The sequence below is a fragment of the Nicotiana sylvestris genome, chromosome 3, assembly GCF_000393655.2.
Source record: "Nicotiana sylvestris chromosome 3, ASM39365v2, whole genome shotgun sequence".
In the NCBI taxonomy this organism is placed as follows: domain Eukaryota; kingdom Viridiplantae; phylum Streptophyta; class Magnoliopsida; order Solanales; family Solanaceae; genus Nicotiana; species Nicotiana sylvestris.
The window spans coordinates 57,918,960-57,988,666 of NC_091059.1; the positions used below are offsets into that span (position 1 = coordinate 57,918,960).

General features: G+C 40.7%; 3 protein-coding genes across 3 annotated transcripts; all 3 read right to left on the reverse strand.

Moving 5' to 3' along the window:
* Positions 1-30,481: 30,481 nt before the first annotated feature.
* Positions 30,482-31,003, reverse strand: LOC138887407 (uncharacterized). Its single transcript, XM_070169159.1, has one exon. The coding sequence runs from the start codon at positions 31,001-31,003 to the stop codon at positions 30,482-30,484; it is 522 nt and encodes a 173-aa protein (XP_070025260.1).
* Positions 31,004-37,929: 6,926 nt separating this feature from the next.
* On the reverse strand, positions 37,930-38,274 carry LOC138887408 (uncharacterized mitochondrial protein AtMg00860-like). The gene has a single exon (XM_070169160.1). The coding sequence runs from the start codon at positions 38,272-38,274 to the stop codon at positions 37,930-37,932; it is 345 nt and encodes a 114-aa protein (XP_070025261.1).
* Positions 38,275-39,758: 1,484 nt separating this feature from the next.
* LOC104239471 (uncharacterized) lies at positions 39,759-41,671 on the reverse strand. The gene is made up of 3 exons (XM_009794108.2): positions 41,411-41,671; positions 40,806-41,212; positions 39,759-40,347 (listed from the first exon to the last, which is right to left on the reverse strand). The coding sequence occupies exons 1-3, from the start codon at positions 41,600-41,602 to the stop codon at positions 39,903-39,905; spliced, it is 1,044 nt and encodes a 347-aa protein (XP_009792410.1). The 5' UTR covers positions 41,603-41,671; the 3' UTR covers positions 39,759-39,902.
* Between the last annotated feature and the right edge of the window lie 28,036 nt (positions 41,672-69,707).

The window sequence follows — 69,707 nt, forward strand, 5'->3', positions numbered from 1 at the left end:
GTCCTCGGTCTATCCTTCGATCATTGCGAGGTAGATTGCACCTTGCTGCATTCCTCCTGTCTTCGTTGTACGACTGGTATCTTTCTTTGTTTGGCTTTGGCTCCTTCGCTAGAAGCCTTCTTGGGTATACCGAGCCCGAGGGGGCTCCTAGCTGGTCGTCTTCGACCCCGATCTTCGACTGGTATCGGTTGTGGACGTCCGACCAGGTCACAATGGGATACTCGACCAAATTATGTTTCAACTGCTTTGAAGCCATCGAGCTTCGTTCGTTCAGACCTTGAGTGAAGTCCTGCATTGCCCAGTCGTCGGAGACTGGTGGTAGTTCCATTCGTTCCGTTTGGAAGCGGGATACGAACTCTCATAGCATTTCGTTATCCTTTTGCTTGATCTTGAGCACGTCAGATTTCCTTGTTGCTACTTTGATGGCACCGGCATGTGCCTTTGTGAAGGAGTCTGCCAGCATGGCGAATGAGTCTATGGAGTTAGGAGCTAGGTTGTGATACCATATCATGGCCCCCTTCGAGAGTGTTTCCCAGAACTTCTTTAATAAGACGGACTCGATTTCGTCGTCCTTTATGTCGTTGCCCTTCACTGCGCAAATGTAAGCAGTAACGTGCTCATTGGGGTCTGAGGTCCCATTGTATTTTGGGAGTTCTGGCATTCTGAACTTCTTTGGGATGGGTTTCGGGGCCGCTTCCTCTGGGAACGGCCTTTGTATGAACTTCTTCGAATCCACACCTTTCAGGACCGGGGGTGCTCCTAGAATTTGGTCGACCCTGGAGTTGTAAGTCTCGACCTTTTTATCATTGGCTTCTATCATTTTCTAGCCCAATTCAATCATTCTGGTGAGGTCCTCGAGCATTTTTACGATGACGGGATCGGTCATCGACCCGTTATTGCTCGACTCTCCGGTATCTATTCGGCCGGGGGAGCTAATTCCGGTACTACCATGCTAGGAGTCTTTTGGTGACTTTGCAGCTGAGCAATATCTAGTTGTTGTGGCTGCAACATTTCAAAAATAACATGAAGGCTAACCTCACGTTCTTCCCTAGTTGGGGTTTTTAAGCTTCTTGTAGATCCCCTTGACGCACGCTCCTGTCAGTGTGGGAGCTTATGTCGATGCGTTGGGCGTCGCGTGAGACCACGTCTACGAGGATTGGTTCTGGCGCACTCCCAGGGTTTTGTGGTGGCACACCAACACCTGGAACACCCACACTGTTTTCTCCGTGGTCCTCAAGGTTGTTGTTTTCACCTCCATTCACTGAGTTAGACATTTTGACCTGAAATCGAAGATCTTGGACAAGAAAAAGCGTGAAAGATAACTTGCGTTGTGTGACGAAACCAGCAAGAAAATAATCACTATTATTTTTAGCCCCACGGTAGGCGCCAAACTGTTTACCATGAAAATGAGTATAACAATTAAATTTATTTATGGGACTTTAAAAATACGTGATCTATTTTTATGATGGTTGCTAGGCAGTTGATACTATGTATGTGAGACTTAGAAATGAAATGAGAGTTAAAGATAGGGGGATAATCAAACTGTTAGGCTAATTATTGGGGCCTTAATCTTGTCCATTCGGGGGCCTCGAGGTCGATTCCGGAGCTCGACTAGGAGCTATCGAGGGGGTCGAAGTATGACTAACAGTTATAATAAAATTAATGAAAACTCTTTATGACCAATGATAAGCAATAAATGAAGAACAAATATGAAGATAATAAATGAAAGCAATAATATCAAGACAATATGTTAGAGAGCAAATAGAATATTTTTGTATATTTCGTGTGGAGCAACTGAAGCAACAAGGATTTGCAAAATGTTAAGGGTCCTCTTTATATAGCAGGAGAATCCCAATAGAGTACAAAATACATTAATTACAAGATAAAGGGGGATGAGACAGCTAGATGACATCCTGATTAAGGGTTAGGGTAGTCCATTAGGCCCTGTCAGTCTTGGCCACGTGCCTTGGGAACTCCTCATTTCTACCGTGGCCGCGGTCAACGTCATCTCAAGATCGGGCGCCGACAAACCTCGAGGGAGGAAGCTCGACCATAACCTTGTAGCCTCGAGACTTCGAGATGGTTTTCTAAGGTGCCTCGATGATGAGAAATTAAGCTCTCCGATTTCACCGTATACAAGTTTTCAAACAAACTGTGCCAACACCAAACACCTTAACTTCACTGGCATTGCCCATCTTTAATACTCTAGAATCAATAGGAGTATAAGATGAAAAAAAATCTTTTCTTTGTGTGACATGTGAGGTAGCTCCAGAATCTACTATCCAACTAGTCTCATGGGATACCAAATTGATGACGTTTTCATCATAAGCAAAAAGAAGGTCATCTCGAATAATAGCATCAACATTGTTCTCGTTATTTTCAGCTTTCTTTCCTTCTCTTGTGTCTTGATTCAACTTGCGGCAAAACCTTTTGATGTGTCCTTTCTTGCCACAGTGGTTGCATGTAATATTATAGTATTTGGACCTTCACTTACTTCTACTTTTACCTTTATTCTTTGAGCCTCTTGTTCTATCTCTCCCCCAGTATTCTGTAACCAAGATATCTTCTTGTGAGGACGAACCCTGAGATTTTCTCCTTACTTCCTCGTTCAACACACCACTCTTGGCATATTCCATGGTTACCTTACCTCCAGGAGCTGAATTTGTCAAAGAAACACGAAGAGTTTCCCAAGAGTCTGGGAGAGTATTAAGAAGCCAAAGTCCTTGTATCTCATCATCAAAATTAACTCCTATTCCAGATAGCTGATCAAGGACGCCCTGAAAGTCATTTATGTGATCAAGGATAGGGCTGTCTTCCTTGTATTTAAAGGTCATCAATTGCTTTAGCAGGAACAACTTGTTGTTCCCAGTTTTTGAAGTATAAAGAGCCTCTAGCTTTTCCCACAATGATCTCGCATGTGTCTCGTTCACAATATGGTTGCGAACATGATTTCAACCCATTGGCTGTATATATCCACATATTTGTTGGTGCTCAAAATCTCAATCTTCATCAGATCCACTCTCAGGTTTATAAGCTAAAAAAATGTGTAGATGCATCTTCTTCACGAACAACAAATCTTTCATCTTACTTCTCCAAACATTATAATTTCTCTCATTTAAACATACCATCTTGCTCATATTCGCTTTCATTCCGTAACAACTCGGATAAGTAACCAAGGCTTTAATACCACTTGTTAGGACCGAAAAAATCAAGTGTCATGCGGAAGCTAGCAACGCAAACTTTGAACGACGATAAATCATACAACAAAGAGAAATATATCAAAAGAGACACAAACATATAACGTGGTTCGGTCAACTAACCTATATCCATAGCGGAGATGGGCAATCCACTATATAAAAAGAGAGTACAAAATATCGACAGAAGAACCTCACGAATAGGCAAACACAAGTGACACACTAACACTTGTCCCGTAAAGTTCTCCCCTAAACACGACTCTCAAACTCTATATGGCTACATTGTGGATGCTACCGAATGAGAAGGAATGACCCTCAATTTATAGAAGTTCAAACTTTTTCCTACAAGAAAAAGGACTAGCCAAATATAGGAGATTTATAATTTTTTTCTACAAGAAGAAAAACTCAATTATGGTAAATATGTTGTACTTTCCTTTAATAGATAGGAAAACCAAATATAATAAGAAAATGTGGACAAACACTTAACAGAAAGTTGTGGTTTAGATACTAGAATTATAATTTTGATGGTGTAAGAATTTAGAAGTAGCAAATGAATGTGGAGTCTTGAGATGGGTGTAATTTCAAATATTTGTGTTGAGAAAGGTTGAGTGAATGACGAGATTAATTGTGAGGATCGGATTGTGAAGTAGTTGAAAAGTAAGGATATTGCTACTTACTGCTAACAAACTTTTGAAGTCTAAAACTCATTTCCGTAAATAACTTGTTGGAATATTTGGTAAAGAATCATTATTTTGGTTTTGATGGGTGATGAAACGATGATAGATGGAGGAATGTTGAGGGACGATTGGCTTTGGAGAAGAATGGTCGGATCTTTTTTGGTCTGGTGGGTGCCTTGTTCCGATGGGTTGACTGTGGTTTGTTTTCAGGTTACAGCTTGTTTGGATGGTTGTTACCCATTGTTTAGTATTGTATTGTTATACCAAAACAATATTTATTTTGATTATTTCATTAAAGTTGGTTGTATTATATTGTTAAATTTATTGTTCCGGAATAATGAAAAGTTCCATTTTTTAAACAACCGATATTATGTGGTGGGATTGTTTCATATTTTTCTTTACAATTATGCCCTAACTTAGTACTTCGTAATTTATTTTACCCTTTACCTTTTTTTATTTTAACTCCAAATCTCCAATCTATAACCTACTTTGTCTTCGTCCTTTTTTTTTCCAGAACTTCTGGCGCTTCCAACTATAACGTCATAAGTGTTTTGGCTTCTTTTGTTTCGTTTTTTCTTGTAATTTGATTTTATCTCCAATTCTAATTATCTTTGTTCTGCCAATTCTCGTTCCTTTCTTTATTATAGTTCTTTAACATTTTATTTTTTGTTTTATTATTATCATAATCTAGTTAGGAATGGAGTGTACTTATTATTATTTTTAATATTATTAACTTGTTTCACTAATTTTGTTAGAATTTTCATGAATTTAATTGATTAATCTATGTATAAGATATATTTGGTGATAAATTTGTAGAAAGGGATTTTCTTAAATTATTTTTATGCGTAACTCTTGATAAATTTAATATTTAAACAATTGAGGGTATTTTAGTAAACTTATCAGTTACAGTACAATACGATACAATCAAATTAAACAACAAAATGTTATTTAACAACAACAAACAATACAATCTATCTAAACGTAACTCTTGATAAATTTAATATTTAAACAATTGAGGGTATTTTAGTAAACTTATCAGTTACAGTACAATACGATACAATCAAATTAAATAACAAAATGTTATTTAACAACAACAAACAATACAATCTATCTAAACGTTGTATTCATAAAACGATACGATACAATATAATATAATACATTATAAAACGATGGGTAACAATGATTCAAATAGAGGGTTAGTGATGGTACTGGTTGTTGGTGGTATACAATGGTTGTTATGGTGTCCAAGAGGAGGAAGAGGTGAACGAAACTTATTGAATATAGATTGATTTTTGGCCTACTGGTGGAAAAGATCTGTCTTTCTTTTGGTAGAGGGGTGGCACCATGGTAGACTTTGCTTGGCCTCAGTGAGGACAGGGAGAATGGTGACTTCGGAAGAGATCTGTGAAGATGAAGAAGATGAATGGCTGAGTAGCAGTGGTGGATTTCGCCGATAAAGATTGAGGGAGAAGGGGTGAAATTGAGATTTTCTTTTATAAATATTTTTCCTGCAAAGAAATAGAAAAAATAATGTATGTAAAAATAAAAAATGATGTGTCAAATTCTATGGATATTAATATCAGTGAGTTTGAAAGACACGGAGGGCCGGAGGGGTTTAATATACTGTGTATCAACAAGTACAAGTATCTACTTGACAAATTGTTGAGTACATAGATCTTGACGATAAACACGAACAAGTACAACCATTTACTAGGATATATATATATTAAAAAATAAATTTAAGGAAAAAACAGACTGAACATATAAGGGGTATTGTGCTGTCGGGGGAGATAATACATGCTGTTTTCGTTCCAGTTTATGTGAACCTATTTCCTTTTTGGTTCGTTCCAAAAAGAATGACCCCTTTCTAAATTTGAAAATAATTTAGCTTGAACTTTTAATTGTACCATTTTATAACGACACAAATACTCTAGCATGTTTACCACCACAAGTTTCAAAAGAATTATAGCCATACAAATATTAACTTATTTAGTACCACAAATTCCAAAAGTCTTCCTTTTTTTTTCTTAAATTTTGTGTCGAGTCAAACATGTTCACGTAAATTGAAACACATGGAATATGTAATTTTCACCTAACAATTTGGCGGCCCAACAGCTTTTGCAACTATATTAAAGCACTTGGACATCAATTACGTATTTGTCGTAAAGATTTTAGGGGTAGCGAATGCCAATACAGAGTCTGGAGGCAGCAATCTGGAATTATTTTGTGCTATAGAGTTAATAAAATAAAATTGGAGAAAGATTAGGATTATTAAATAATAAAGAAATTATGGAGAAGAAAAATAAATAACAACAACAACATACCAAGTAAAATTTCACTAGTGGGGTCTGGGGAGGGTAGCGTGTACGCACACCTTACCCCTACCGCAGAATGGTAGAGATGCAGTTTCCGGGAGACCCTCGACTCAAAAGAAGAGATAATAATATCATAAAAGAAACAAAAGAAAAGTTATGTAACAACAAAAGAAGCCAGAAAGGTAATAACATCATCGTAAGAGATAACAAATACGTGAAAGGGCAATAACACAATATTATGCAAAACAACAAAATAATGTAAACACAACATAGACGGCTAACAGACCTAGACAAAATTCTATCAGACTACCTGGTAAAAAGAGGGAAAACTCTCGACTACTCCCTAACCTACAACCTTAATGATCGACCTCCACACGTTCTTATCAAGAGTCATGTCCTCGGAAATCTAAAGTCTCGCCATGTCCTGCCTGATCATCTCGCCCCAATACTTCTTAGGTCGTCATCTACCTCTCCTCGTACCTGCCAAAGCCAACCGCTCGCACTCCTAACCAGTGCATCTATGGTTCTCTTCCGCACGTGCCTGTACCACCTAAGCCTCGCTTCCCGTATCTTGTCGTCCACAGGAGCAATGCCCACCCTCTTCCGAATATCTTCATTCCTTATCTTATCCAGTTTAGTATGCCCGCACATCTATCTCAACATCCTCATTTCGGCTACTTTCATCTTCTGGATATGTGAATTATTTACGGGTCAACACTCAACCCCATACAACATAGCCGGTCTAACCACCGCTCTGTAAAACTTACCATTAAGTTTCGGTGGCATCTTCTTGTCACACAAGACTCCAGACGCTAACCGCTATTTCATCAACCCCACCCCAAACGATGCGTGACATCCTTATCGATCTCCCCATCTCCCTGGATAATTGACCATAGGTACTTGAAACTTTCTCTCTTGGGGATGACTTGTGAGTTGAGCCTCACTACCATGTCCGCTTCCCCCTTCACGCTGATGAACTTACACTCCAGATATTCCAGTCTTAGTCCTACTCAACTTGAAACCTTTTGGATTTCAGGGCCTCCAGACCTCCAGTCTCTCATTAACGTCGCCTCGCGTTTCATCAATCAGAACTATATCATCAGCGAACAACTTACACCATGACACCTCCCTTTGAATATGGTACGTTAGGGCTTCCATTGCAGGGCAAATAAGAACGGGCTAAGCGTAGATCCTTGATGTAACCCCATAACCACCGGAAAAAGCTATGAGTCACCTTCCGTAGTCCTGACCTGAGTCTTAACTTCATCATACATATCCTTTATTGATCTAATGTATGCTACCGGCACCCCTTTCACCTCCAGGCATCTCCAAAGAACGTCCCTAGGGACCTTGTCGTACGCCTTCTCTAGGTCAATAGACATCATGTGCAAATCCCCCTTCCTATCCATGTACTGTTCCACCAACCTCCTAATAAGGTGGATAGCTTCCATAGTAGAACGTCCCGGTATGAACCCGAGCTGGTTTTCAGAAATAGACATTGCCTTCCTTACCCTCCCCTTCCACCACCCTCTTCTAAACTTTCATGGAATGACTTAACAACTTGATGCCCCTATAGTTGTTACAATTCTGGATATCACCTTTGTTCCTATACAGCGGAATCATCATACTACATCTCCACTCATTTGGCATTCTCTTCGTCCTGAATATAACATTAAATAGCCCAGTCAGCCACTCCAAGCCTACTCTACCCACATACCTCTAAAATTCTACTGGAATCTCGTCTGGTCCGGTCGCTTTTCCCCGACTCATCTTACACACAGCTCCTACTAACTCCTCAATCTTAATATGTCTACAATACCTAAAGTCTCGGAGTTCCCCAACTCTCCCAGCACGATGTTATCGCCCCCCTCTTCATTCAGAAGTTTATGAAAGTACGTCTGTCATCTATGCTTAATCTGGGACTCCTCCGTCAACACTCCATTTTCCTCGTCTTTGATGCACCTCACCTGATTCAGGTCACGAGCCTTCCCCTCTCTCGCTTTGGCCAGCCGAAATAACTTATTGTCCCTACCTTTACCCCAGTACCTCTTACAACCGATAAAATATAGCATTTTTAGCCTCTGTGACCGCTAATTTTGCCTCATTCCTAGCATCCTTATACCTTACTTTGTGCGCTCTCCTCTACTCTTCGTCGGTGCTCTCCACTAACGTAAGGTGTGTCGCTTTCTTTACTTCCACTTTACCTTGGACCACGTCATTCCACTACCAGTCGCCTTGGTGCTTGCCATAATAGCCCTTCGAGACCCCTAAGACCTCTTTCGCCGCCTCCCATATACAGTCTGCCGTCGCCGTCCACATAGCGCTAGCATCCCCACCACTCTTCCAGGCACCCATAGCCATCAACCACCCCTCCAACTCCTGTGCATTATCCTTAGTCAAAGAACCCCACTGATCCTCGGTTGACCCTGCACAAACCTCTTCTTCCTCTTTATCACGAAACCGACATCCATAACCAGGAGCCTATGTTGAGTCGCGAGGTTCTCACTCGGGATCACCTTACAATCCTCGCACAACCCTTTATCACATCTCCTGAGGAGGAGATAATCAATTTGAGTCTTAGCCACCATACTCTGAAAAGTAACCAATTGCTCCTCCTTCTTCGATAAACTAGAGTTCGCGATCACCAACTCAAAAGCCCTAGCAAAATCCAATAGTGAATTGCCTCCTCCATTCCTATCCTCAAAGTCGAAGCCACTGTACTGCCATCACCCCCAGCAGACGACCCAATACGACTATTGAAATATCCTTCTATAAATAACTTCTCAGTATGCGAAATACCCCACACCACCTCATCCAACCCCTCCCAACAGCGCCTCTTAACTTCCTCATCTAGGCCCGTTTGCGGTGCTTAAGCGCTAACGACATTCAGAGTGCTCCCTCCAACTACTAACTTAATCACCATCAATCTATCATTCACCCGTCTAACCTCTACCACTGACTCCCTAGGCTCCCTATCTACCAAAATACCAACTCCGTTCTTGCCCTTCATGCGTCAGGAGTACCACAATTTAAACATGTCCGCGTTCCTCGCCTTCGATCCTACCCACCTGGTCTCCTGAACACAAGCTATATTGACCTTCTTCTTCTGGAGAATCTTCGCCAACTCTATAGACTTACCCATCAACGTCCCTGTATTCCACGATTCAATCCTCAACCTACAAACTCCCTTGTTTCCTTTACCCCCTCTAGGCCCCATCCCACCCCCTGACCAGTGTTCTACCTCCCGCCCCTCCACCCGTCTACCTCGAGGACATGACCCTACTCTGCCATTACAAACTACAACCGCTATACCTACGATGATCTATACATAAAAACGTAATTACAAACAAACAATGGTCTAAACTCAGAAGTAACAAATATTACGCACTATTACAACAACAAATTAACTAACATAGGAGAAACAGAAATAGGTGGCGGGAGGGAGGTACCAATTCCCGCGAATAGAACCTGGACTTTCGACTTGCTATACTCCTGATGATGTAGACCCGACGTCCAGCCCTTGTGATTGCCAACTGGCCTGCTCTGCTACGTTTGCGCATGCACCTCCCACCCGTCACCAAACAGCCACCAAAAAAGTGCTACCTGAAACACACACAACACACCACGGGACCAAGAAAAAAAAGACGAGTGCGGAACTGTCACTGTCACCACCGATGACATACGAATCTGATGGTAGTCCGAATCGTCGGACCGGATGTCATCTAAAAACAGTGACGATCCGAGAAACAATGGGCAGGAAAAGTTTAAGAAGAAAGGGAAGCACAGAGGAGGGCGTTGTGCTTGGAGCCGGAAAGAAAAGAAGAAAGACGGGGTGGTGCCGGTGGTGCGACGTTCGCCGGCCTAGGGTTAAGAAGGGGCGGCATGAAAGAGGGTGTGTGCTTACCCCGTTAACCGTTGTCGGCGCTGGAGAACTTTGCTGGTGAAGATTACCGTTAGACTATCGAAGAGAGAGAAGGGCATGTAGTAGAGAGAAGTTCTAAGCAAATCGTGGAAAAAGGCTGGGAAAAATAAATAACGATACAATCATACCAAATTGGTTATTGCATAAAGTATTTTTTTTCCGTTGTTACGCAATAATAGATTTAAAAATACAATATAATATAATTTAAGTAATAGAACAAATATTATATTCAAACAATACAAGAAAATATAATGAATAACAACCATCCAAATAAGGATTTCCACTGTCTATGCAATTTAACTGGCTACAATAACTTTACTGGTATTTACTTGTTATGAGAAATTACCTAACATTGGAGTATAACATTTTATTAAAAAACCTCTTTATACAGTAGGTGGATATAAGTTAAAATTCCTTTCGTATCAAGCGAACTATGGTGTAACGTGAAGAAAAAGAGCGTGGCATTAGGCATATAAAAGAGAGGGGCAATGTGATATTTCTGTGAAGTTGATAGGAGATATTGAAATTTCTACAAAGAATAATCTGATCGTATATAAGAATGAGAAAAATGTGAGAAGAAGATAGATCTGTTCAACTCCATTGACAGGAACCATGAACGTTGAAGAAGAGGTTGAACGACTCAAAGAAGAGATCAAGCGACTCGGCATAGCCCAAGATGATGGCTCTTACAAGGTACCTACTTGCACTACTTCCTATATCTATTCTTCCCCAAATCATAAATTCTTAGGAGAAACAAACAATTTTTACAATGTTAGCAAATTAAAAAAAATTATAAAAAGAAGAAGAAGAAGAAGAAGAAGAAGAAGAAGAAGAAGAAGAAAAGAAATAAGCTCCTGGTGATAAATTGTTCAATACCCAATTCAATTGGATGTAGTTACTTATAGGATCTGTAATGATTTTCTTTAATACAGAGGCGGATCCAACATGTCTCACTATCTTTTTACTGGCTTTTGTCTTTCATCTATTTTCTGGTATTTATGATGTTATTATTATTCATATGGTCTTTGTTGGTGGTACTATATTGTTCCTGTTCTTTTCGTCTTTTTGAGCGAGTGTCTTTCGGAAACAGCTTCTCTACCCGGGCTAAGGTCTGCGTATACACTATCCTCCCCAGATCCCACTGGTTGGATTTTATTGGGTCGGTGTTGTTGTAGAGGTCCAACATATATAAGCGTGACCATTGCCTTGAGCTTGAACTACATAAAGAAAGTTTCACAACCACCAACTTTTACAACGTTGATTTAGTCAAAAAATGGGAAAGGGATATGCTTTTGCATGCTTTTTTCTACCCAATTCAAGTAGATGGAGTTATAGGATCTGTAATGCAATTTAGTCGACATATCCAGCATATAAGTAGTGGTTCACTGCCTGAGTTCGGGCTTTTTATATGTATATAGGAGTAGTAAAAAGTTTAAAAAAAATCTAAAATGTGTATAATATTAAGTGATGCATGTAATATAGTGAGGATACATATCACTAACCCAACTAGCTTGGAATTGAGGCATAGTTAGTTCATTGATCATTTGATTTTTAAGCCAGGCACCTACTGTCTTCGAATTCTAGATTCAACTCTGATTTTCTGGTCTTGTATCTTATTTACTTTCTTCATTGTCCATGTGATAATTTTTGGATTGCATTTATAATGGGTGAATTACTCCATTCCTTTTCTCCTTGTTGATTACTTTAGGAGAGTGAGATATTCTGGTGCGATCAGATAAAACTATTCTTTGTCATTGCAATGGAGGAACCCTATAAACTTATGTCTGGGATACATAAACCATTCTTTGTCTAAGTGTGCACTTTTGTGTTTATCACTAGCATTCGGGTAGATGCAGTTAGCTTCACAGATAAATTTCATAAAGGGTTATGCACTAGTTGGGCTCTGAACAGTTTTTAGGCTTCAACTTGCAGAATTGTTTAATGGGGTTAGTGGAAAAATCTCGCAGCATAAACACGGTGTGGCCGAGAATCATAATGTGTTCTCTATTATTAATCTCACCACTTAGTTGAAACATTGGACATGTGAGGAGGAGGAGGAGCACAAATGCCCCCGTAAGAAGGTGTTGGAGGGCCTACGGAGAGGTAGAGGTAGACCGAAAAAGAAGTGGGGAGAGGTGATTAGGCAAGACATGCTTCAACTTCAGCTGACCGAGGACATGACCCTTGATAGGAAGGTGTGGAGGTCGAGGATTAGGATAGTAGGGTAGGTGGTAGATTGTTCATACCAGTAGTATTAGTACGCACTCTCGCATTCCATTGGTAGTAGGTTTCTATGACTACCCGTTATTTTCTTTCATTTTGATCATCTTATTATCCTGTTGTTTTTATGCTGCATTTACATGGCTTTTTGGTGTTGTCCCTCCTTGTCTATCTTTTAAGTAATGTGTTGCTTATGTTTTCCTGAGCCGAGGATCTATTGGAAATAACCTCTCTACCTTCACAAGGTAGGGGTAAGATCTAAGTACACACTACCCTCGTCATACCCCACGATGTGGGATAATACTGGGTATGTTGTTGTTGTTGCAGTTAGTTGAAACATTGTTTGGTGCCACTGTTAAGATCTGATAGCACAAATTGCTGACTGTGAAACTTTTATTCCAATGGTTCATGAAAGTGAATTGTTTGAGTAGAGAAAATGGAACTCTCTTCTTGCCTGCTTCAATCTCAAACTGCTCTTTTAAACTAGGTTTCTTGCTCAATCGAAGCCGAATTTCATTTATTAGTTCACCACTCCATATGTTTTATACTTACACACGTTAATGTTACTAGGAAGCAAGATTGTGATAAATGGTTGTTATTAGTGTACTTGATCCACCAAGTGTCTCTTATTCAGCAAAGCTTTAAATTTACTATGTCAAAGAAAAAAAAACTTCGCGAAGCCTTAAACTGGGTCTGTATTGCTTTGCCTGTATTAATTCTTGCTTACTAGTGAGTGCCTGATATATCATATAAAGATCCTTGAAATCTATGTAATACTTGTAACTCCGACGAGAATAAAGATGAATCATACAAAGTTCCAGGGCATATGATGTTAATTTTCTGTACAGTGTAGAAACCTTTTCTCATCTCTTGGATAGAACTAGTTTAAACTCCAAACTTTTTGGTTAAAAACGCTTGAGAAATCAGTACATTTAGAAAAATTACTAGGTACTCTAGGATTAAGGTAGATAACTAAAGCACCTATTGCTGGTTGGTATCTGAATATCTGATCTTTTGAAATCACAAAATTGATAGGCTTGTTTCATTCCTTTTTATCGACTTTTATTGAAATCTATAGCTTTGTTGTTCAGATAACATTCGGTGTGCTGTTTCATGATGATAGATGTGCCAACATCTTTGAGGCGCTCGTTGGTACATTAAGAGCTGCAAAGAAAAGGAAAATACTTACATACGATGGTGAGCTCCTCCTGCAAGGGGTTCATGACAATGTGGAAATCATTCTCAAACCACCATCGGTGACTTCTGGTGCTACTGCAGTTACGAGTTCATAAATGCTTTTTAATGCTCTGTACCTTGTTTCTGTATTGTACTTTTGATACAAATTTCTGGACATGGCGAATATGTTTTATTACTCTACCTGGAATGGGGCGTGTGAAAGATGAGAATGGTGTACTTCCATTCTTTTGTTATGAAGATATTTTTGCCTAATTTCTTTTTTATTCACAACTCCAGCTCCTGACAATTCGGGTTAGATATTAGATATATATTTCCTTTCAATTTCTGTACTTGGATGCTAATGGGGATTAATCAAATTGTAGAAGCATAACACCTGGAATTTTTTTGCTACTAAACACTCCTTGTGCTGTATAATCGGTATGATTCAATCAACATCTACATTAGTGTAGAAAGAGCATAGATACATGAAGATCTCGTATATGATAAAGAGAAAGGATAGGCATGAAATAAGATTAGAAAAGGAGCCGGCATGATTGTCACGTCGATCGACAGTTGAGAAATACTATCTCTGGGGCCCTCACTTTAGGGCTATCTTAATCCTAATAGTAGAATGGAATTAGTTTAATGGACTAGTTAGATCTATTCACTGAGAGGGTCTCAGACTCACGCGTGCTACAATAACAATAGGTCATTTTCTTTCTATCATAACCTTATATCTCTACAATTTTTTTTATAGAAATATAATTATTTTAGGCGGTCTTAACTTTCGACCCCCAGTTTCTATAGGCAAAACATCAAAGTCAAAACTCAAAAGTTTAAAGAACAATACCTGTTAAACTTGAAGTTCTGTCCATGGGGTAAGTATGTACAAAAATTTATTCACTTTGAAGGTTATTTGTGTACTTTACCCCTAGCATTTCATTTGAGGAGCAGCAATGACCTTGAGTCTTTTATCAGTACTTCGTTTTAAGCTGTAAAAAGAACAAACTAAATGGTTTTCCTTGTAATGACCGGAAGGTTAATTAGTGATCGACAACTATTTTTAGTAATCACGACTGTTAATATGAGACAGAGCAACTAGTGCTTCAATTCAACATACACGCAAAATTGAGAAAATTAATTAGTGATCGACAAAAGTATAAGAAAGAAAGCGCTATGGTTGCTGCCGAAGCTTTACACATAAACTATATATCTTGTAAACACTACAGAGGAAGTACAAAGCTAATTTTGTCTTATCTAAAATATAAATTTGAAATTTTGATTTACTAAAATGACAATTAGTTTAAAATTGAAATAATACTTTGTGAGAATATATTATATTGTTTGTTTCAAATATAATGCCTGTCTTAATTTAACTTTCCTCTGTTAAAAAAAAAATTAAAACTAAAACTTTTTACGACATAATATTCATCAAGACAAAATGTTAGATCATATACTTTTCCATGGGTATTGTATATTTTAAGCCTTTTCTTTTTGTTGGAAAAGATATTATTCGGGAATATGAAAACATAAATTAGGAAAGTAAGTACATCATTTAGGTAGGTTGTTTCCCTTGTTCTTCATCTTCATTGTCAGGCCTTGCTTTCTCGCTTAATAGTTATTTCTATTTTTGGCATAGTTTATAAAAAGAACTAGAGAAGTTCTGGGTAGCAGTAGTCAAGTGAAATTTTGGGTCAAATTTGTGGTCTTTCAACTAGGGGAACACCCTTCTGTTATAGACTCCAGGCCTGATAATTTTTTCTGATTTTAATGATTGATATTACCCAGTAAAATATGATGCAGCTGTGCCACTTTAATTTAATTTATAAATTTAGATTAACCAGGAGAATAAACCACCAAGATACTAACTTGAATTCGAATTGTAACACAGTTAATCAGAGGCGTATCCAGGTGGAGGGTATGGGTTCACTCCTCTCCATAAATTATGTATAATAATACTATATTTTTTTAAAATTACTTAAATATATGTACATGAACTTATGCTCAAAGATACCTATCATGCAATTATTACTGGGTGCACCTCTATAAATGAAAGTGGTGGTTCAAAATTCCACTTCGAACTGTCTTGTTTTCGACACGGAGTATAGATATTTATGTGAAAATTATTAAAATTTTAAAAAGAATATCATTATGAACCTACAATTTCAAAAATATAGTGAGTTCATGATAAGAGATTAAAGTTAAACCTGTCAAATATAAATTATAGATTCACTTTTTTACAACAGTATGTCCATCCACTTGAAATTCTGGATCCGCCTCTTACTATATCCATCCACTTGAAATTCTGGATCCGCCTCTGACTATTGTTTGATGCGTAGTTTCATGGCTATTGAGCTGTTCCATGGGGACTAGAACTTATTTACTGATAACACTAGTTACTAGGGAGTTGACACTAAAAAGGCAATCATATCCTCTTGGGAATAAGATCAGTTACTGCACTAATAGCATCAAGAATCCCAAACAAATCTGCAGAAACCCTTATGAAAAGAAATATACATGGACCAAGATTTGGAGATAATATGAAACATATACAACAAGGGCTTGAACCCAAGTTCAACAGAATCTTTCTTGTTGACAAACGGGCATATACCGTCCTATTATGATTCTATTTTTGTTTTTCTTTCACTAAACAATTGGGTTGAGAAAATTTGATCACATATGACTAATACTTGTATATGATGTGGTTATAATGAACTTATTCTTCAGCACTGGCACTCGCGGCACTCGGGTCCACAGACAGATCAACAACCTAAACCAATTAAAAAAAAAAGAAATTGTAAGAATAAGTACGATAAAATATGTCCACCTTCTAGTACTTCCATAAGAAAAGGTGAACTAATAATGACTATGGTTCTATATACAAGAAGTAAACAAATAGAATTACATAAAGGGGTTCTAGAAACCAAGTAGTGGAGTCTGAACAAGTTTATATGAAACAACTACCATCTTCATTTTATTTTTAACGATGGTGCTTGATTGAGCATGAAGTTTTTTTAAAAAAAAAATTGGCACATACCATAAGTGTTTACTAGGACTTGTGATCTTAAAAATTTCATGATATTTCTATGGCTATATGCGTACATCATTAAAGGTGATGTTGGAAAGTTTAAAGAGTTTCTAGTTACTAGAAGTGTAATCTTTTAGAATAGACTAAAAAGAAAAGAGAACAAAAAGAATAATTTTCAAGTTAATAAGTCAAACACAAGATATGACTCTTTTAGTGTTACAACCCTAAATCCTAACATTGAGAACGCGATGGTGCCTAACACCGTTTGTTAGGCAAGCCAACAGAACAAAATAATACAGAAGAAAAAGCAGTAAATATCAAATAACTGAACAGTAACTTAACATCAACCACCCCAAAATTTGGTGTCACAAGTACATGAGCGTCTAAATCCAGCTAAATACATGGTTTGAAAGAAGTACATTAATGTCCAAAATAAAATGAAAACAATACAAGATATAGGAAAGTGACTCTAAGGTCTGCAAACGAAATGCATCTCTACCCCGAATCACTGATCGGTATCGCTAAGTACCTTTTGGGACTACGCTGGTACAAACGTCAATGTCTGCACAGAGGTACAGAAATGTAGTATGAGTACAAACGACCCAATATACTAAGTAAGTGTCGAGTCTAACACCGACGAGGTAGTGACGAGGCTAAGACAAGACACCAACTATAAATATGTGCATATATATATATAAAATAACGAAAATAACTAGTAAAACACTAGATGTAATAACGGGGGTAGGGCATATAAAAGGGAGCAACAATCGAAACAACAAGTACATAATCACCAAGTAAGTCTCTTTCCGAAATAAGCAACAAAATTAAATTCAAGTATCAAGTAAAGGTAATGAAATCATCAAATTGCACAACATCAACCTTCGTTCTTTTACTCTCGTCCACACAATATAATATAAATACAATTGTACAACATCACCCTTCATGCTTTTACTCTTATCTTCAACATAGAATATAAATAAATCATGTGCATGGCGTTATCCTTCGTGTTTTACTCTCATCCTCACATGATAATGATAATAGAAAAAATCAAGTGTACGACATCATCCTTCAATGATAACAATTTGCAAATATGGCACAACAATGTCGTTCGTGCCTTTTATTTTTCCTTGCCAAGCAACAATAATAACCCAAAATATCAAGTAAGGCTGGAAGCAAATTTCAACTTCAACCATGGTGCTAGAATAAGCAAATTCAGATTTCAATATCACAACAATCTCAATATGAACAATAAACTCGAAAGTGAACAGTTAAAGAATAAACAATCAAGCTACGATAGGAAGGCATGGTAAATTAAACAACATGGTACTAAGAAGACAAATTCCACCCGCATGCTTTAACCTATGACCACGTATATATAACTGTCACCTTGTATATACATCATCCCCACACATAGTTCATGTAGAAATTAGACCAAACAAGTCATAATTTTCTCAAGTCAAAGTTAACTACGATACTTGCCTCTTTCCGCAAAAAAATCACCAATTGATAACGGCCTTCCCTTTTGAGCAAACCTCCAAACCAACCGAATCTAGTCAACTATCAATTAAACAATCTAAATTAAGCTTTAGAAACTACCTATGAATGGAATAAGTTCAATTTATCATTTTTAAAAAGGTCAAAAAAGTCAACCCTAGACTTGCTTGGTCTAAATTCGAGTTTTAGATCAAAATTCAATTATTCATTCACCCCCGAGCCCGGATATGTGATTTATTTTGAAATTTGACCTCAATTTGAGGTCTCAATCTAAATTTTTCAAAATCCCTAAATTATAACCAAAAGCCTTAATTTCTACCATGAAATTCTTAGATTTGATGTTAAAAATTTATGAAAAATTATTAAAATTGATTGAAAAGTAGTTAGAGATGCTTACCAATAAATTTGGGGAGAAAATATTCTTCAAAATTCGCCTCTAGAGAGCACAGGGTGAAAATGGTGTAAAATGAGCTAAGTTTCGATTTTCCAATCTTTTGTCCAGCTGCAGATGTCGCAATTGCAAACTCTTGTTCGTAATTGCGATGTCCATAAATGTGACATACTGATCGCAAATGCGATCAGTGCATCAAACATTCAGACGTTGCAAATGAGATGAAAATATCGCAAATGCGATTCGCCATTCGTTGCAAATGCGAGTTGAGCTTCGCATTTGCAAAGCTGCCAGCCTCCAGCTCCAAGTCGAAAAAGCGACTCCAAGGTCGCAAATGTGACCACCCACAGTCTGCAAATGTGATCCTATCTTCGCATTTGCAAAGTCAACAACCCTTCCCAAATATCGTATTTTTGAGTCCAACTTTGCAAAAGTGGGACTCGCAATTGCGATTAGATCATCGCAAATGCGAGACCTGCAGACCTGAAACACCAGCAACAAGCATCAACACTCCCAAAACATTTCGCAATACACCCGAGTCCCTTGGGCTCAAAACCGACCATGCACACAAGTGTAATAATATCATACAAACTCGGTCTCTACCTCAAATCATCAAAATAATACCAAATAACAAGAATCGATCATCAAAACCCAAGAATTTCAACTAAAAACTCATTTTTCACAATCTTTCACTAAATGCATCAAAATGCGTTCGGGTCCCCCCAAACCCATTCAAACGTGTGTACAAATTCAAAAATATCATACGAACCTACCAGAATCGTCAAAACACCGATCCAGAGCATTTACCAAAAATATTGACTGTGGTCAATTATAGAATCATTTTAAGTCAAATCATTTTTGTCAACATTTTACATAAAAGTTTTCTGAAAAATTGCACGAACCATGCACGCAAGTCAATAAACATGAAACGAATCTATGATAGGTCTCAAAACACAAAAATTAAGGCTAGTACTCAAATTACCTATCAGGTCATCACATTCTTTCCCTCTAAAAAAACGTTAATCCTCCAACGGACATAGGAAAGTACCTGGACTGATAAAAAGGTGGGGGTATCTACTTCGCATATCGGACTTGAACTCCCACGTAGCCTCCTCAATTGGCTGACCTCTCCATTGCACTTTCACAGAAGAAAAACTCTTATATCTCAACTTACGAACCTACTGGTTTAGAATAGCCACCTACTCTTCCTCATAGGTCAAATTTTCATCAAGTTGCACCGTGCTGAAGTCCAAACATGCGATCTGTCCTCATGGTACTTCCGAAGCATAGAAAAATAAAATACTAGATGTACCCCTACAAGGCTAGGAGGTAATGCAAACCTATAAGCAACCACCCCACCTCTCTCCAAGATCTCGAATGGGCCAATAAACATCGGGCTAAACTTGCTCTTCTTCCCAAACTACATCACGCCCTTCATGGTGACACACAGAGAAGAACTTTCTCACCTACCATGAAAGCTACATCTCGAACCTTCCGATCCGCATAACTCTTTTGCCTAGACTAAGCTGTACGAAGTCGTTCCTGAATCACCTTAACCTTTTCCAAAGCATCACAGACCAAATCAGTGGCTAACAATCTAGCCTCACCAGACTCAAACCAACCAATCGGTGAATGAAATTGCCTCCCATATAAGGCCTCGTACAGAGTCATCTAGATGATCGACAGATAGTTGTTGTTGTAGGCAAACTCCGCTAAAGGAAAACACTGGTCCCACCAACCCCTAAAATCCATAGAGCATACCCGTAATATGTCCTCCAATATCTGAATAGTGCACTCGGACTATCCGTCCGTCTAAGGATGAAATGCGGCACTCAGCTCGACCCACTTTCCTAACTCTCCAAAAATGTGATGTGAAATGTGTGCCTCAGTTAGAAATGATGGAAATGGGCACACCGTGCAAGCGGATAATGTCCCAGAGGTAAATTTGAGCCAACCGCTCTAAAAATAGAAAGTCATCACCGGAATGAAATGTGGGGACTTAGTCAATTGGTCTATAATAACCTAGACTGTGTCATATTTCCTCAAGGTCTGTGGTAAGCCTACCACAAAATCCATGGTGATGCGCTCCCATTTCCACTTCGGTATCTCCAATCTCTGAATCAACCCACCTGATTTCTTATGCTCGTACTACACCTATTAACAATTCAAACACCAGAGACATTAGCAATAATATCTTTCTTCATTCTCTGCCACCAATAATGTTGTTTCAAGTCACGGTACATCTTCGTGACACCTGGGTGAATGGACTAGCGCGAACTATGAGCCTCCTCAAGGATCAACTCTCTCAACCCATCAACATTTGGAACACAAATCCGGCCTTGAATTCACATAACACCATAACCTCCAATCACAACCTCTTTGGCACCACCCTGCTGCACCGTGTCCTTAAGCACCAATGATGTCGCCCAAACTCACACCACTAATTAGGATTATGAGGTGGTCGATGGAATTAGAAATACCCAATGTGAGTCGGAGTCGATTCCACAAAGAGCTTTATGTGGGATTAGGTATATACCTAGTCTAGTGTATGGCGTGCCCAAGATTGCACTTCCATATATTCAGTTGTTTTTTTTCTACTTCTAGTTTGTATAGTAATGTTTGTAATTGAAAAGCTAAGAGACAATGTTTTTGGTATTGTTGTTTTTCAGGTTATAAAAGATCTAGGGTTGTAACTTCCTCCAAGATGGTTACCTAATGGATTGGGAGCTTTAGTCATGTTTGGTTGATCGGGATACACTATTACAATCACACGCGATTACTCACTCTATACATCTCGGTAATTTGAGTGATTTTTCTCAATTTGGATTTCTCAAGTTCAAATGGGTATTTCACGAAACAATTGATAGATGCTCAAGTCCGGTCTTACTATCTCTAGATTCAACTCTTTAATTGGGGCTATCAATCTCTTGAGTTCACCCCAATTCCTTGTTAGCCAAGTTTTCCTAGACTTAATCCCTCTTTATCAAGTAGAGACTAAGTCAATTAGGCATGAATCAATTTTCGCAACCATCAATTCTCAAATTCAAGCAAGAACTAGGCTAAATATCATATACCCAATCATAAATAAGCCCTAAATCAATCACCCATTAAGTACCCATACTAGGGTTAGGTCATAACCCTAGCTAAGAGTTTAGCTACTCATGAAAAATGAAGAAATTAAAGAAGAAACTAAGATAAAATCTTTAATAGATGATTAAGGGAAGAAAATCTAATGTTAAAATATTAAACTATTACAAAGTTACCCAATACAGTAAAGAAAAATGGCTATCTATTCTCAGGTGCACCAAACTTAACCGAAAAAAGACAAAAAGATCTATTTATACCTAACTAAAATTATTGGACGAAATTGCCCCTACGGAGGTTGTGCGGTCGCACAATTATGTGTGTGGTCCGCACATTGAGACTTGGCTTGACAAGTTGGACTTCTGCGGCCGTACTTCTTCAGCTTATGCAGACCGCACATTTCTGAGTGCGGCCGCACAATTATGGGTTGCGGCCGCACAATAATGGTGCGGTCCGCACTTCTTAACCTTGGGCTTTGACATGGGGAACTTTTGCAGATCGCATATTTCTGAGTGCGGCCACGCTCTTAATTCTGCGGCCGCACAATAATGGTTCAGTCTGTACTTCTTCATGGCCCTAAAATCCATCTCTCTAAACCTCATCCTTTGCAGTCGCACAATAATTGTGCCATCCGCATTTTGCATGGGAATTCTGTCAGAGGCTACCTCATGTTCTGCGCCCGCACTCAATATTGTGCGGTCTGCATTTTGCCCTTTTAGCCTGGTTTTGGTCCTTGTCCAAAATTACTCCTTCTTGAGTTGATTTTCATCTCTTTAGCTCATATTCCAACACTCCTGCAAGAAAGCAGATTTTATTAATTTTTGGGAATACCTTTAAGTAATTTTGAGCTAAAACGAAAGTAAAAGAGTGCAAATAAGTAGTCAAAATCCCTACTTATCAACTTCCCCAAACTTAAGCTTTTGCTTGTCCTCAAGCAAATAAGGTAATTCCCACCTCTACAATAAAAGAGCTATTTCAGCTGGCCTAAGGTGAATCAAACACACATCAATTGGGACCAACAATTACCTACAACATGTATGAATTATCAACAATGCAATTTAACTTTTTGAGTACAATAGTTCTAATGTAATACTAGAGTATCAATAGTTGACTTTATTCCTTCAGGAAGCTCGCTCTATCATGTAGGTCATTGTGGATCCCAAACTCCTCGTCCTCTACTCTCTGTTAGCATATCTCACTTTAGAATGTAACACTCAATTCAAAAATTGTGAAAAGTTCACTCATCTCTCTCAAAAGAATGTCACAAGTACGACTCTAAGTACCATATGCTTGCCCCTCATGTAAATCATCACTAATGTAAGCTAACTCAACTTGAAATCATGTAGAGCTTTTTTGGGATGTAATGAAGACTTTTGGACCAAGGTAGGACTTGTTGGAATAGAATGGGTTCATCTTTCCTTAAGCACTCCATTTTCTCTTTTTGGCTCATACTTTGTCGACTATTTGAGTCATTTTCTTTTTCCTCGGGGGAACTAGAGAGACATAATGTCACCCTTTCTTGGTAATTATATTCATTTTCTCCTTCTCTACTTATTCCATGCCTTTCATTCTTGTTTTTCTTTGAATCCTTTCAACTCTTTACGTTATTCACTTTCTTTTTGGCATTTTCCTTTTTGTTCTTTCTTTCTTTTCTTTGCCTTCCCTTTTCTTAATTTCTTTCTCCTTCTTTATACCTTTATATCACTTTCAAACTCCTTGTATCTCCCCCATACTTATGTTTTAACCAATTGTTTCTCAATAATGCTAAGGAAAGATCGGGTGCCAAGAGAGGGTCATTACAAAACGGATAAAGGCTTATAACATGGTTATTGAATGAAAAAGGGCTTATGCTCAAATGGGTTGACTAGGGATATCGAATTGGTAGGCTATGGAAGATTTCAAATTGGATCAAGGAGAGCCTACAATCATTTCTCAAGCCAAGCTACACTTAGAATTTTGCCTAAAAAACATTCGGGGCAAGTTCTAGACTATTAGAGCGGGTACTTGAACTTGCAACTAAATATCTCACCTCTCACGCTGCTGGATTGCTAAAAAGAATGGATTCGAGGTCCCACAACAACCCTAGTTTAGATTGAGAATCACAAATGGCTCGACTGAACCACTCGATTACTGCTTACGTCAACACAAGAGTCAAAAGGTCACAACTAGAGCTTTTTTCTACCAACAACTTGTTTTTAACCATAAGGCTGTAGGTAAATGTGTTGGTACCAAGTGAAGCATGCTTTAGACCCTTATGTACTTCTATTCTTGCCTAAACATAATAGAAAAAAACACGGACCTAATCCCTTAAGAAGTTTGTCACACCATCCATCGTTGGGAAGAGCCACCCGGTTCACACAAAACTCACCTTTGGAAAGAACCGGGGCATTAAGAAAACTAAACGCTTATTGCTCACTTAAACATAACAAGAAGCTACCAAATCAAAAAGAAGCTATTAAAGTTAATAAGAAGTTATACTACTAAGAAAAAAAACTAAATAAGATATAAATTAAACTACTAAAGTAAGACAAATGAATATACAAACCGAGGGGAAATGAATATATACATCAAGTTAAAAGGAGGAATATATACATAACCAAAGAGAAAATAAAGATAAAAGAAAAAAGAGTATTAGAGTTATTACATGCCAAATGCCATAATAAATCATTCAAAATAGACCACCCCTCGGAATAAAAATAAGCTATGTCCTCAATGCTTAACAAAAATAAGAATAAGGAAGGGCAGAGAGTCTTCAGACTAGCCAGCTGCTGCCTCTGATGCCTCAGGTACTGATGGTGCTGCTGGTGCTGACTCCATCAGCAAATCAAGTGGTAGTTCTCCAGTAGATTCGATCTTGGCAACTTCTTTTCTTAACCTATCCACTGACTTCTTCGAAGCCTGAGATACCCACATCTTTTTCACCTGTTTTCCCAACTCCTCAATGACTTTCCCATGTGCCACCAGAGTTTTCATAATAGTCTTCTGGTTTTCCATGATCTTTGACAATGTTTCCTCCACTGACGGAGGTACCTGTGATGTTGTTGGGGAAGAAGACTATGCTGCAACAACACTAGATATGTCAGATAGCTTTGAAGTAGTTGTCTGCATCGAGTTATTGAGACTCTTTAATGTCTGGGAGACTCGCAGCGCAGTGAGAGAATATGTGGAAGAGATAGGCACTGGCACTAAAGTAGATGGTCTAGAAGGTGGAGGTGGTGGCATGTCAGCTGTCCCAGTGGAAGGATCGGCTATTGTGGAAGGCATGGGAACTGTAGATGGCTCAGTAGCAGACTCTAAACCTACCACCGATGGCTCGTCAGACTGGCTAATGGTGGTAGTAGTTTTACCCTTGAACTTTGGGTTGTCAGCACCCTGCAGGTGGTACTATGAGAAGGGTTTCTCGTCCTTTACTTTTTTATCATATGGACTTGGCTCCACCTTTGCATCGTTGAAATACTCTGTGAGGGTGTTTGGATAAGGGTATGATCTTTCACCTTTTTGGACAGCTAATGTGATATTGGTTGACATGATGTCACCCACATTGATTGGGTACCAAGTCATAATAGAAGCCACTAGAACTGCTTGGAGAACTGGGAGATTGTTCTCATTCAAACTCGGATCAATACGGCTGAACACAAAGGTTTACCACCCTTTAGCTTCAAAATTTAGGGTGGCCCGGAGGATAGGTACCCCTGCTGTGATCCGCGGTGGTAGTGGTTCTCGAGCAGCCAACATATTAGCTAGCCACGGGCAAGCTGCATCACCCATAGCAAGCTTTTCCAAATACTAGACTGCCTCTACTTCTTCAAATCCCACGTAAGTGTTCAAAGAGAAGGAGTCTAATTTGACTTTTAGATTTCTCACCTTTGTTATCTTGGTACCCTTCTTTATGTGAGCCACATTGGCATAAAATTCTTTAACCAAGTGCTCATTTGCATCGATGACATTTTGGGTGAACCACCTCCACCTTTTCGCTCCCGGAACTATCTAAGGACATTCGGATTGTGAATATCCAAATCCTTAATTAAGAACTATCGCTCAAGTGTGAGCGATCTCTGGGGTCACCACTCTCTGAACCGTGTGAAAGTCGTCAAACTTACAAATCGATCCTCCCATATCTCCTTCTTCTTCGACCTCTCAAGGATGCCCACTCTAGTGTCACCTCCTCTACCATCATCAAGAACATCATGATCATCATCTAAATCAATTGGTGCAGGAGAAGTGTGTGTAGATGAGGGACCTGAACCCTGGCTGCCGGCATCTGAACCCTCAAAAGAACTTGCTGAGGTAGAGGGTTCGTCACGGAGTTGGTACCTCCTAGAGAAGTGTGATGGTTGGGACTGGGCCTCAGGTTGTTCCTCTACTGAGTTACCTTCGAAGGCTTCCCTAGATGGGAAATATGTGCTTGATTCTGAAGGCTTTGTGGCCCTACCTCTCCTTTGGGTTTGCTTTTTGGTCAATGGTTTCTTCTACACTGCCAAAGGTTGAGTACCTTTGCCCGGCCTCAGGAGGATTCATCTCTCCCTTTAGATGTATCTCTTTTGCCTCGTGATCGAACCATTGTCTGCAATATCACGCACATAAGTTAGTTAGAGCTCAAAACAATGTACACAGATGCATGACGGTTGCAGGAAATCAGACTACAGAAAATACAGTTCAGACCACACAAGTGAGTGCAGCTGCTGACTGCCATGTACGGACCGCACAATTTTGAAGTGCGGTCGCACATCCTGATGTGCCGACCGCACAATTTTGAGTGCAGCCGCACAACCCCAGGTTTAGGCTACTAGTTCTCCAATCTTTCAACAGTGCAGTCGCACACACTTTTTTACATACCACACAATTTTCTGCGGACCGTAAAATTTTTTGCAGACCACAAAATTTTGAGTGTGGTCCACACTTTTCATGCACACGTTTGCCCTAACTTTAAGATCTTCGGACCGCACAAAAGTGCGTGCGGCCACACAATCTAAAATTATGCAACAGTACTTTACGATTCATGCAATCTTTTCACAAGTTAGAAATGGTTTTTGCAAATAAACATGATCAATGGCCTACCCAGTCCCTAATTAGCATACATGAGATTACCCACATGGTTTTTAGCACATATGAAGAACATTTGACAATTTTAGGCTTATAAACAACTAAACTAATCAAGAACAAAAATCAAGTAAAATGGAAAAAATCTAACATGGATTGAACATACCAGTGATAAGGAATGCAGGTGAGAATCTAGATTTGATGAATTGATTATGGAGTGTGAACAATTTTGTGATGCACAATGTTTGCTTAGGGTTCAAGAGCTTAGAGTGTATAAAGTTGTGAATAGTGACCAGAGGCCCTATTTATAGGTTGACAAAGTCGGTCTAAAAGTGAGCTGAGTGCGGCCGCACAATTTTGAGTGCAGTTCGCACTCTTTACCTGTACATGTGCTGAGATTATGCGGTCCGCACAAAAGTGAGTGTGGCCGCAGAAATTTGTGTGGTCCGCACATTTTTGTGTGCGGCTGCATATTGGCCTATTCTCTACAACTCCAAAATTCAGAGAGTTCACATATTTGGGTCTCCAGTTGTGCGGCCGCACAAAGAATTGTGCAACCGCAGAGTCTTCCCTGCGGTTGCAATCATTATTGTGCGGTCCGCACTTTTTCAACACTTGGCCAATTTTTCAATCACAGTACCTGCAATGCATACTTATTTGTGTAACTCACTTCAAAACTAGTTAGCTCAATCCAAAACCTATCTAAAATGAAAGAAATGAAAAATGAAAAGGAACATGGGTTGCCTCCCAAGAAGTACCTGATTTAACGTCGCGGCACGATCCAGATTACCAATCATTTGAAATGAAGAACCGCCATGATGTGGCCATCATCAACCTTGCTAAGATAGTGTTTTACCTGGTTCCTATTGACTCTAAACACCTCATCATTTTTATTTTTCAAATCCAAAGCACCAAAGGGGGTTACGTTCACCACTTCAAATGGGCTACTCCATTTAGACTTCAACTTGCCCAGAAACATCCGTAACCGGGAATTGAATAATAACACAAGATCACCTTCTTTAAACTCCTTGTTATATATGTACTTGTCATGGAAGTACTTCATCTTCTCCTTGTATAAGGATGAGCTTGTGTAGGCATGGTATCAGAATTCATCAAGCTCATTCAATTGTGCCACCCTTAAGTTTGTTGTGACATCCTACTCAAGGTTCAACTTCCTCAATGCCCACATGGCCTTATTCTCAAGTTCCACTGGAAGATGACACGCTTTCCCAAACACCAATCAATATGGAGACATCCCAATCGGAGTTTTGTAAGCCATCATATAAGCCCATAAAGCATAATCAAGCTTTCTTGACCAATCCGTCCGGTTGGCATTCACTATCTTTGATAAATACTCTTCATCTCCCCGTTTGAGACTTCTACTTGTCCGCTTTCTTGAGGGTGATAGGGGGTCGAGACTTTATGTGTGACACCATACTTAGTGAGTAAGGTATCAAAAGCCTTGTTGCAAAAATGCAAACCCCCATCACTTATGATAGCTCTTGGAGTACCAAATCTTGTAAAGATGTTCTTCTTAAAAAATGCCACCATACTTCGAGCTTCGTTGTTGGGTAAGGCCACAATTTCAACCCATTTTGACACATAGTCCACAACTACCAAAATGTAAGTGTTCCCACAAGAGCTCACGAATGGTCCCATGAAATCAATACCCCACACATCAAAGATGTCAATTTCCAAGATGGTGGTGAGGGGCATCTCATTCTTCTTAGAAATCCCACCGGCCCTTTGACATTCATCACAACACTTGACTAGATCACTAGCGTCCTTGTAGAGAGTAGGCCAATAGAATCCACAACTCAACACTTTTGTTGTCGTTCTATCTCCACCATGGTGACCACCATATGGTGAAGAGTGGAAATCCTCAAGAATTTCCACTTGCTCAAGAATTTCCACTTGTTCCTTCTCCGGCACACATCTTCGAATCACACCATCGGTATAAATCCGAGAGAGATACGGTTCATCCCAATAATAGTCAAGGCAATCCTATTTGAGCTTCTTCCTTTGGTTTGAAGAGAACTCATTCGCTACAATGCCACTCACAAGATAATTTGCTAAGTTGGCGAACCATGGCATCCCGGTCATCGAAATAGCTAGAAGCTGCTCATTGGGGAAGGAATCATTGATCTCTAGGCCATCATGTGGCCTCCCCTCATCATCCAATCGAGACAAGTGGTTCGTCACTTGATTTTCACTAACTTTTCGGTCTTGGATCTCTAGATCAAACTCTTGCAATAGAAGCACCCACCGCATTAACCTTGCTTTAGAATCTTTCTTGATCATCAAGTACCGAAGCGCCGCATGGTCGGTGTGAACAATCACTTTTGTACCCATCAAATACGGGCAGAACTTCTCCATAGCAAAGACAATAACAAGTAGCTCTTTTCGATCACTATGTAATTGAGTTGGGCATCATTCATGATCTTACTAGCATAGTAGACCATATGGAAGATTTTGTTGATTCGCTGCCCCAAAACTGCTCCAACCACCACATCACTTGCATCGCACTTGAGCTCGAAAGGTAAGCTCCAATTCAGTGCGGTGATAATATGAGTAGTAGTCAACTTGAACTTGAGTAATTTGAATGCCTTCATATAATCTTCATTGAAATGGAACTTGGCATCCTTCTCCAAAAGCTTACACAAGGGGTTCACCACTTTGGAAAAATCCTTGATGAATCGGCGATAGAACCCTGCATGACCTAAGAGGCTCCTTACCCCTTCATGGATGTGGGGAGGAGTTTGGAGATCACCTCAATTTTGGCCTTGTCGACCTCAATACCATTCTTTGAAATTTTATGGCCAAGGGCTATGCCTTCCTCGACCATGAAGTGACATTTCTCCCAATTCAACACCAAGTTAGTTTCCTCACATCTTGACAAAACCTTGTCCAAGTTGTCCAAGCACTCATCAAAAGAATTTCCCACCACGAAAAAGTCATACATGAAGACCTCAAGAAAATCCTCTACATGTCGATGAAAATAGCCATCATACACTGTTGAAAAGTCACTAGTGCATTACACAACCCAAATGACATCCGCGAGAATGAAAAAGTACCATAAGGACAAGTGAAAGTAGTCTTTTCTTGATCCTCCGGAGCAATAAGAATTTGATTTTAGCCGGAATACCCATCGAGGAAACAATAGAAAGCCCGGTCGGCCAACCTATCAAGCATTTGATCAAGAAAGGGAAGTGGAAAATGGTAGTTTCTTGTAACTTTATTGAGCTTGTGATAGTCCATACACACCCTCCATCCGGTCACCGTTCTTGTCATTGGTAACCACAGCCATGCCCCTTTCTTTGGGACACATTGCACCGGAGAAGTCCATGAACTATCGGAAATGGGGTAAACAACCCTAGCATCCAACCACTTGATTATCTCCTTCTTGAAAACTTCTTGCATTGCTTCATTTAACTTCCTTAGATGTTCAACAGAGGGTTTGGCACCCTCCTCCAAAATAATCTCGTGCATGCAAAAGGTAGGGCTTATACCCCGGATGTCTGCCAATATCCATCCAATTGCTCTCTTCCTCCTTTGTAGCACCTCAATGTGGACTCTACCTGAATGTTAGTCAAACAAGAGGAAAGAATAACCGGTAAAGTAGAAGATGGTAAAGGAATTCATACCTAAGATATGGAGGTAATGGCTTTAAATCCAAAGTGGGAGGCTCCTCGATTAAGGGTTTTATTGGAGGAGTCTTCTGGTTTTCAAGATCCAAGGATAACTTGTGGGGTTCATAAATGTACGACCCCATTCCTTGAAATGCATTCACACATTCCACATAGCCTTCTTTCTCCTCATCATTACCAAGGTTGAGCAAAACGGCTTCCAAAGTATCCTCAGCATTCATTGTGGCACTAGCATCATCAATAATCATGTTGGTCACCAAATCCACGAACGAACAAACTTCATTGATATTCGGTTACCTCATAGATTTGCACATATGGAAGACCACATTTTCATCACCCAACCAGAAAGTGAGATCACCGGCTTCCACATCAACAAGAACCTTCCCCGTAGCAAGGAAAGGTCTACCCAAAATAATAGGCACCTCATAGTCTACTTCACAATCAAGAATCATAAAGTCCGCCGGGAGGATGAACTTGTCAATACGAACCAACACATCGTCAATAATACCCAAAGGTCTCTTTATTGTACGATCCGCCATTTGCAACCTTATGGATGTGGGTTTTGGTTTCCCAATTCCCAAAGTTTTGAACACCGAGTAGGGCATCAAGTTGATACTTTCCCCTAGATCACATAAAGCTTTGGCAAAGTCGGTACTTCCAATTGTACATGGGATTGTGAAAGCACCAGGATCTTCCAATTTAAGAGCCATTGAGTGCACAATTACACTCACTTGATGTGTCATCTTTATAGTCTCACAATTCATCGACCTCTTCTTGGTCACCGAATCCTTCATGAACTTTGCATATCCCGGCATTTGTTCTAAGGCCTTAACCAACGACACATTAATAGACAAATTCGTAATCATGTAAATGAACTTTTTAAATTGGTTCTCACCATTTTACTTGGCAAGCCTTTGAAGGTATGGAGGAGGAGGCCTTGGCATTGGTGCCTTAGCCTTTGGCACTACCGATTTCGGTATGTCAACTATGTGTTCCCTAAACGGGTTCCCTTCTTCTTAAGTCTACTCCACATTGTCATCAATATCAATTCTCACCTCATCATTTGCTTGCACTTCATTTCTTGGCATCTCATCTACATGTACCAATTATTCCTCATCCACAATTTTCTTTTGACTTGAGGTGGTTGCATCTACACCTTTTCCACTCCTTGTAGTCACGGACATGGCATGTCCCGTGTTGTTCCCACCCTTCGAGTTCACCACCGTATCACTTGGTAGTGCCCCCTTAGGACGAGTGTTCAAAGCTTGTGAGATTTGGCCCAATTGAACTTCCAAATTATGAATTGAAGTGTTGTGAGATGCTAGTTGAGCATCGGAGTCGACATTCATTTCCGTCATTTGTTTAAAAATGTCCTCAATTCTACCCATCTCATTGTTGGAAGAGATCGAACCTTGAGAAGGATAAGTAGGTAGGTTGCTCGGTTGTTGAAACATCGGAGGCCTTTGAAAACCTGACCCTGGTTGTTGTTGTTGTTCCACCCTCCTTGGTTGTTACCTCCCTAATAGCCTAGATTATTGCCACTCCAATTGCCTTGGTTATTTTGACCATTCCAATTTCCTTGATTGCCTTGATTGTTCCAATTCCCTTGGTTGTTTTGATTGTTCCAACCACCTTGATTGCTTGAATGCCAATTTCCTTGATTTCCTTGTGGTCGCCAATGTTGTTGACTTGGGCCTTGATTGTTGTTTCTTTGCCATTGGAAGTTGTTCACATATTGTACTTCCTATTCTTGCTCATTGTATTGTCCATTTTGATCAAATCCACTATCATCTTGCTCATAATTTTCAACCCGATTTTGCACTTGAGGACCCTTTTTTCTTCTCTTGTTTACCATCATACTAACTCCTTCCATTGCATTTACTTGCTTGGTACCTTGCACTTGTTGAAGTTGAGCTTTGGCTAATTGATTCATTGTGGTGTCAACTCGGCAATTGCTTGCATATGATCATTTAACTCCTTATGCAAGTGAATCACATTTGGATCGCCTTGAGGAACGTTTGCTCTACTTTGCCATGCCGATGAAGTATCTGCCATCTCATCAAGAATCTCACAAGCTTCCGCATACGGCGTTGTCATGAAATTTCCACCGGAAAGTTGGTTGACCACACATTGATTAGTAGTATTGAACCCCCTATAAAAAATTTGTTGAATCATAGCCTCCGTCATATCATTGTTCGGGCACTCTTTCACCATAGTACAATACCTTTCTCATATCTCATGCAAAGGCTCATTGGGTTCTTATTTGAAAGCTAGAATCTCATCCCTAAGAGTTGCCATATGCCCGGAGAAAAGAACTTGGAAATGAATTTCTCGGCTAATTCATCCCATGTATGGATAGAATGATTTGGAAACCTCTCCACCCAATACAAGGCCTTCCCCCGTAGAGAGAAAGGGAATAGCCTCAACCGCGAAGCATCCTCAGAGATGTTGGTTTGTTTGCTCCCCCATCAAGTGTCAACAAACCCTTTCAAGTGCTTGTATAAATTTTGATTCGAAGCCCTGTCACGACCCTAAACCACTCCGGTCGTGATGGCGCCTATCACAGTATTAGGCTAGACGATTCGACAATTATAATATAAACATGTCTTTTTCTTAATTCATTTATTAATCAGATATTATCACAAATATTTCGTTTAAAAATTCAAAACAAGCGGAAACAAATATGAAAAACATCAATTGCTGCCCGATCTCGGTGTCACTAGTCATGAGCCACTAAAATACAATCTGATACTATCTACTCAATACAAGATGAGTCTGATAAAAACAAATACTAATAGATAGGAAGGAGAAAGGAAAGGCTGCAGACGCCGTGTAGCTACCTTGCTAACTCCGAAATGCTCTGAAGGTAAAGAACAACTCTCACTCGGATGCCCTGACACCTGGATCTGCATACGAGATGCATGGAGTAACGTGAGTACGCCAACTCAGTAAGTAACAATTATAAATAAAGGCTGAGTGCAGTGACGAGCATTTAGAATCAGATACATCTCATAACATAAAAATCTCGGTGGAAATAACAAAGTCAATTCAGTAATTAAATTCCGAACATCTCGTAAAAACTCCAATTTGGATGAAAGTTGTTTAAAACATTTGTTCAACATTTTCAATAGAGGCTCAGAATAAAAGGAGAGTGAAAATAGTAATTTCATAAAATAAGCCCCTCAGGCAAAGTATCACTCATATATATAGCCCCTCGGGCAAGCCTCTCAGTCACACGTGACTCAACTCTCATCAATCAGCACTTGCACTTAGCACTCACGCTCAATAGGTACCTTATAATAACTATTGCGGCGTACAACCCGATCCATAAATATATAGTCAACTGCGCTCACTGGGGGTGTGCAGACTCCGGAGGGGATCATATAGCCCAAACGCTATATCGTTGCGGAGTGTAGCCTGATCCAATATATCGTTGCGGCGTGCAGCCATATATATATATATATATTCCATATCCATAAATATATAATCCTCACCATCAAGCCCTCGGCCTCTCTTAGTTATCAACCTCACAGCCACTCGGGCATTTCAGTAAAAAAAAATCATGGAATTCAGCCCAAACAACTTTCATATATTTAAAAGTAGAGTAATGAAATTGAATCAAACAATAAACAGGTAAAAATCATGACTAAAGATATGCCTTCAAATCAAAACAGTGTGAGGATAATAGTAAAATATCGCGGAGGGTCCAAACAGTACAGTACAAAATTCCAAACATGGCATTTAGCCCAAGTTAACATAATCATTTCTAAAGCACATAGATATCATATAAAGTTTATCAAAACTATGCAACTCTATAGTTTCCATGGGACAGACCAAGTCATAATCCCTACTGGTGCATGCCCACACCACCTAGCATGTGTGTCACCTCATTTCTCAAAACAGTACGAAATTCTGGGGTTTCACACCCTCAAATCTAGATTTACAATCGTTACTTACCTCAAACCGGGCAAAACTCTACTCCGTGATGCCCTTAACTCTCGATCCGGCCTCCAAATGCTCCGTATCTGACCAAAATCAGTATAGTATCATCAATACACGCTAAAGGAATGGAACTCAGACGAAAAATAGACCCAGAATCCCGAATTTGCTCAAACCCGGACCTGGGCCCGCGTCTTGGAATCCAACAAAAATTGCAAAACTAGAAACTCCTTTCATTCCCGAATCTATACATACCAAAATCATCAAAATATGACCCCAAATGGTCTCTCAAATCCCCAATTTAAACTCTCCAATTTCAAGCCCTAATCTCCCAATTTCTTCTCTAATTTTCCCACTAATATCATGATTAAACAATGGAATAATTGCCATAAACACAAGATATAATATCCAAATAGTTTACCTCACTGAAAACACTTAATTCCCTCTTGGAATCACAATCCCCAAGCCCCAACTCGTCCAAAAATGGTGAAGAAATGGCAGAAATTCGCGAAGGTGACCTTTTATACTTTCTGCCAAGCAACTTCCACATCTGCGGTCTCCAAGTCGCTTCTGCGATGCCACACCTATGGAAATTCCATCGCAGGTGCGGTTTCCACTTAAATTCCATAACCCGCTTCTGCGGTCAACATCTCGCACATGCGGCATCGCAGGTGCGGTCCTAGTGTGCACCTGCGGTTTTCCTTATCTTCCAAATTCTCTGCATATGCGGTCCAAATCTCACTTCTGCGAGTCTCGTACCTGCGGTCCCCAATCCGCAGGTGCGAAAATGACAAAAGCAGCAAAGTTCCGCTACTCAAACCAAGTTCCAATCTTTCCGAAAACTATCTGAAATCATCCCGAGGCCTCGGGGACCTCAACCAAAAATACGAACAAGTCATATACCACTATTCAAACTTATTCAAACCTTTAGAACACTACAAACAACATCAAAACACCAAATCCACCGCAGATTCAAGTCTAAGAACTTAGAAACTTTCAAATTCCACAAACAACGCCGAAACCTATCAAATCATCTTTGAATAACCTGAAATTTTGCACACACATCACAAATGACACAACGGACCTACTCCAATTTCCGGAACGCCATTCTGACCCCGATATCAAGATTTCCACTACCGATCGGAAAACGCCAAATTTCCAATTTCGCCAAATCAAGCCTAAGTCTACCATGGACCTCCAAATTACATTCCGAATACGCTACTAATTCTAAAATCACCTAACGAAGCTATCCGAACTATCAGAATTCACATCCGACACCTTCTACTCATAAGTCAACATCTGATTGACTTTTTCAACTTAAGCTGTTAAATAAGAGACTAAGTGCCTCATTCTATTCCACGACCACTCCGAACCTGAACCAACTAACACGATATGATGAAATATAGCTGAATAACACATAAAGAAGCAGAAATGGGGGAAACATGACTGTAACTCATGAAACTACCGGCCGGGTCGTTACATCCTCCCCCTCTTAAACAAACTTTCGTCCTCGAACGAGTCAAGAAACATACCTGGAACCTCAAATAGGTAAGGATATCTACTCCGTATCTCCCCCTAGGTCTCCCAGGTGGCCTCCTCCATGGGCCGACCTCTCCACTACACTTTCACTGAAGCTATACCCTTTGATCTCAACTTTCGGACCTGCCGCTTCAAAATAGCCACTGGCTCCACATCACAAGTAATTCACCATCTAACTGAACCGTGCTGAAATCTAAAACATGAGACGGATCGCCAATATATTTACGGAGCATAGAAACATGAAATACTGGATGCACACTCGACAAGCTAGGTGGTAAAGCAAGCTCATAGCCACCTCCCCAATCCTCTAAAGCACCTCAAAAGGCCCAATGAACCGAGGACTCAATTTACCCTTCTTCCTAAATCTCATAACACCCTTCATGGGTAAAACCTTCAGTAGAACCTTTTCGCCAACCATGTAAGACACATCATGAACCTTCTTGTTAGCATAACTCTTTTGTCTTGACTACGATGTACGAAGCCGCCCCTGAATCACTTTCACCTTGTCCAAAGCATCCTGCACTAAGTCTATACCCAAAAGCCTGGCCTCACCCGGCTCAAACCATCCTACTGGAGATCTACACCGTCTCCCATATAAAGCCTTATATGGAACCATCTGAATACTCGACTGAGTGTTTTTGCCTAATTTAGCTTTCTCAAGTCCAAATGGGTATTTCACAAAACAAGTTATAGATGCTCAAGTCGGGTCTTACTATCTCTAGATTCAACCCATTAATTGAGGCTATCAATCTCTTTGGTTCACCCCAATTTCTTGTTAGCCAAGTTTTGCTAGACTTAATCTCTCGTTCTCAATTAGAGACTAAGTAAATTAGGCATCAATCAATGTTTGCAACCATCATTTCTCAAATTCAAGTAAGAACTAGGCTAAATATCATATACCCAATCATAAATAAGCCCTAAATCAATCACCCATTAAGTACTCATACTAGGGGTGGGTCACAACCCTAGCTAAGGGTTTAGCTATTCATGGAAAATGAAGAAATTAAAGAAGAAACTAAGATAAAATCCATAATAGATGATTAAGGGAAGAAAATCTAATGTTAAAATATTAAATTATTACAAAGTTACCCAGTACAGTAAAGAAAAATGGCTATATATTCTGAGGTGCACCAAACTTAACCTAAAAATGACAAAAAGATCTATTTATACCCAGCAAAAATTATCGGACAAAATTGCCCCTGCGGAGGTTGTACGACCGCAAAATTATGTGTGCGGTTCGCACATTGAGACTTGGCTTGACAGGTTGGACTTCTGCGGCCGCACAATTCTGGGTTGCGGCCGCACTTCTTCAGCTTATGCAGACCGCACATTTTTAAGTGCAGCCGCACAATAATGGTGCAGTCCGCACTTCTTGACCTTAGGCTTTGACATGGGGAACTTCTGCGGACCACACATTTCTAAGTGCGGTCGCACTCTTGATTCAGCAGTCGCGCAATAATGGTGCGGTCCACACTTCTTCATGGCCCTAAAATCCATCTCTCTGAACCTCATCTTCTACGGCCGCACAATAATTGTGTGGTCCGCATTTTATATGGAAATTCTGTCAGAGACTGCCTCTTGTTCTGCGGCCACACTCAATATTGAGCGGTCCGCATTTTATCCTTTTGGCCTTGTTTTGGTCCTTGTCCAAAATTACTTCTTCTTGAGTTGATTTTTATCTCTTGAACTCATATTCCAACACTCCTGCAGGAAAGCACATTTCATTAGTTTTTTGGACAACCTTTAAGCAATTTTTAGCTGAACCGAAAGTAAAAGAGTGCAAATAAGTAGTTAAAATCTGTACTTAACAACCAACAAGTGAGGATCATCAAACTGGCGAGCCTTGATACGCTCCAACAATGAAGATTGTGCTACAACATAAGCAAGACCCGATTAGGCTCCAAAACATCCAATCTCACGAACCGATTGACCAAAGCCTGAACATCCATAGCTAGTGGCCTCTCCACTACCGGTAAATATGCCAAACTGCCCATGCTCTTAGCCTCCTACTAAATGCATCAGCCACTATATTGGCCTTTCTTGGATGATATAATATGGTTATATCATAGTCTTTCAACAACTCTAACTATCTTCGCTGCCGCAAATTAAGGTCCTTTTGCTTGAATATGTATTGGAGACTCTGATGGTTGGTATATACCTCACATGGAACGCCGTACAGATAGTTCTTCCAAATCTTCAGTGCGTGAACAGTTGCTGCCAACTCTAAATCATGCACAATGTAATTCTTCTCATGAAACTTCAACTATTGAAACAGGTAGGCAATCACCCTACCGTCCTGCACCAATACTTCACCAAGCCCAATATGCAATGCATCACAATAAACGGTGTAAGATCCCAAACCTATAGGCAACACCAATACTGGGGCTGTAATAAATACAGTCTTGAGCTTTTGAAAGCGCGTCTCACACTCGTCGGACCATTTGAAAAGAGCACCCTTCTGGGTCAACTTAGTCAATGGGGTTGAGATAGATGAAAACCCTTCCACGAACCAGCGATAATAACCCCCTAAACTCAAGAAGCTCTGAATCTCTGTAGTTGAAGTAGGTCTAGGCCAGTTCTGAACTGCCTCAATCTTCTTAGGATCCATCTTAATTCAATCAGAAGATACAACATGGCCCAAAAAGGCAACTGAGTCCAACCAAAACTCACACTTTGAAAACTTGGCATATAACTGGCAATCCCTCAAAGTCTGAAGAACGATTTGGAGATGCTGGTCACGCTCCTCTCAACTGTAGGAGTAAACCAAAATATCATTGATTCAGTCAATCACAAAGGAATCCAGATCGGGCTTGAACGCTCGATTTATCAAATCCCTAAAGGTTGTTGGGGCATTAGTCAAGCCAAATGACATCACTAAAACCTTGTAGTGACCATACCGAGTCTGATAAGGTGACTTGGGGACATCCGATGCTCCAAAATTCACCTGATGGTATCCAAATCTCAAATCAATATTGGAAAAGACCTTGGCATCCTGAAGCTGGTTAGATAAGTCATCAATCCTCGGCAACAGACAATTGTTCTTAATAGTGACTTTGTTCAACTGTCGATAATCTATGCACAACCTCATTGATCCATCCTTCTTCTTCACAAACAACACTGGTGCACCCTTAGGCGAGACACTCCATCTAATGACTCCCCTATCCAGCAAATCCTGCAACTGTTCCTTCAATTCTTTCAACTCAACTGGAGCCAAACAGTATGGTGGAATAAAAATGGGTTAAGTGCCAGGAACCAAGTCAATGTAGAAGTCGATATCTCTGTTGGGTGGCATGCCATTCAAGTTATAGGAAACACCTCTGGGAACTCACGCACAACTAGAACCTAATCCATGGAAGGAACCTTCACACTGGAATCACGTATATAGGCCAAATACGCCAAAAAATTCTTCTCGACCATATGTCGAGCCTTCACATATGTTCCCCATGAAGATATTCTATAGGGTTGATAGGAACGTGGGCTAGGGTTTGCATGAGAGCATTTAATGCTTTGGGTTGTAGAAGTTGCACATAATTTTGCAATGAATTAGGGTTTGTAGTGTTTAGGGGTGATTGTGAGGGGGTGTTTGACGACTGACCAGTTGTCGGAGCAGTCATGAAAGGCTTCGAGATGGCTTCATGATCAGTCGTCTCCAATCGCTTGTCGCCAAAGCCCTATATTTCTTTCTACAATTGGTATTTATCATATTTACACATTAATTTTTTTTTTGGCAAAAGAGAAATAGAGTCCCCTTTCTTCAATCTTGCTCCGCCCCTAAAGATAGGCAAATCTATAGTCAGTTTGGTTCGATTTTTTCCCGATTATTTTTTGCTTAAAACCAAAACCAAATCAATGTTGATCAGGTTTTAGAATTCAAAATCAAAACCAAATCAAACCAAAAGAATAACAACTTTTTTTGTCGATTTGATTCGGTTTTTGGATTTTTCATTAACACCTCTACTCAAGGCTTTTGTTCCTCGCTCAAGTCTAAAGAAAATTCGACAATAAATTGGAGCACAACTACCATCTTTATATATAGAACACATGAAGAGAAAATAACCCCTATGAATATATATCTAAGACCAGGCTTTCTACTACAATAATAACATGTGGCCGTTGTTCCTCATTTAAATCAAAAGTAATTTATATTCGACAACAAATTGGACCATAAGAATCTCCTACAATCTCTAATTATAGAAGGTACATGAAGAATAACCCTCGAATTAATTAGCAACATCATCAAGAGCAATCTTCTAGTATGCTAACAACCTGGAACCTTTGTTCCTGACTTAGATCTAAAGGAAATTCGACAAGAAACTGAAGAATAAGGTCCCCTCTCCTACTGTCTTCTTTAGGTTTAGGCATGCCTTGGCCTGGTATGATTTTCTGAAAACCTGGATAAATAACTTGGTCAAATGACATTGTCATTTCGTCTCCACCCAAAAGAGGTACAGTGATTATACAACCCGTGAGAGCCTGAACTAGAGGGACTTCAACTCCTAGCACCAAGTCATCTCCTTCTCTCTTGAACAATGGATGTGTTTTCTCATCAATCGAGAACACTATATCAGCTGGAAGCGTGCCTGGTCTCTCATCCCCCTTAACTTCAAATGTAATTTTTGTTCCTCTTTTCCATCCTGGCCTTACCTTTATTGTTACAACTTCCTCTTCTTTAACAATAAGCCTGCAGAAACATCACCATCATGTTTTCGCTAACTATATATACGGTAAGACTTCTCTATAACAACATCCTATATATAGTCAAATCTCTTTATAACAGCCTTGTTTTTTTCGAATATTTTTGGATGTTATAGGGAGGTGTTGTTATAGAGAAGATATATTATAACTTAACATGAAGATCGGTCCCGGAAAAGCTTCGCTTTTATAGTGAAGTGTTGTTATATACGGATGTTGTTATAGAGAGATCTGACTGTAATAGTCATTCACTATAAAAGTCGAGTTATTCTCGGAACCAAATATTATATTATGTTATAATATATGTCCTCTATAACAGTACTTCACTGTAGCAGCCAAAAAAAATCGGAACAAACGAGGATGTTATAGAGAGGTTTGACCGTATTTAATTTGAAAACGTTAAATGCCCAGTGGTTGGAAAGGAAATTAAGTTAGACTAATACATACCCTGTGGTTGCTATGAAATCTCTTGTAATCATGACCTTCTTGACGCATCCATGGCACAACTCCTCAAGGGTACATTCCAGCTTCTTCTCGATTGGCTGAGGCTTTCTCCTGGAAGTCGACTGGGAAAAAATGATCGGGGTTGTGTTTCTTTTGCTCGCTACTTTGAATAGGTTTGGGGTCTGATCTGATATTGGTGTGCCAGGAGTTGTGGGAGTGCTGGCTCCACTCATCGAAAAACATGGCATGGATGTGTAAAAATCTACTGTTGGACTTATCCGACTGGTCGTTCTCGAAAGGAGCGTGGGGCTTGAAATTTGTAACTCGTCCTCGTCTGAACTCTGTCGGGGTGTTTTTGCCACATCACTTTTCAATAAGTTTTCTTCGTCTCTCTTTTTCTTGCTAAGAACCTGCAGATTAAATATATTTCTCACATTATTATGGCAATAGAATAATTAATGTGAAACCTTCCCAAGGAATTAAATGCATAATCTTTTCAACTCTATTTGTAACGTCAACAACCTTTGGTGTTTTTTTTTCTTTTGTTATTTTAGTCAACATATTCATCTTTATTTTATGCCTAAAATAGCGTCTAGTTACTTACGTACCCTGTAGGCCTCATTGATGGATCTAAACTTGTCTACGGCTTCAGTTTGATTGGACGTGTTTCTATCAGGATGCCATTTCTTGACAAGATGTTTGTAAGCTTTGCAAATATCTGGGAGGGATGCAGATTTTGAGATTCCAAGAATGCCATAATATTTTGCGGCCGAAATCGGAGACTTGGTCGATTCTCCCATGTCACACACAATTTTTATAAGTTTCCTATTACAAGCTGAAAATTGTGGAGAGAGAGAAAGGAATTGAAGGAGAGATTTTGTGAAAATGAATGTAGATAGAGAGGGTGACAGTGTCCGGACAAGTGTGTGACCGGGGGGAACGTAACTTAAGAACGGATCATTTTCTTTTACTAATGAAACTTGGCCTTCATATTCTTATTATTCTTAAGTTTGTTCTCTACCTCAAGACCTTTTACTAATATTAGTACAATAACAAGTATGAATATGATACTATTCAACTACAATTTTCAATTATACATATTTAAAGATTATAGAATAGAAAAAATGTTCGTTATGCTCTTATAAAAGCTGATATTTACAGATCCTTATCAACTTGTTCTATTTAAATATCAAAATCCAGATCATTTACTTAATTTTAAATAATTGTCATAATTGTTGATTAAGAGTGTTTATCCTAAAATTGGATAACAATTAAATTTGTATGCGGTTTAAAGGATACATAGTTTAATTCAACACGAATAATTAAGAATAGCAAATAAATGAGTTAAAGATGAAATAATCGATCAAACCAATCACAATGTTAAGATTCGGACTGATCTTAGATTGAATAATGACCTCGTCCTCGATTGGACCATCGATTCAAGCCCAGCCGCGAATAAAGAACAGAACAAGTGAGTAACACCTTAACAGTAGCTAGATGGTAAAAATAAAGTTTTATTGCTTTGAATTGTGTGTTACTGTGTGTTAGATCAAAGAAAAACTTCTCCTTTGTATAGTAGGAGAATTTCAGTTCTAGTGCAAGTCTAAAAGAGGTAAAGATCTTCTTTTCCCGGTAATTATTGATCCATAGTTGATTCTGAAGGAGATTTGAGCTGAAATGTCCGGTTGAGGGCGATTATTATAGCCCTTTATCAATCGTACATAATCGTCCACCGCGTCTCTCGAAGTCTAGAAGTTATACTTGGTTCGAGATGTGTCGCTTTACCGTATCCGATGTCAGATATATTGTTTACCCTTCCCGGGTCTCGATACAATGGGTGTGAGCACGTGATTTTTTCTTCACGGAAAACTACTCCAAAAGAAATCAAAAAAATAAAACAAATTTCATCTGTGTACAATTTTGAGAATTTGCGTGACATTTGGTAATTATTTTTGTCCGTAAATGTTTACCTTTGACGAGATTAATTAAAAAATACAAAAATACATGTTGCATGCACATTCAAGATTTAATTGTACATCTTGGAATTAATTGAGTTATGTTTTATGGAAGAAAAAAAAAATTACAAAATATGCAGTTTTGTTGCATTTTGTCATTTATGTGTGCCGATGTGTAACTTTGTTTTAATTAATTAAATATTAACCTTGTGTGATAATTGTTGTTAAAGTTTAATAGTGGTGTAGGATAATTTTGGTTTTACAAGTTATTTTTAGAATTTTATTGATTGATAATTAAAAGTAGAAAAAAAGAAAAAGAATTCAAAATTGAAGAGAAACTCGGTTTTGGGCTCATGTTCAACCCAAGCAGATCAGGCCCAATCTATGGCTGACCCAGTCCACATCGACCCGGTCTTACAGACGGTGAAACGACGCCTTATTAGCATCCCCATTCTGAGCCATTGATTGATTCAAATGAACGGCCCAGATCAGGTCATTCACTTACCCAAACGACGCCGTATAGGGCCATCTGATCTCAACCGTTAACCCAACCCCATCCAACGGCCTCAAGCCATCCCCATATGCCCGACCCATTTAACCCCGGACCAACCCGATCTCCTTTTAAGTGGAACGACACCGTTTTACATTAGCCAAGGGATCCTGGCCATTGATCACTCTCTATCCGACGGCCAGGATCAAACCACCCCCTCCATATAAAAACCCCAATCCCTCGCCCCACGCCCCCCAAACCAAACCCCCCCTCACCTTCTGTTCATCATCGTCTCTCAGAGACGAACCCTTCAAACCCTAGCCGCCACCCCGCCCCTTCGCCTGAAAATCGGCGGCAACGATGCCGCTGGCCATGAAACCAACACCCCTGAGCCACCCAACCACCCTCATCACGAATCCAGGCTCCCTTTACTTCGAACCTCAATGGAACATTTCGAATATCAAATCAAAGAACCGGCCTGAAACCTTACCTCCTCCGATGACCACCAAGATCACACCCCTGAATCTCTTAACCACCCTCGTTACAAATCGGCTAGCCGCTTGTCTCGAATCAACCTCCAGCATCACGAATCTTCCATCGAAGATTCGAGTGAAACCCAAACCTACCCCAACCAGCCCCAAGCTCACACCATGTCACCCTCTAATCTACCTCATGCCCTAGATATGCTTGGTTCGGTTCGAATCTAGGTAGAAACCTTCGAGCCCCAAATCAAGCTTTCAAGAACCCTAGAAATCCAAAAGTGGGGGTCTGTCCAAATCAACAAAGGGTTGGGGTATAATAGACTTTAATCGAGGTGTTCTCAGTTGAGAACACTTCGATTAAAGTTCGTTCGACCTCAAATGATCGAGTGTGGTTCAAGCCTGGATTGTTTTGTTTTTGAGCTTCTAAGATAAGTTTCTTTTTCCCTTCCGTTCTTGTTTGAGTTCTATTTTGTGTTTGTTTGCATGTCGTAGCTGGTTTGTTCGATTTTTCTGTTATTTTTCTTTCAATTTTCTCCTGCTTCATAAGACCTTTTGTATGGTTCAAATTAGCTTCTGTGTGTTTGTTGTTCATTGTTATTGTGAGTTTGTGTGTCCATCCTGTTTAGAATCGTAGAATAGTCTAGTTCATATCAAGGTTCCCTGGAAAAATCACTGAAGCTGATTGGGTAGCCCGTTTGAGATATTTTAATTGTTAGCTATATGTTGTAGCTCATATAGTTAACTAAATGGATGTCGTCAATTGAATTTACTGAAAGAAACTAGGAAGCCACGAATTGTTCAGTGTTTGTCATTTCTGCCTCTTTTCTATTCTTATGTGATTGAGGCACATGAACCTCATTCCCTCATCCCTTCTGCCTAGAATCATTTAGTGGGTTAGACAGGATTGAATTGGTCATAGCTATAATCAGTGATTAGTTTGAATTTAGAAGAGTTTTTATCCTGGCTATTGAGAGTTAGGGCATAACAGTAATACACAGGGGTTAGGGGGTAGTTTGGGGATTGAAATGATCAGAAATTGGTTAGTTTAAATTGGGCTGACAGTAGGGTATTAAAATACTATCAAAACTAACATATTATTTAGGATAGTGGGGAACAAGATTAAATGGCATGGGGGAGGTTGATTAAAATAAGTTAAACACTCATAACATTGATTAAAAAAGAGAAAAACATGTGGTATGGGGAGTCTGTCAGGAATATCATGGGCATTTTGATTAGTTTAAGGGGGTATGGGCAGAGTGGGAAGGCAGTCTGGGGGCTTGCCATTTCTGGCCTATAAACAGGCTCATTGAGGACAGTTTGAAGGGAGGAATTTTCGAGAGGATTGATTCTGGAGGAAAAAGAAAAAAAAAACTGGTTTTAAGGCTGGACAGTTAAGTTTAGAGGCTGGACAGTTTTAAGTGAGAGAGAAAAGAAAAGCAAAAACAAGGTTGGTCTTCCAACCTTTAGAGGATAGTCTGTTTCAGAGTAATAGAGAGTTAAGAGTGTGCTGGATTTTCGACCATAACAATCAGAAGCTACTGATTTTCTGCATTTGTTTCCTTCTCTGCTTAGCCTGTATTTGTTTTGATGCTGCTGGGCTGCAAACTGGGTCCTTTACTTGATTGAGCACTATTTCAGTTGAGTTGTTTTGGGTTTTCTGTTGGTCTGATAGTTCACTGGTCTTCTGCTTGGTTTAAATCTGTTGTTGTTTCCTCCTACTGGTTATTATTGGATTTTCTTGCTGGGTTTATATTGGTTTTAAAAATCTGCCTGCTGGGTTGTTTGCTGTTGAGTGCTGCTGAGTGTTGCTTCTCTTGTTGCTGTTGTTGCTGTGTATGCTACTGCTTCCACTGATCATTCCTTTTCTTCTCTTGCTTTTCTCAATACCAGGTACACCACTGATACACTGTCAATGTAAGTTGAAAGTTGAAGCATGAATACAAAGAAAATTGGAAGAGTTGAAGTTATTTCGAATTAGCTTTAGAAATGTATTGAAAATAGGTTGTTTGTATGATAGTGTACTTTCTCTACTAGAACCATGAAGCTAGTTGTGGTGTAACTGCACTTTTACACATATCATATAGTTGGAAAACTCTATGCTTTTGCTTATAATAAAAAAGGATCAATGTTGCAGTAGCCATGTTCTGTTAAGTTCATCATTGTTGTCAAGAAGCATGTTAGGTGTCCAATAGTTACCTCCTTAAACAAATGGTAGTTTTTTTTAGTTGGTAAGAATATGGTTTGATTAAGGTAAGTTGTACATTGCATGCTAGCTTTCCCCCTTGTTTATAAATGTTAAACATATATCAAATAAGTTGAATAGGCCCAATTGGAATAAGGATGGCCCAGGCCGAGCTTAACGTTACGCACATTGGGCCTGGGCCCGTAATATCTAAACGACTGCCCATATACGTGTTCCTGTTCGGATTTCGCAAATCATATTAGGAACCCGGTTATAACTATCTTGTGAACATGTAAATAAAGTTGAACCGCTCTTTTTCTTTCATTGTTAAAAATAAACCCAATAGAAAACCTTAGCCACTTCTAGGATTGCCCTTTTAATAATAATAATGAGATGAGCCTCGCCGAATAAAAATGCAAAAATTGCGGGGCCCTCAGTAAATATTTGCTTTAAAAATTGCTTAGATTCCGGGACGGGCCGTTTAGCAAATTTCACGGCCCTACCCAAAAAAAAAATTAATAATAATGACACGTTAGTCGCTTCAGACGCGTATTTAATAATGTTATCTTCTTAAACTCGGGTGCACATTTATGTGACCCAAATCCCAATCTCAACAGAGTTGAAATATGCCAACAACCATGGGTGCATTGAATGTGACGTGGTTCGAGATGTGTTTCCACGATGTTGCAATTCTTGATAAAAAATAACAGTAAATGAAAAAAGCGGTTAAAAGTTAAAATTCGCATATAGGTTCAACATGTATAAAAATCAGATAATTAAGCCGAATATGACAGTTGAGTGACCGTGCTAGAACCACGGAACTCGGGAATGCCTAACACCTTCTCCCGGGTTAACAGAATTCCTTATCCGGATTTCTGGTTCGCAGACTGTAATACAGAGTCATTCTTTTCCTCGATTCGGGATTAAATTGGTGACTTGGGACACCCTAAATCTCCCAAGTGGCGACTCTGAAATAAACAAACAAATCCCGTTTCGATTGTCCTTTAATTGGAAAAACTCCTTCACCCCTCGCGAGGGCGGAAAAAGGAGGTGTGATAGCTCTGGCGACTCTGCTGGGGATACAGACCCAGAACCACTGGTTCAGGGTTAGAAATCGAGCTTAGAATAAATTGTTATGTTCAGCTTTATCTGATATTTTTATGAGATATGTGCTTCATGTGCAAAATAATGTGTGTTACCGCTTTGATATTATTTGACTGTATATATAAACTGCGCCGAAACCCTTCTCTTCTTACCTTCGGGGATGTGGCTCACTGGTTTGAGACTCCCTATTCTGTTAGTGTCATGCCCAAGAAGAAAGAGGCTCGGATAAGTTACAAAGCCGGACGACCCCGCGGGTCCCCGGTAGGTAGCCCCCTCCTCGACTCGAGTTGTCCGCTCGGGTAAGCCAGGTCTAGAACAAAGCCCAGTTTGAAACTTAGTAAAACATGACTTCATGTCGGATCCCTAGTAGGAAAACGCTTATTTGCATCACGTTGCATCTGACTTAGGGGGCTCAACACAGGGGTTGGGCTCGTCTAGGAATAGCAACCTGGAACAAAAAGACCATCTTGTTACATCTTGCCTGTTGGCGCATTTAATTTGCTTCGAATTTGCATGTTGACCGGTGGGTGAAAACGGGAATTTTGAAAAATTAAGAGCTGCTCATTTGAGAAAAACCAATGTCCAAATAATTTTGATTTTTGAGGAAAGAGAATTGGATTCGTGATTTAGCTAATTTTCTTACCCGAACTACGTCGGTTTGATTCTCACCGGATGTGAGATACATAGGCAACCCTTATCGGGTCCAACTTCCTATTTTTGCAAATAATAATATATATAATGAAAAATAAAAATAAAAATATATATATATATTGCTTCTTTCATAAAAGAGTCAGGTGATGCCATTTTGCGGAAATAGCCGAATGTTCCCGAAAGGGACGCCGGAAGGCTGTCTTTGCGCAAACGGCCGCTTTTGGCCATTTTTCTTACCTTTTGGCCGGTTAAAATCCCACTGCCTTAAAATCTTCATCCCTGAAGAGCTGAAAGGCCGTATTGGGAAAGTTAGTCTTTCTTTTCTCAAAAATTAAGGAAAACGGGAAAAATAGTTTTGGAATCAAAATAAAGATTTTTGCTTTCGTCTAAATCACCTTAATAAATGTGCAGAATGAGCACGAGTAAGAGTTCATCTGGGGCCATTATAAACAGAGTCCCTTTGGGCTTACGCATGTGGTGGAACGACTTGGAAGAATGAGGGCGAGATACAGTCAAAATATACTTAGGAAATTTGGTTGGATTGCTGGACATCGATCCGCGAGGGGACATTATAAGGGCTTTAATTTCATTCTGGGACTCGACACACAATGTATTTCATTTCTCGGACTTTGAGCTCACCCCGACGCTAGAGGAGCTGGCAGGGTACATCGGATGTCCTAAAATTCCTATGAGAGAACAGTATCTCATTGCACCAAAGACCGTGACCATACACAGGTTCCTAGACACCGTAAAGATCCGTAGAACGGTACACAACCCAGAGTTGTCAGAAGGGTTTTGTAGTTTGGCATTTCTGTACGACAGGTACGGTCATCTTGAAGGGTTCAACAATCCCAAGAGTAAGATCTGCAGTGGGGAAAGTCGGCTGAAATGGGAAAGACATAGGTGTATTGCTTTTATGATAGCCTTTCTGGATTTTCTGGTGTTCCCTAGAAAGGATGGGAAAATTAACATACAAGTCGCTGGGGTCGTCAGCACTTTGCTCAAGCAAGACAACAACACTCTGGCACCGATGATAATAGCAGACATTTTCCGTGCACTCACTGTTTGCAAAACCGGAGGAGGTTTCTTTGAGGGATGCAATATACTACTGCAAATGTGGATGATAGAGCATCTATGTCATCACCCTCAGTTTCTGAAATATGGGTCATCACAAAAGACTTGTATAGAAGAGTTTTCCACCAGGGTCGACGGGTTCAGCCTGCCAGAAGGGGTCGCCGAATGGGTCACTCTGCTGCGCTCCGTTTCAGCAAACCAGATAGAATGGGCATTTGGGTGGCTACCCATAGATGAGGTCATACACATGTCAGCCATCGAGTCTCATTTGTTGTTGATGGGTCTCCACAGTATCCAGCCTTATGCGCCAAACAGAGTATTGAGGCAGTTGGGGCGATGTCAAATAATCTCGAAGGAAGAGGATCTCAGTAGCCAGGTGGTCGAAATCGGGCCTGGTGGGCAGTTCCCTGAAGCAGTCGTTCGGAGAATCTGGAATGAATGTCAAACCCTGAAAGTAGATACTTGTGTACAAGATAGGGCCAAGGGCGAAGTGTCGCCAAAATACCTCACGTGGTACAGAAGAGATCTTGAGCACCAGAGACCAACTAAGAGAGCTCACGTCCAAGACTTTGCAGAATCGTCGCATGCACAGTGGGGCTGGTTAAGGAGGGAGGAAGGCTACCGGGCTAAAATCGGGAAGCTAAAGCAACAAGTTGAAAGGCTTATATTTGAGAACAACGTGCAAGTCGCCTCTGAGCAAGGTGAAAAGAACAAATTAGCCAAAGAAAACCAGACACTGAAAGCCCGCATTCGCCAAGTCAGTAAGAGTAACAGCGACCGACAGAAACGTCGCTCCGACGAAAGATTGATAGCAGAGTTGAGAAATCAAGTCAGCAAAAGCCGAGAAGAACTAGAGAGATCGAAAGCTTGCATAGCAAGAATAATTCAGATGGGCAAAAGGTACAATGGCCCGGAGGAAGCGTCTGCAACAAGTCATAAGGGATTCTGAAATGAGCATCGGGATATTAAGGAAAACAAACTCCACTCTTCAGGAGCGGATCTTCAAACAAGCACGAGATGCCCAAGCTGACAGAAGGCGCTGTTACGACGCGATGACCAGAATGGAAAGACAAATGGAGAAGTTCCAGGATCGACTCGCCGACAATGCTCAAGCACTAGGATTAAAGAACCGGCGAATAGAGCAATTGTTCGTTGAGAGGGACAACATTCGAGGAAGGATTGATGAGATTGGGCACTACATCTACATGAGATGCCTAGCATGTGAGCAAATACCTCGGGATACCCTCCTTGCTTCCATCATGGGCTACGTCCATCGGATCATGAATGAGTTGAAGAGCTTGCAGAAAGGCCTTACACCAAAGTCTGCGGAAAGGCCGAACGATGCCTCGCGAGCCCCTAAGTTGGAATTTTAATCCCTTGTTCGAGTCTTGTTTGTTGGCTTTGTTGTCTTCCCATATGTTGTTTTCTTTTTCTTTTCATCGAGTCAGGTTAAGAACTTTGGAATCTGTACTATTGTTGTTCTTTGTTTGAGATAAGTAATTTGTAATAGCAAAATTTGGTGATGAAGTGAATGATTCCAAAAGAATTTTTGTGTCTTTACTTTGTGGCAGAACTACGCCTGGTCTGATTCACGCGGGGACGTGATAAGTAGGCAATCCACATAAGATTCGACCGCCATTAAAAAGAAAGGAAAAGAAAAAAAAAGAAAGAAAAGGAAAAAGAAAAAAAAATGGAAAGAAATACAGGGGTTCCCAAAGTACTTTAAAGGGACAAATAAGCAAGTCGGGATGACGCATGTGTTTGAAGCAAAGCATGTTAGAAATGGTTAACTACCTAGGAGCATTGCATCCCCAATGTGCTATTATAAAATCTGTTAAACTCTAACGCTAACAAGGTTGTTGTTTTCCACAAATTCCAGACAATTAGTTGTTAAAGCATTCTGGCAACACATCCTTATCAAACCAGATCCAAAGGACCGGTAACAACGAGCATGACTACTTCAGAAAATAGTACCAAGGAAGAAAGGCCGGTAAGCCAGTTATTGAAAGAAGCGATGGAGAAGATAGAAAGGATGTGACTAGAGATGAATGCAATGCAGTTAGCTTTGGCCAAAGCACAAAAGAGCCCTGAACCACTAGGGCATATGCCGGAATACCCTCACTCTGGCCCTTCAACAAGCCTCCCGAATCACCGCTATCATCAGGAGAGAAGCCCCCATGATTCCCAAGCTCCACCACCCCATCAACCTCTCCCGACACCAAATGTTCCCACTTTTATGGGACCCACATCAGCCACCCTGCAAAGATCAACCAGCGAGCCATTGTTTCAGGCTCACGATACGCAATACTATCCCCCTGAACCCACATTCAATGCACCAGAACCCCATACCTACAATCCGCACTTGGAGGTACCGACGGAGATTGGAAAGCCGGTTAGGGTCCCAGAGCAAGATGAGGTAATGAGGAAGTTCAAAAGCCTGGAGCAATCCTTTAGGAACCTGCATGGATTGGGCAACCAGGTTAGCGTGGCCTACAAGGATCTATGCCCTTTCCCGGACGTCCAACTCCCGGCTGGGTTCAAGATGCCTAAGTTTGATTTGTATGAAGGGCACGGTGATCCCATGGCACATTTGCGGGGCTTTTGTAGCAAAATGAGAGGGGCAGGCGGCAAAGATGAGCTACTGATAGCTTATTTCGGTCAAAGCTTGAGTGGATCGGCATTGGAATGGTATACCAGGCAGGATTCCAGCAGATGGTACACTTGGGATGATCTAGCGCAGGCTTTCGCGGGTCACTTTCAATACAATCTCGAGATAGTCCCTGACCGTCTCACATTGCTAAGGACCGGAAAGAAGCCTGGGGAAAGCTTTCGTGACTTTGGTTTTCACTGGAGAGAACAGGCAGCCAGAGTTGATCCTCCCATGAGAGGGGGAGAAATGGTGGACTACTTCTTGCAAACACTGGATCCAACTTACTTTGGTCACTTGGTGACGACGGTTGGAAAATCCTTCAATGAAGTAGTAAAGATAGGGGTCATGATAGAGGAGGGTTTGAGGTCTGATAAAATCTTGATTTACTCAGCACTCAAGGCAACGACCCAGGCTATTCAGAGCGGCACGGGAGGTGCGCTGGGAAGGAGGAAGAAAGAAGAAGTCGCCACAGTTGAGGCAAGCAGTTGAACTAGGTCCGGCAAACCATACTACAACCAACCCAGACCCCACAGGCCAAGTTATCCATACAGCTCGCCACAACACTACTATCCACCTCAAGAACCACACGTCTCTGTGCACCAAGCCCAAACATACACTCAACCTCCGGTTCGCCCGCAATGGCGCGCGCCGGCTCCCCAAAACACATATGCACCACCACAAAACACCTACCCACCACCACAAAACACCTATCCTCCACCAAGGGCATACAGAAACCCTCCAGGGGCAGGCTTTCGGGGAAATCAAGCCGCTAGAAATGACAGGCTACAGAGACATAGAGCTTTTACTAAGTTGGGAGAAACCTACACCGCCTTGTTCCACAAATTGAGGCAATTAGGTTTGGTAAGTCCTGTCGAGACTAGAGGACCAAATCCCCCACCCCAAAATTTGGACCGATCAATAAGCTGTGAGTACTGCTCAGGAATGTTGGGGCATGATACCAAAAAGTGTTGGAAGTTAAGGCATGCAATACAAGATCTTATTGATGCCAATAAGATCGAAGTCCAGATACCAGAGGCGCCCAACATCAACCAACACCCATTGCTAGTACACCACGAAGCTCACATGATCGAGCTGGTATACGAGGGAGGAGAGCCAAAGAAACCCTCACAGACAGTGATGACAATCCAAGTCGCTCCAAAAGAGGAATCGACCGGTGGGGAAGTAAGGGTGCAGTTGAGGAGGGAAGATATCAAGCCAGTGGTAATACTAGGGAAAAATCCGTCCACCGCAACACAGAAACCAGAGCCAGCCAAATTGGTGGTGTCAAGGACATCATCCCCACCCGTGGTTGTTGTGAAAGGGGCCTGCAGGGGGCTGGTCACCATAAAGCCGGTAGTCCAATTACCAATGATTGATAGCAAGGTCGTGCCTTGGAAGTATGAAAAGGCAGTAGTAATGTACAAGGGAAAGCAAGTGGTGGAAGATAGTTGTGAGGCGCAGGGACTGACTCGATCAGGACGGTGTTTTGCTCCAGCGGAGTTGAGAAGACCTAACCCAGCTGTAATAAAGAAACCTGTGTCAGAAGAAGAAGCTGAGGAATTCTTGAAGAAAATGAAAGTGCAGGATTACTCCGTGGTCGAACAGTTGAAGAAAACACCGGCCCAGATCTCGCTGTTATCATTACTGATCCATTCAGATGAACATCGTCGGGCCCTGATGAAGATACTGAATGAAGCTCATGTGCCCAACGAGATTTCTGTAAACCACCTTGAAACGATTGCCAACAAATTTTTTGAGGTGAACAGGGTAACATTCTCAGATGATGATCTGCCAGTGGAGGGCACAGAACATAATAAAGCTCTCTACTTAACTGTCAAATGTGAAGATTCGGCAGTTACTCGGGCATTGGTGGATAACGGCTCAAGTGCCAATATTTGTCCATTATCCACCCTGAACCAGTTGAAGATCGACCATGGAAGAATCCACAAGAACAACATTTGCGTCCGAGGATTTGACGGAAATGGAACAGCCACCGAGGGGGATATTATACTTGAGTTGACCATCGGTCCGGTCCAGTTTACCATGGAGTTCCAGGTATTAGATGTCGCGGTATCTTATAACCTTCTGTTGGGACGACCATGGATCCACGTAGCTAAAGCAGTGCCATCCACCATGCATCAAATGGTCAAGTTCGAGTGGGATAGACAGGAGGTCGTACTGCACGGCGAGGACACTGCGTGCACCATGGGAGGCGCCATTGTGCCCTTCATAGAGACCAATGATGACAAAGGTCCCTAGGTTTACCAGATTTTCGATGCAGTGTCAACAAACAAGATTTTCGAGGGTGAGATCATTCAGCACCCTAGGGTAGCTTCTGCAACGGTCATGATGGTTTCAGAAATGCTGGGTAATGGGTTTGTGCCGGGAAAAGGCCTGGGGGCTGAGCTTTAGGGGATTGTCCAACCTGTCTCCTTGCCCAAGAATTTGTGGACCTTTGGACTGGGGTTCAAACCGACTGCGGCAGATGTAAAGCGAGCGCGAAAAATGAAGAAGAGAGTTTGGTTTCTTCCCAAACCAATACCGCGTCTCTCAAGATCCTTTATTAGAGCAAGTGCCAAGGGGTCACCGGTCCCAAAAATTCTCGGACCATTGATTGGGATGGACGGGGATTTGAATCAGAGTTTCGAAAGGCTGTTCGCTGATGTCAATATAGTAGAAGTTAGAGAGGGTTCCAGCAGAGCAGACATACAGTTTGTGGGGCCTGGGGCCAAAACCAACAATTGGACGGTTACTCCTCTTCCTATCCGGGGGGAGTCCTAGTAGTAGGCTTTGATTTTTGCTTTCTTGTTTCGGATTATTCCAGGGTGTAATCCAAATTTCATTTTATTTTGTAAAAGTGTGAACCCTGTTATCCCGCAATTTTAATAAAATTCTCTTCTCTTGTCTCATTTTAATTTTGTTTTGTTCTTTTTCTTTCTGAACAGTTCTCTTTTTACTGGTTCTAATGACATGGCATGCACAGCAGATCTTCGACCTAGTCTAATAAATCAATCCAACTCTGACTTAATGATACAAGAGGTTGATTGTGACGATGAGTTTGAATATGACGAGGATGAAGCCTTCGAAGAAATAAACCGAGAACTGTGCCAATTTGAAGAGAAACCCAAGCCTAATCTGAATGACACTGAGGCTGTGAATCTAGGGGATGCAGATAATGTCAGAGAAACCAAAATCAGCATCCACATTGAGCCAAACGCAGGGAGGAATTAATCAAAACCCTCATGGAGTTCAAAGATGTTTTTGCATGGTCATATGATGATATGCCGGGATTAAGCACCAATCTAGTGGTTCACAAATTGCCCACTGACCCGGCATACCCTCCGGTCAAGCAAAAGCTGAGGAAATTTAAAACAGAGATGAGTGTGAAGATCAAAGAAGAGGTGATTAAGCAGCTGCAGGCGAAGGTTATTTGGGTCACTCGATATCCCGATTGGTTGGCCAATGTGGTACCAGTGCCGAAGAAGGATGGGAAAATCAGGGTATGCGTCGACTACCGCAATCTCAACAAAGCAAGCCCTAAGGATAATTTTCCATTTCCCAACATCCATATCCTGATCGATAATTGCGCTGGGCACGAGATCGGATCCTTTGTGGACTGTTATGCAGGATATCATCAGATCTTAATGGACGAAGAAGATGCGGAAAACACAGCTTTCATTACACCATGGGGAACTTACTGCTACCGGGTAATGCCATTCGGACTAAAGAATGCTGGGGCAACGTACATGCGAGCAATGACTACTGTGTTTCACGACATGATACACAAAGAAATTGAAGTGTACGTAGATGATGCGATCATAAAGTCTTGGCGTCAGAAAGACCATGTAGCAAACCTAAGGAGATTTTTTCAAAGACTTCGAAGGTATGATATTAAGCTCAACCCGGCCAAATGCGCCTTTGGGGTTCCATCAGAAAAGCTGTTAGGATTCATCGTCAGTCGACGGGGTATTAAATTGGATCCATCCAAAATCAAATCCATCCAACATTTACCACCGCCAAAGAACAAAACAGAGGTAATGAGTCTGTTGGGGAGACTAAATTACATCAGCAGGTTCATCGCTCAACTCACGGCGACTTGTGAACCCATATTTCGACTACTGAAGAAAGATGTTGCAGTAGACTGGACGACGGAGTGTCAAGAGGCTTTCAACCAGATCAAAGGGTATTTGTCCAATCCACCTGTGTTGGTTCCACCTGAGCTAATGAGGCCATTAATTCTTTATCTAACGGTCCTGGAGAATTCGTTTGGTTGCGTGCTGGGGCAACACGGCGTTACAGGAAGGAGCAGGCCATTTATTATCGTATCAAGAAGTTCACAGTGTATGAGGACAAGTACACTCAACTCGAGAGGACATGTTGCGCCCTAACTTGGGTGGCTCAGAAGTTGAAGCACTACTTGTCTTCGTATACTACTTATCTCATCTCCCGTTTGGACCCATTAAAGTATATTTTCCAGAAACCTATGCCTACAGGGAGGTTAGCAAAATGGCAAATTTTGCTCACAGAGTTTGATATCGTCTACGTGACGAGGACGGCCATGAAAGCCCAAGCGCTGGCCGATCACTTGGCTGAGAATCCTGTTGATGAAGAATATGAGCCTTTGAGGACGTATTTCCCAGACGAGGAAGTAATGCACACAGGTGAGCTGGAATTACCTGAGGAACCAAGCTGGAAGCTTTTCTTTGATGGAGCTGCAAACGCGAAAGGGGTTGGAATCGGAGCAGTACTCATTTCTGAAACAGGACGTCACTACCCTGTTACAGCTCAGCTACGCTTCTATTGTACCAACAACATGGCAGAGTATGAAGCATGCATTTTGGGTCTGCGACTAGCTGCAGACATGGATGTCCAGGACGTTTTGGTCTTGGGAGACTCGGACCTCCTGGTGCATCAGATTCAGGGTGAGTGGGAAACACGGGATTTGAAACTCATACCATATCGACAATGTTTATACGATCTGAGCAAGCGATTTCGATCAGTGGAATTCAAACACATCCCGAAAGTTCATAATGAGGTTGCCGATGCATTGGCCACCTTAGCATCAATGTTACACCACCCCGACAAAATGTATGTTGACCCCTTGCACATCCAGGTTCGTGATCAGCATGCTTATTGCAGCGTGGTAGAAGAGGAAGTAGATTGCGAGCCATGGTTTCATGACATAAAGGAGTACCTCAAGAGGGGGATATATCCAGAGCAGGCCACTAGGGACCAAAAAAGAGCCCTTCAGCGTTTGACAAATGGTTTCTTCCTCAGTGGAGGAGTGTTGTACAGAAGAACCCCAGACTTGGGATTGCTAAGATGTATAGACGTCGGTCAAGCCACGACAGTTATGGCGAAGATGCATGTTGGAGTTTGTGGGCCACATATGAGCGGATATGTATTGGCAAAGAAGATTCTTCGAGCATGGTACTATTGGCTCACTATGGAGCATGACTGTATCACTTTCATAAGGAAATGCCATCAGTGTCAGATACATGGAGATCTGATTCATTCTCCGCCGACAGAATTGCATACAATGTCAGCACCATGGCCATTTGTCGCATGGGGCATGGATGTCATTGGGCCTATTGAGCCGGCAGTAGCCAACGACCATAGGTTCATTCTGGTGACCATCGACTACTTCACCAAGTGGGTTGAAGCTAAAACTTTCAAGTCGGTAACTAAAAAGGCAGTGGTGGATTTTGTTCACTCCCATATCATCTGCAGATTTGGGTCCCAAAAGTGATCATCACGGATAATGGTGCAAATCTTAACAGCAATCTGATGAGAGAGGTATGCCAACAGTTTAAGATTACACACCGCAATTCCACCTCATATCGTCCCAAGGCGAATGGAGCGGTCGAAGCAGCCAATAAGAACATCAAAAAGATACTGCGGAAGATGGTGGAAGGATCTAGACAATGGTACGAGAAACTACCCTTTGCTTTGTTGGGTTATCGCACTACAGTTCGGACTTCCATAGGTGCAAATCCTTATTTGTTGGTATACGGAACTGAAGCGGTAATACCGGCGGAGGTTGAAATTCCATCCCTCCGAATTGTCGCTGAAGCCGGGATTGACGACGATGAATGGGTCAAAGCTCGACTAGAGCAGCTGAACTTAATAGATGAAAAAAGATTGGCAGCAGTATGTCATGACCAGTTGTATCAGAAAAGAATGGCAAGAGCATACAATAAGAAGGTGCGCCCCAGAAAATTTGAAGTAGGGCAGCAAGTATTGAAACAGATCCTCCCGCATCAGGTCGAAGCAAAAGGCAAGTTCGCCCCAAATTGGCAAGGGCCTTATATCGTGACCAGAGTGTTGTCCAACGGTGCTTTGTGTCTAATAGATATCGAGGGAAGATGTGTCGACATGGCTATTAATTCTGGTGCAGTCAAAAGATATTATGCGTAATTTCTTTGATTATGGTAGTTATTGGTTCATTTGTTTGTATTTGGTACTTATTGGATAATGAAATGACGGAGGCAATTCTTTCTTCTATCCAAACATTTTTAACCTTTGTTTCCCCCCTTTTGAGCCTTAGTTATTCTTTCATACCCCTCTTTTGGAATCACTAATGGGAAAAAGATATGAAAAAAAAGAAAAAAAAGAAAAGAAATTAAAAGAAAAATGAAAACAAGATAAAGATCATAAGAAAAACAAAGGAACCGTAGGAACTACGTTTGACCTGATTCCTCAAAGAGGATACGTAGGCGCCTCACGGCTCGGTCATAGTGCACCGTAGTGTGCATAGTGTGCATAATGTGCATAGCTCAACATAGTGTAAATATAAAAATTCCCCAAGCAAGAAAACCGGGGTAGGAGTTATGTTTTTAAATCTTCAAAAAAGGTTTGATTCTAAGAGTTGTAACATTTCACCCATCAAAGTCGCGTTAAATATTTGACAGCCTCTCCCTTTTTAACCCACACAAAACCAACATCGATGTCCAAAAAAGACCTCCCGATCAATATCCGAAAGGTTCCAAGTCAGGCCAATGGAAGCCGAGAATAATACGCTAATCCCCAGCAAAGAAGGGGATCATAAACTGGAAATGAATTGATGGCCGAAAAGAATCTCCGAAAGAGAGAGTCATATCGGCAACACTCCAATCCCCCGTTGAAAGATAAAATGAGAGTCTTAATCGGTGAAAACCTTCGCAGGCACCATTAGGCGACGAAAGATGAGAGAGATAAAACGAGAGAGTCTTATCAGTGAAAACCTTCACAGGCACCGTAAGGCGACGGGAGCTGAGAGAAAAGAGAGAGTCTTATTAGTGAAAACCCCTCGAAGGGCACTATAAGGCGACAAGACAGATTGGCAAAAAGGATCCGCATTTGCAAAGAGGTGGGCACCTATTTATCCCCAGCAAGTAAGGCCATCAGGCAGATTGAGTGATACAAATAGACTGGGTCAGGTAATCCGTAATGCACGACATGATCATAGGGACCAGTCATACCACCCAGATAAGTTCTTTCCTTTTCTTCTTCCCCCCCTTAACATTTATTCAGAAAGATTTTTTCTCTTTTCTATCTTTTTCGTCTCTTTGTCTAAAAGACTTTTTCAGAAATTCGTTTTGAGAAGGACTTTTCAGAGTTTACTACCAGGGGCCAAAATGGTACAAAGCAAAATGCGAAGGGCACAGGCCAGAGCCAAGGCAATAGGACGGAAGGCGTTCGTTGCAAAACCAAATGACAAACTAGCTTAGAAAGATAAGGGGAACATGAAGAAAACGACGGTTGAAGGACTTGTGGACCAAGTTCCAAAAGATCCCCAGCAATAACTGCAATAGATCACGGACCAAGGTCCGAGATGGTAATACACCACAGAAAGGGGGAAGGAGGAAGAGAGAATTAATCCGCCGGCCGGGATAAAATAAACTTTTAAGGGAGTAGCTTTGGAGTTGAAAGGGACTCCCACAGCTTGTTTCGAAACAAAAGAGCGAGGAAGGGATAAACGGAAAACCATCCCCAATAGACATATCATCCCCAGCAAGCAACTTTATCCCCAGCCAGTCTTGGGAGCACAAAGCAAGGGATAGGGAAAGGAAAATCATCCCGCGGCAGGAGTGACACGATCACTCGCCATGTTAAAACTAACAAGGTTCTCTTTGATCTCTACAGGGAAATAAAAGTCGATGATGGCAGAAAGACACGCCACAAGGAAGGTCACCAAGACCGGGGCAGAAAATTTTCTGCCATTGTCATAAAATTTTCTCGGAGGAACGAAGAAACAAATTCAAAATTTTATGTCTCAGATTAAACAGGCGCCCACCTGAATAACGAGAGGCATACATTTCTGTCTTTTCATTTCATGTTCTAGGTCACCCACCAGTATAATGCGGGAATACTTTTTGTGTTTTCATTTCATGTTCTAGGTCGCCCACCAGTATAATGCGGGAATACATTTTTGTCTTTTCATTTCATGTTCTAGGTCTCCCACCAGTATAATGCGGGAATACTTTTTGTGTTTTCATTTCATGTTCTAGGTCGCCCACCAGTATAATGCGGGCATACCTTTTCTGGTTTCCATGTTCTAGGTCGCCCACCAGTATAATGCGGGAATACATTTTGTCTGTTCATTTCATGTTCTAGGTCGCCCACCAGTATAATGCGGGAATACTTTTTGTGTTTCATGTTCTAGGCCGCCCACCAGTATAATGCGGGAATATATTTTTGTCTTTTCATTTCATGTTCTAGGTCGCCCACAAGTATAATGTGGGCATACCTTTTCTGGTTTCCATGTTCTAGGTCGCCCACCAGTATAATGTGGGAATACATTTTTGTCTGTTCATTTCATGTTCTAGGTCGCCCACCAGTATAATGCGGGAATACTTTTTGAGTTTCATGTTCTAGGTTGCCCACCAGTATAATGCGGGAATACATTTTTGTCTTTTCATTTTATGTTCTAGGTCTCCCACAAGTATAATGCGGGAATACTTTTTGTGTTTTCATTTCATGTTCTAGGTCGCCCACCAGTATAATGCGGGCATACATTTTCTGGTTTCCATGTTCTAGGTCGCCCACCAGTATAATGCGGGAATACATTTTTGTCTGTTCATTTCATGTTCTAGGTCGCCCACCAGTATAATACGGGAATACTTTTTGTGTTTTCATTTCATGTTCTAGGTCGCCCACCAGTATAATGCGGGAATACCTTTTTATCTTTTCATTTCATGTTCTAGGTCGCCCACCAGTATAATGCAAGCATACCTTTTCTGGTTTCCATGTTCTAGGTCGCCCACCAGTATAATGCGGGAATACATTTTTGTCTGTTCATTTCATGTTCTAGGTCGTCCACCAGTATAATGCGGGAATACATTTATGTCTTTTCATTTTATGTTCTAGGTCGCCCACCAGTATAATGCGGGAATACTTTTCTGTGTTCATTTCATGTCCTAGGTCGCCCACCAGTATAATGAGGGTATACATTTCAGTCTTTACATTTCATGTCTCAAGCGCCCACCTGTATAATGAGGGTATACATTTCAGTCTTTACATTTCATGTCTCAGGCGACCACCTGTATAACGAGAGGAATACTTTTCAGTCTTATACTGCAGATCTTGAAATCAGTAACCCACCGGAAGGCAGAAGGTTACAACAGGAATCCCCAGCAGGACACAATAAAAATCCCCAGCACCGGAAAGCAGAGGGTTGTAACAAGAGGTCCCAGCACAAATTCAAGCGCATGAGTCAAAAGGAAGAAAAGACGCGTCTTGAAAGAAGCGGCCCGTGAACATTAAATTATGCCCAGCACAACAAATCTGATGAAGAAAGTCGTATCCCCAGAGGAACCACCGAAAAGCTTAATGAAGGAAGCCATATCCCCAGCGGACCGAACAAAATGAGGAAAACTGGTATTCAGAAAGGCAAAAGGCCAGTGTCATCCCCAAATTCACGGAAGAAAAGCACCGGAAGAAGCACAAGCCGACAAGAAAGCAAGGCAACAAGAACAAGTTGAAGATAGATGAGATCTTATGATCCGTAGTCTAGCCTAGCTTCTTGTTTTCTTTTAAGCACGGTGTAACAAGGAGATCGGTAAGCAGTGATAACAGCATGCAATAGCAGTAACGTTGCAGCGCCATGGTAGTCTCAGCTACCAAAACTTCCCGAACTACATTAACCTGATTCCCATTTGGCCAGGGATATGTAGGAACCCTTTGAAGCAAAGGTTCGGTTAAATCTTTTTCAAAAAATGCTTCACACGGAGCATTTCAACAGGCAAAAATCGCTCGTATCCGCTCACTTTATCTTTGCACGAAAACTCTTTGTGTTTTCGGCCAAAGAGGGGCAGCTGTGAGCACGTGATTTTTGCTTCACGGAAAACTACTCCAAAAGAAATCAAAAAAATAAAACAAATTTCATCTGTGTACAATTTTGAGAATTTGCGTGATATTTTGGTAATAATTTTTGTCCGTAAATGTTTACCTTTGACGAGATTAATTAAAAATACAAAAATACATGTTGCATGCACATTCAAGATTTAATTGTACATCTTGGAATTAATTGAGTTATGTTTTATGGAAAAAGAAAGAAAATTACAAAATATGCATTTTTGTTGCATTTTGTCATTTATGTGTGCCGCTGTGTAACTTTGTTTTAATTAATTAAATATTTAACCTTGTGTGATAATTGTTGTTAAAGTTTAATAGTGGTGTAGGATAATTTTGGTTTTACAAGTTATTTTTAGAATTTTATTGATTGTTAATTAAAAGTAGAAAAAAAGAAAAAGAATTCAAAATTGAAGAGAAACTCGGTTTTGGGCTCATGTTCAACCCAAGCAGATCAGGCCCAATCTATGGCTGACCCAGTCCACATCGACCCAGTCTCACAGACGGTGAAACGACATCGTATTAGCATCCCCATTCTGAGCCATTGATTGATTCAAATGAACTGCCTAGATCAAGCCATTCACTTACCCAAACGACGCCGTATAGGGCCATCTGATCTCAACCGTTAACCCAACCCCATCCAACGGCCTCAAGCCATCCCCATATGCCCGACCCATTTAACCCCGGACCAACCCGATCTCCTTTTAAGTGGAACGACACCGTTTTACATTAGCCAAGGGATCCTGGCCATTGATCACTCTCTATCCGACGGCCAGGATCAAACTACCCCTCCGTATAAAAACCCCAATCCCTTGCCCCACGCCCCCCAAACCAAACCCCCCCTCACCTCCTATTCATCATCGTCTCTCAAAGACGAACCCTTCAAACCCTAGCCGCCACCCCGCCCCTTTGCCTAAAAATCGGTGGCAACGATGCTCCTGGCCATGAAACTAACACCCCTGGGCCGCCCAACCACCCTCATCACGAATCCAGGCTCTCTTTACTTCGAATCTCAATGGAACGTTTCGAATATCAAATCAAAGAACCGGCCTGAAACCTTACCTCCTCCGATGACCACCAAGATCACACCCCTGAATCTCCTAACCACCCTCGTTACAAATCGGCTAGCCGCTTGTCTCGAATCAACCTCCAGCATCACGAATCTTCCATCGAAGATTCGAGTGAAACCCAAACCTACCCCAACCAGCCCCAAGCTCACACCATGTCACCCCCTGACCTACCTCATGCCCTAGACACACTTGGTTCGGTTCGAATCTAGGTAGAAACCTTCGAGCCCTAAATCAAGCTTTCAAGAACCCTAGAAATCCAAAAGTGGGGGTCTGTCCAAATCAACAAAGGGTTGGGGTATAATAGACTTTAATCGAGGTGTTCTCAGTTGAGAACACTTCGATTAAAGTCCGTTCGACCTCAAATGATCGGGTCTGGTTCAAGCCTGGATCGTTTTGTTTTTGAGCTTCCAAGATAAGTTTCTTTTTCCCTTCCGTTCTTGTTTGAGTTCTATTTTGTGTTTGTCTGCATGTCGTAGCTGATTTGTTCGATTTTTCTGTTATTTTTCTTTCAATTTTCTCCGGCTTTATAAGACCTTTTGTATGGTTCAAATTAGCTTCTGTTTGTTTGTTGTTTGTTGTTCATTGTTATTGTGAGTTTGTGTGTCCATCCTGTTTAGAATCGTAGAATAGTCTAGTTCATATCAAGGTTCCCTGGTAAAATCACTGAAGCTGATTGGGTAGCCCGTTTGAGATATTTTAATTGTTAGCTATCTGTTGTAGCTCATATAGTTAACTAAATAAATGTCGTCAATTGAATTCACTGAAAGAAACTAGGAAGCCACGAATTGTTCAGTGTTTGTCATTTCTGCCTCTTTTCTATTCTTATGTGATTGAGGCACATGAACCTCATTCCCTCATCCCTTCTGCCTAGAATCATTTAGTGGGTTAGACAGGATTGAATTGGTCATAGCTGTAATCAGTGATTAGTTTGAATTTAGAAGAGTTTTTATCCTGGCTATTGAGAGTTAGGGCATAACAGTAATACACAGGGGTTAGGGGTAGTTTGGGGATTGAAATGATCAGAAATTGGTTAGTTAAAATTGGGCTGACAGTAGGGTATTAAAATACTATCAAAACTAACATATTATTTGAGGATAGTGGGGAACAAGATTAAATGGCATGGGGGAGGTTGATTAAAATAAGTTAAACACCCATAACTTTGATTAAAAAAGAGAAAAGCATGCAGTATGGGGAGTCTGTCAGGAATATCATGGGCATTTTGATTAGTTTAAGGGGGTATGGGCAGAGTGGGAAGGCAGCCTGGGGGCTTGCCATTTCTGGCCTATAAACAGGCTCATTGAGGACAGTTTGAAGGGAGGAATTTTTGAGAGGATTGATTCTGGAGGAAAAAGAAAAAAAAACTGGTTTTAAGGCTGGACAGTTAAGTTTAGAGGCTGGACAGTTTTAAGTGAGAGAGAAAAGAAAAGCAAAAACAAGGTTGGTCTTCCAACATTTAGAGGATAGTCTGTTTCAGAGTAATAGAGAGTTAAGAGTGTGCTGGATTTTCGACCATAACAATCAGAAGATACTGCTTTTCTGCATCTGTTTCCTTCTCTGCTTAGCCTGTATTTGTTTTGATGCTGTTGGGCTGCAAATTGGGTCCTTTACTTTATTGAGCACTATTTCAGTTGAGTTGTTTTGGGTTTTCTGTTGGTCTGATAGTTCATTGGTCTTCTGCTTGGTTTAAATCTGTTGTTGTTTCCTCCTACTGGTTATTATTGGATTTTCTTGCTGGGTTTGTATTGGTTTTAAAAATCTGCCTGCTGGGTTGTTTGCTGCTGAGTGCTGCTGAGTGTTGCTTCTCTTGTTGTTGCTGTTGCTGTGTATGCTACTGCTTCCACTGATCATTCCTTTTCTTCTCTTGCTTTTCTCAATACTAGGTACACCACTGATACACTGTCAATGTAAGCTGAAAGTTGAAGCATGAATACAAAGAAAATTGGAAGAGTTGAAGTTATTTCGAATTAGCTTTAGAAATGTATTGAAAATAGGTTGTTTGTATGATAGTGTACTTTCTCTACTAGAACCATGAAGCTAGTTGTGGTGTAACTGCACTTTTACACATATCATGTAGTTGGAAAACTCTATGCTTTTGCTTATAATAAAAAAGGATCAATGTTGCAGTAGCCATGTTCTGTTAAGTTCATCATTGTTGTCAAGAAGCATGTTAGGTGTCCAATAGTTACCTCCTTAAACAAATGGTAGTTTTTTTTAGTTGGTAAGAATATGGTTTGATTAAGGTAAGTTGTACATTGCATGCTAGCTTTCCCCCTTGTTTATAAATGTTAAACATATATCAATTAAGTTGAATAGGCCCAATTGGAATAAGGATGGCCCAGGCCGAGCTTAACGTTACGCACATTGGGCCTGGGCCCGTAATATCTAAACGACTGCCCATATACGTGTTCCTGTTCGGATTTCGCAAATCATATTAGGAACCCGGTTATAACTATCTTGTGAACATGTAAATAAAGTTGAACCGCTCTTTTTCTTTCATTGTTAAAAATAAACCCAATAGAAAACCTTAGCCACTTCTAGGATTGCCCTTTTAATAATAATAATGAGATGAGCCTCGCCGAATAAAAATGCAAAAATTGCGGGGCCCTCAGTAAATATTTGCTTTAAAAATTGCTTAGATTCCGGGACGGGTCGTTTAGCAAATTTCACGGCCCTACCCAAAAAAAAATAATAATAATGACACGTTAGTCGCTTTAGGCGCGTATTTAATAATGTTATCTTCTTAAACTCGGGTGCACATTTATGTGACCCAAATCCCAATCTCAACAGAGTTGAAATACACCAACAACCACGGGTGCATTGAATGTGACATGGTTCGAGATGTGTTTCCACGATGTTGCAATTCTTGATAAAAAATAACAGTAAATGATAAAAGCGGTTAAAAGTTAAAATTCGCATATAGGTTCAACATGTATAAAAATCAGATAATTAAGCCGAATATGATAGTTGAGCGACCGTGCTAGAACCACGGAACTCGGGAATGCCTAACACCTTCTCCCGGGTTAACAGAATTCCTTATCCGGATTTCTGGTTCGCAGACTATAATACAGAGTCATTCTTTTCCTCGATTCGGGATTAAATTGGTGACTTGGGACACCCTAAATCTCCCAAGTAGTGACTCTGAAATAAACAAACAAATCCCGTTTCGATTGTCCTTTAATTGGAAAAATTCCTTCACCCCTTGCGGGGGCGGAAAAAGGAGGTGTGACAATGGGTATCTGGCCTCGATTATAATTTCGCGGATATATGTTCCTCGTTCGTTCTTTCATTAGGGAATCAAGGTAGACATTGACCCCAATTACAATCCTTACTTCCACCGAGTTGTTGGGTCAACAAAACGTCTCATCAGTCGCGTCGTTGTGACATCGAACACGTGTCAGCCGCCGATTGATTGTCCTCGAATGCGAAACGTCGCGCATTAATTGTTCTCCCCCTATAAAAACTCCAACCCTTTTTCACTTCTCCACTTTCTGAATCCAGAACTCTTTGATTTACCCTCGAATTCTCTGCTTACATTTAATTCCTTCAAATCTTCATACATTGCTCCTTAGACCTTCATATCTTCATTCTCAACCTTCATACATTCTCTTTGAATCTTCAACCTAGACCTTCATGTCTTTATCTCATCTTCAAATCTTCATATTTTTTCTTCGAACCTTCATATTTTCCAGATTCATGCCTCAGCAAACTGCTCTTTCATCTTCCCACCCAGCCACAAGTGTCGAGATGACCATTCCTGAGGTAGCCCAGGAGCCTCACTTGAAGAGCTTCATACCCGGGGGCTGCTCTATCGGGAACGACTTCAACATCAAGAAGGCCTCCAATCAACAGGACTAAGGTGAGGGAGCATGGAGGTACATATGCTCCGTTACTGAGGAAACACTACCCACAGTCCAAGTAGACTGTAACTAGGAGGGCAAGGAGGTGGTCGTCCCTGAGCCCAACGCTGACATCATCACTCATATTGAGGGGTACTTAAGTGTTTATACTTCCCCATTCATGCTCGCCTTGGTGGACCTCATAGTCATTGACTTTTGTAAAAGGTACGAGGTCTACTTTGGGCAGATTCACCGATCCTTCTAGAGGATCGTAATCCTCCTCCGACACTTTGTGAACAACACCGAAGCACCTCGGTTCACCCTCAACCATCTGCTTCATCTATACAATCCCCGGATCTTCTGAGGGGGGTTGATCAAGCTCATTTGCACAACAAGCAAGGCTTTGTTCTCTGGCATTGACGAGGACCAAGATCGAGGCTGGCATGGGAGGTTCGTTTGGGTGAAAACCGAAGACCTCATCCTCTCATAATTTCTACCATTCCCCAAAAAGTGAAACGCATCCCATAAGTCTTTTCCTTCTTAAGTATTTGGCATTCCCTTTTATTCTTTTTCTAATTGCCTGTATTTGTCATCATGCAGCGGTTGCCAAGGTTTTTAATGCATTCCCTCACTTCAAGGACTAGATCGAGGGGATCTGCAAACAGATTCCCTACCTCGAGCACACATGGCATAAGCTCTCGAAGGGCAAGTGGGAGGCCCGTTCCCAAGGTGAGGCTCTCCCGAATGATTACATTCATACACGACACTTATATTTCGCTAAGTCTTCTTCCTTCTCACATGTTTTTCCAAGACCATTGAGCTCAGACTGTTAGATGAGGATGAGGATCAACCCTCACTCGCCGAACCCTCCGCTTTGAGGCAACTTGGGGCTGCCACAAAGGAGGAGGGAAAGAAGAAGAGGAAGTCCTCGAGCTCCTTCGATGCCGAGGTGAAGAAGAAGAGGGTGACCATCCGGGTCCGAAAAAGCAAAAAGTACACCAATTCCAGGGGGCCAGACTCTGATCCCCTCTATCAGCTTAGGGATTATCTCGAGGACGATGACCTTGAGTTAATTGCTCATGGTTCGACCCTCAATGAGGGGGAGCAGGTGGCTATCGAGAAAGGTGACCACAAAGTCGATCCCCTTCTAGCTGTGAAACCAGTGAGAGAGACGGAGGTCGCGACCTCCCGAGAAGCCGCTCCTGTCCCGAATGAGGTATCTGGTGTCATCGACATTGTGGAGACGCCATCATATACTAAGTCCATGCTTGAAGAGGCTTAAACGGGCAAAGAGAAATCAAACGAGATGGAGCCGGGCCCAAATAATGCCCTCAAAATGTTCTTCAATGGCATGGACATAGCCGCGTTGGAGGACTTTTCCGGGCTTGATCACCTTAATGTCCCAAAAAAGGATGTTCCATGGGGAGCGGGTGAGTTGATTATAACCAAACATGATCATGACTTGTTTGATGAAGAGGAAGGTAGCTTAATCTAAACAGAATATATACATTAGAGGTTCATGAAAATAACATAGTTTAACACAAGCAAGATGGTTTCATGCAAATGCATCCAACAGTTAGGTATAACCATGAGAATGCCATGGTAACAGCCTAGAAGTTGCCTTCAAAGTTATAGAAAGAAAGAATCTAAACACTTAGATTTTCATGCTTAAGCTAAATGATAGAAACTTATGAACTTTCAGGTTCATCTTAATTAGGATTATCAAATACTTGACTCATGACAGTTTTTTTTTACCTGAGTGGAGGTTCAGTTGACCGCGGAAGGAAAACTATTGGATAAAGCCCCAAAATCTAGAGGTCACTACGTTTGTCCTCTAGGTACAAAATATTCATGATGAAGCTCTGAAATATGCACATGCGTGCTCCGATTTGGCAGAGCGAGTGGAGAAACTAAATGAAATGAAAGTTCATTGATTAGGTCTAGGGTTTTGAATTCAAACAACGAGAATGTAAATTGGGCTCACTGGCTTCTTCTCCTAACGACTAAGAAAGACGAATCTGCAAGTTTGATTTGAGAGAACAAAGGAATGGTGTTTCGACCTCACTGGCCGAGTCTAATCTCTCAGATTTGGAGAGCAAAAAGGCGAAACTAGCAGGATTCGGGGGATGAAGGGACACCGAAAGGCAATTTGGTGAAGGTTTTGTGACCTTGCATTGATTCGTGCAAGTTTTCTCTGATTGATGGGTTGGAAAGGATGAGAGAAAAGAGATAGAAAGGGGAAATGAATAAAATGATTAGGGTTTCTAGGGGATTGGGTTGGTCTTTAGGTTAAAAGTTAGGAGATAGAACCCAGACCGTTGATTCTTTGAGATCAACGGTCTTGATAATTTGGTTAATTAGGATTTTAGGGAAAATTTCGATGTCTATTGGATGATGGAGTTTTGGATGGTCGAGATTAGGTCTCTGGGGGCAAGAATTAGAATCAAAAGGAAAATCAGAAAATAAACGTGAGCCATTGATTAGATGGATCAACGACTTGAATGCATTGTCTTTCTTGTGTGAGTGGTGAGAGAGGGTGATGTGGTGTGCCGTGATTGGTGCAAATAAGGTGGCTTGGATCGGCAACAAGAAAAGAGATGGGTGTTTGGGTTGGGTATATTTCGTACTGGGCTTAAGTAATTGGGCCAAAATAATTTAAAAAATGGCCACTTTGCCTTTGATTTGATAATTGCAATTGTAGCCTTTGTCTTTTAATCCCTTCTTGAATTTTATTTAAATAAACTTAACCATTTTCAATAAATGTGGTAAAATTATACTTACTATATATATACTACTAATTACTTAATTAACTATTTATAAAACACTTTATTTTCCTAAATTGCAACACTAATTTCGAATTTCACATAATAATCTAATTAACTAGAAAATTAAGAGTAATTTATCAAATTAATTATAGAACCAATGTAATGTATATATAAGAATTATTTTAATAATAATTATAATAAATATATTTGTAATTACATAATGTTAATACCATGAGATTAATTTTAAAACTATTATTTAATTGATTTGTAAAAATAAGTATTTGTTACTAAAAAATACTTTAAAAATATTTATT

Bases quoted from the DNA above. Each gene is read 5' to 3' on its own strand.
- LOC138887407 (XM_070169159.1), bottom strand. From the start codon at position 31,003: ATGCCGGGATATGCAAAGTTCATGAAGGATTCGGTGACCAAGAAGAGG.
- LOC138887408 (XM_070169160.1), bottom strand. From the start codon at position 38,274: ATGGATCCTAAGAAGATTGAGGCAGTTCAGAACTGGCCTAGACCTACT.
- LOC104239471 (XM_009794108.2), bottom strand. From the start codon at position 41,602: ATGGGAGAATCGACCAAGTCTCCGATTTCGGCCGCAAAATATTATGGC. The intron at 41,213-41,410 runs GTACGTAAGTAA...TTTAATCTGCAG, and splicing joins CCATCAATGAGGCCTACAGG to GTTCTTAGCAAGAAAAAGAG. The intron at 40,348-40,805 runs GTATGTATTAGT...ATGTTTCTGCAG, and splicing joins GATTTCATAGCAACCACAGG to GCTTATTGTTAAAGAAGAGG.